The sequence below is a fragment of the Amblyomma maculatum genome, chromosome 7 (assembly GCF_055883805.1).
Source record: "Amblyomma maculatum isolate TAMU_Amacu chromosome 7, ASM5588380v1, whole genome shotgun sequence".
Lineage (NCBI taxonomy): Eukaryota > Metazoa > Arthropoda > Arachnida > Ixodida > Ixodidae > Amblyomma > Amblyomma maculatum.
In genome coordinates, this window is record NC_139350.1 from 36,523,759 (window position 1) to 36,595,357 (window position 71,599).

The following is a 71,599-nucleotide window of genomic DNA, read 5'->3' on the forward strand; positions in this document are numbered from 1 at the left end:
GAAATGACGTCTTGAATATAGGCAAGGAAGGATTTCGTGGGGGATTGGGTGCGAGCAGAAAGTTCTGTTTTTGCTGCGAGAGCCCGCCCAATTGGCTTTCCGAACAAATCCTGTAGCTATTGTTCACAGATTTCCCAGGTCACTAGCTCTTGCTCGTGATTTTGGAACCACGTCCGAGCTGTTCCCGCCAAAGAGAATATTGTGTTCGCCAGCATAATGGTCGCGTCCCAGTGGTTGTTTCTGCTGCAGCGCTCGTACTCATCTAGCCAGTCGTCAACGTCCGGCTTGTCGTCGCCATTAAAGATGGGAGGGTGGCGGATCTTCGTGAGTACTACTGGCGATGGTAGGGGCTGCCTCGGAGGTCATAGTGGTCGTTGCTGACGTCGTTTTTTGCCCAGGTACGTGGCGGCAAGTGCGCAAATCCAGCTTTTTCTGCGCTATTTTGCTCTTATATTCTGTTCTGAGCGCACGGGATCTTTCGTCACCTCCACCAAGATAATACGGGGTAAGGTAAGGCCAAGAGATTAGTCCAAGATGACACCATACACGGCACACAAAACCACAGCAGCGTCAACCGGGCACCATCGACACTGGTCCAACGTCGTCTTCACCAAAACTTACGGGATTCTTCTTCTTCCGTCCTTATGCAGATACCAGTGCATGCACCGCCTAATGTAACAATATGTTGGATCATAGTGCTGCTAGTAAGGATGTCATATAGATGCTGCATACTCTAGTTGACTTGATACGAAAGTCCTGTAAAGTAGAAGTTTAAGAGACGCTGCTTTCCAAAAGTTACGACGAATATATCCTAGTGATTCGTTGGCGTTTTTATAACATGGGTAATATGAACAGTTCAGGTAAGGTTGCTAGTAATGTGAACACCGAGGCATTTATACGAGAATACTGAATCTAGGAGCATGCCGTTAAGTTGATAGGAGGGCAAATTAGTAGTCACTCTACACACACGCATGAATTTGCACTTGTTAGCATTGATGTCCATTAGCCAAGATTTACATCAGGTTGAGATGGAATCGATTTCAATTTTAGTACGTCGCTTTCGCATTTTATTTCCCTAAATTGTACGCAGTCGTCGGCGAATAGGGGAATGTTCGATAAATTATGGGAAGGTAGATCATTAATGTAAATAAGGAAGAGAAGCGGACCGAGTAAGGAGTACGGAGAGTTTATTATTGCGTGAGCACTGTATGGCTATGTAGGCGAGCTTCGCGTGGGCGTGACCTTTTCGCAGCTGTAAAAGAGCAATCAGTCGGTATATAAAAAAACAAGAATGCTACCATCGGATAAAGTGTAAACGAAATGTTTGGTTTAGTAGAGTTGGGCGGTTTAACCAGGCCGCGGAAAGTCAGCGGCACTTCCGTCCCGTCTGCTTGCACTGGCTGTACTAGTTCTGAAAAGTGCTGCAGCGGGGCCAGGTGGTCACGTGAGCGTGCAGTGCCAGTTCCGACACTGGCGTGTGGCGGCAGCTGCCAAAACGAGTACGCAAGTGTAGGACTCTGCAACCTAGCAGACGCGTGCGCGCATCATGCATCGCGTGCTGTAACATGATCACGTCCAGTTTCGAAGCCAGCTGCCGTAGGCCTACAGCGCTCGATCGGAAAGTGACGACGACTAACAGTGACACCAATTGACCAAATACGTGCGACTGCGCACGATCGTTATATATCGGACAGTCTAGCTGCGAAGGTGCCATTCATGCGCCTGGGTACAAGAGAATTAACGTTGTAAGCAGTTGCCACGAGTACTAGTTTAAATAATTAGGACTGCCTAACAAGACGCTTGATTGGTTTCCACGAACTTACTTCCGTCCAAAAGCACCAGCTGACGCACGTATATGTTTGTACCTCATTGCGCTCTCAGACATTCTATGTGCTCCGTGGGCGACAAGTTTGATGTCGTATAGTCGCTGCGAAGCTGTCTTGTGGCACACACACTTGGCACGACAGAAACTCGATCGATCGCAACTGATTTCTGTTCGCATCTACCTGTCTTCCGAGGTCACAACTCGATTAAAAAAATACTACATAGGACAACGCGCGCGAAGGTGCCGTATCGCGGCCACGTACCACTACATATGTGGCCACAACTACATATAATACCGCTCCTCCATCAACAAAATGCCAATCACCAGCCTGCAGCCCAACTACCTTGTATACGCAACCATTTGCGGATCCGTTAGCAGCGAACCGTCCGGGTTCTGAAGGAGACGGACTTTACAAAAGCTATGCAGGACGATGCGCAGCGTCGTCTGCTCTTGGCCAAGCGGAGCGTACGCCATGCTGGACTTTTTTCTGCACCTCTTCTGGAGCGAGTGCAGAGTGAGCGAGAACTCGTGCAGAACTAGCCCTGCACCTTAACAAAACGAGGAGAGAAGTGCAGACTGCGCGCGCGGCACTGGCACAACAACTACGGCGGTGCTGCACTACATGAACTAGTGCAGCTGGTGCAGTCAAATCGAAGAGACCTTAATTCTCCCGAGCGGGGGCGAAAGGAGGAAAGAAATAGCTGGGAAGGAGGACTTCTTCCTCGCGCCTAAATTTTCCCCTCGCACTGACGGCGCCGCCGACTCCGCTGCGTGGCTTGCTTGCCCTCGCGTGAACCGCTGCAACCATTACGACTCCGCTCGTTTTGAATTAGAACCGTCGTCTGCGTCGGTCATCTGCGTCGGTCGTCTGCGTAGTCTAGCGCGGTGAATTCTCTGCGTGTTGGCTTATTGGCCAAAGTCGCGATTTTTCGTCGTGGTTCTTTTACTCTTTGCATCTCATTCCTGCTGGCTCCTCGCCCCTTCGTGAGACGAGAGACTCACGAAACTGATGGGTCCATGGAACTGCAGCGTACAGCTCCAGTTCCATGGACCCATCTTGTCTGTGATTGTGCTGGTCATTACAGTCGACGATATCCGCTGTGGTTTGTGTTGTTGAACTTGTTACCTTCATGTGCTGTGGGGAGACGTATGTGCGTTTCGAAGAAGACGGTTCTTCCAGGAAGGGTAGTGTAAAGTTTTAATCGTGCATTTTGGTTATGTATAGCACAGTGACATGTGATTACTTGCATCAAATACCAACCACTAGGTAATTACTAGAACGCAGGTATTTGCTCCATGTTTCTACATTGGTTTGATGGTATGTAATGCGTAGAATGAATATGTGCATCATTTGTTTAATTTCATATCAACTGTACACATGCTGACAGAAGCAGTGCCGGCAAACTGGGTTCTTTTGTAGTGATAAAGCAGCATGCAAGATTACAATGTTAGCGCAGAACACAGAACACCTGTAAACTGTTGGCTATGTAAAGTGTGCGTGTGTGTGTGTGTGTGAAGGATACCTCGTCGCATCTTTTCATTTTCTGTTTCACGTGCACTTAATAAAAAAAGGGAAACAATATCTGCTGTTCTCTGTGCTATTTCTTGCTGCGGTCGGGTACGCTTGCTCGCGAGCGCCTGCGCCCTCGAGAGCGCTATGCTTGTGGTCGCGCCGTGGCAGAACGATGATGCGGTAGAAAATCCACGGGCACAGCGTTCTCCTGGGCGCGTGCGCACGCGAGCGCGCGACCCGCGCTGCTTGAATCAACCTACCGACACCCCCTTCAGCACTGTTTTTTTGGACCAGTCCGCTATACTGCCTCCCCCATCAAGTCCATTTTTTACGCGCCCCCTCCCGTTATAATTCTATAATGGGGAGTTTGGCGCTAGCGTCTGTAATTCGTGGCCGCTGGGAGGTACAGGGAGTTTCACACCCTTGGCTTAATGTCCCAAAGACCCAAAGCGACTAAGGTTATGAGAGACGCCATAAAAGCAAGATGGCCTCCAGCCAACTTCCAGTTATGATTCAAAGCTTCCTGTCACGCGTCTCAGTGTATTCCACGTTTCTCAGTGCAACGCCCGTTGTCCTGAATTCGTCTAAGTTGACCGGTGTTCTATAACTGGTTTACAGGAAAGGACAGCCGCAGTATATGTCACTCGCGGAATCCCACTGCCACATTTCGCTGGCAGTACAGCAACGATTAGGCTTGTGCATTTCTCCAGCTCAGATTCTGCTGTGATATCGGAAAAATTTTCAAGATGACGCCCCGCTTCCACATTGCTTGCTTGAAGGTAGTGCAGGTAACTATCTTGTACCTCAATGATTGTCCTCTCGAAGAAAATATATCTCAACTGCGAACTGTCACAGCAAATATTCTCGCAGCGCGTACAAATATACTAGGCATTTGTTTTGAGGAACATATTTAATCTTACCATTCTCAAAATGAATATCATTGAATCAAGTCTTCTACACCAGCAGTGCATCAGATTCTGTCGCCAAGGGAATGTAGGCCCATCGTATTTCCGTTACATCGAAATAATAGACGCACATATATATGTAACAAGATAAGGAACGCCGCCTGTTTCTTTTTTTTTTCGGATGTGTGAGGGGGATGGAACGTGCGTGTGAATGAGAGGAAGATCTGCCTATGGCGCCGTAGGTCTTGGGATTCGATAGAAGTTGATCACTTGTAGGAAATGAGCCCTGCTTCCCTTTCTTAAGCGCCCATGCGTCGATTAGCCTACACGACATAATGGATAGTGCTCAGTTTAATGGTCGCCACCTTAGGTTGGCTGGGGCCTATCACCATATAAGGATGAAGCTGGAGCTGGGTCCTTGCAGTCTGTGCGCGGCAGAATTACGGTGTGCTTCCGCTGCTGCAAAGGCGTATACAGATGATTCAGATTTGGCATAGGTAGCGAGCGCGCCCCTAAAGGTTCTAGAATTCATTACACCTGCGAGTCTCAACGCACGTGTACTAGTAGAACTACACTAAACATCACAACATAGCCCTTTTATTGCTTTTTAGATTAGAGGTATGAAGTAAAATGAAAATTAACTCAATTAATTGTTCTGCTCAGACAGCGCTGTTCACGAATGTGGGCCTCTTATCTTGGACGCAATAAGAAGAAGTAAAAGACACCATACGGGGCGCGCGGCTCGAGGCGCAAGCACGGGCTCGATCAGCGCTGCCATAGCTTGGATCGAACGTTCCATTGCCCCTTTCTCGCAGGGAGCCCGCTTGCCTACGACGCCAAGGGACCCTGCCAGCCGTTACCCTTACCCGTGCAAAGACTACGCTGTGGAGAGCATTGCTGCTTTACCTTGCTCTCTGACCGTGGTGTGAGGTAAACCAGTTGGGGCACCACCTGGGTGATCATCGCCAGCCGAGCGAGGGATCTATTTAGGCCGGAGTGCGACTTTCTCAGGTGAGCAAGTTAAGTGGACCGCTATCGTGGGCATATGCAGATGCACTGTAAAAAAAAATCCGTAAAACATTCGTAGGAACGCTGGATAAAAGAGCATACAGCTGCTCTGTTCTACCTAAAAAGGACAGAACGGCAATAATAAATCCGAGAAGGTGGTTGCTATGATGTCGACAAAATTGTCTTGAGACCGAAACGCTGCAACCAAAGTGCTGGCTTATGTTGTGCTATTGTTTGCATCATAAAATATTGTAGATATGCTTTTGATAAGCCCCCAAATTCACAAATGCGATGCGTACGGGTCGTGGCGGCGCTGCCTACCTCCCTTAAGGGCTTATACGCAACCGTATCTGCGTTTATATGTCCTCCTTTTTAGGAAGTGCGCGCTCCTTCCCGTTCCGGGTTTTGAAAAATTAGGGCTATGCAGCTGTGGTCGCTGTGGTCGTGCAGTGACTGTGATGCTGATCTAATTGAACAACGCAGATTGAGAAAAAGAAGACATCGTTTTTGCCAACAGGTGAGCATGATGTCGTTCTTTGTTCATTATGGTGCTGGATGTGCGCGGTGATTCTTTCTTCCTTTGACCACAGTCATTGTTCCATTCACCCCTCAAGAGCCTCTTACCGTAAAAGGAATTTGAACCAACGCTGTCACTTAATTAATTCAATGAGATAACCTACAGCGATCTTTGCGCGGTCTCTCTTACCCGTTCATCGTTTAGTTGTCAGGGTATTCATGCTTTTCTCAAAGCCAGCATCGGTAACGAACATTTGGTTGGACTATGCGCGGGACTCGTCGCTGCTTCGCAAAAACAGTCGGTATGGGCGCCTGCTTTAAAAAGCGTAGAACAACGTCAATTGAACAGATATAAAAGAACGCATTAGCGTGATATTAAAGCTTTAGTACAGGCGGATTTAGGCCGACATTAGGCAGCTTTGCGCGATTCGAAATCCATGGCGAAAAAAAAAAGCAAACGCTGGGTCGATTGACTTCACATGACTGTCGTTTGTTCTGTTGCCGGCGAGACTGAAGTCTGAAGTCCAATGTCTGCACGTATTTTATCCCAGTGAAACCGGAACCGAAACTAAATGCATTTTGTGTTTATTTCTTCAACGTCGTTGTAAAAGCGCTGGGCCCCGTCACTTTAGTCATTGCCTCGTCTTTGTTATTGCTCGCCATGCCGGACGTCGGCGAACTTCTATGTTTGTTCGAAGCGCTGCTTCAATTGTCAACCGTCGTGAAGTGTGCTGCGTTCAGCGTACGAATACAACTGTAGTAGGGCGTTCACTCGTTTAGTGCTATCGAAATTTGATATTCCATGTGAAGGGCAATTTCGAGTCTTGCTAACATCTCAGAGAAGTGTGTGTGCTTCATTGTGCTGGGCTCTGTCTAAAAGATGGGTGCTTTGTGTCCAGTTTGAAAGGATCGGAAAGAGGAAGCCTGGACAGATCTATTCAATGTGACTACAAGTTGGACTTGCCAAATATGCAGCAGTACTTTTGCTTAACCTGGATAAAGGCGAACAGCTGTCTGCACGCCTACGCAGTTGTCTTTAGAGGTAAGCTATGTTTACAATATGAATTTAAAGTACTTGTGCACATCGCGAAGTAAGACAAGTTAGAGAGACGACGTATTGTATCGTACTGCTGCAGTATGTGTTTACAGCCTTTTAATAGTGTTGTAGGCGCTTCATTTCAGCTGCCGTAGAGGGGTCACGGCACCTGTGGGTTAACGTCCCGTTAATTTGTTGCGAGAAGGCGTGGTGCAGAAAGGCGACAGCATGATTATAGATCCGGTCGTTCTGTATTAAAAAAAAAATGCTACAGTGTGTGGAATGCTTTTTGTGACTTTAGCTTCAGTAGGAGTCAGATTGGGTCTTTTTTTGTGTGTGTGCTGATGTACTACGCCCGTGCTAGCTTAAATTTGTAGTTGGTGATAAAGATAACAGCAGTATTTTGTGGACAGGAGTACTCAGATCACTTTAAAAGCATGCACGTTTTTGGCTGTGTCTTTTGACTCTTGGATCCATCCAACCTAGGATTACAATCCGGTTGGTATTACAAACAAAGGTAAATTTCTCTGCGTCTGGATTTACGTTTTTCATCGCATCAACTTTTTTTTTTCATACTTATCTTGTGTCTGGTTGCCTAGACCGTAGGTTGTGGTGCAGAAAGGCTGTAGCATGAGTATAGACCCGGTCATTTTGTATTTTAAAAAATGCTGCCGTGTGTGTGCAGTGCTTTTTGTGACTTTAGCTTCAGTGGGAGGCAGATTTGTTTTTTTTTTTAAATTAAAATGCTTGAAGTTAAGCAGCAATTTGCCCACTTCTGTGTCTCATTCTACGCATTTCAGCTCGTGTTGTTCCCGTATTCTTGTATGTGTGTTTATGTGTGTTCATGTGCACCCGTGCTAGCTTAAATTTATAGTTGGTGATCAAGATAACAGAATTTTGTGGACACGGGTACTCAGATCACTTTAAAAGCATGCATGTTTTTCACTGTGTCTTTTTACTGCAGGATCCATCCAACCTAGGATTGCTATCCCGTTGGTATTACAAACAAAGATAAATTTCTCTGCATCTGGATTTACGTTGTTCACTGTATGAACATTTTTTTTTATGCTCATCTTGTATCTAGTTGCCTAAACTGTAGGTTCTGACATTTTGATTGTGCCAGATTTGTTATTGGCTTTGTGCTTCCTATGGTTTTGGACAAGCATTGACAGATTTTTCTCAGCACGATGGTCATGCTGCCCACCAAAGACAAGTCCCCTTGTCGAGATGTTAGCTCGACTTGCGAACTCAGGCTCCCTACAACCTTTGCTCAGTGTTCTTTCATGCCGTAGACATCTTCTTTCTCTTTCTCTACCTTTGTTTTTATTGATAACATAAAATGTTGAGTACATTTTTCTTTTTTTTTAATTATTGCTTGAAACAGATTAATACACAGCACAGTAGTAATAGGGGCAAGGAAGACTGATGCAAACAAAGTGCTAACAATGCTGTTTATAGACTTGAACCAGTTTATAGATCCACCAGTTCCAAGATAATCTAAAGAAAAGAAAGAACAAACATGTCATGTAACTGTTACATGATTACCTTGTTGCTCCATTCCTTCTCTCTATGTTTGAAAGTATGTTCATGGGCATTTAAGAACAACCATTTTCCACTCAAGTGCATGGACGGATGGTTACAAACTTGAAAAAATTTGAAACTACCTGAGCTTCTGCCTTCAGTCTTGTGTTGGTGTCATAGGATTTGTGCAGAACAGCTGTTCTTTCAAAGGCAGGTGTGCAGTTTTTGCACTTGCTGCAGTGTTTGCTTACCTCATCCGAGTTTCGATCTCTGAGTTTACTTGAGTTATATATATCCTGGGAGCCTGGGAGCTAAGGGGCAACAAGCTGGTTCTTGTGCATGCCTCGGCACATTTGAAACTAGTAAAGAGACCTAGTATGTTCTTGTTTGATGAGCGCTCTTGAAAAATTATGCATGCGCTAACAGGAAGATGCATTTCAGAGCTAACTGCACCGTTTTAAAGAAGCCAGGTATACAGCGAATCTTTTAATTGCTGTAGCAGAGAGCTCTCTGCTATTAGGAAGCAACCCAAAGCAGTCAGCTGTCAAAGGAAGGTGTTTATGATACTGTGTTTACAGACTGGGCAGAATGAGAGAAAGAAGATGGCTACACGGTTTAAAAAGCATTGAACAGGGGTTGAAGGAGAAGCCTCAGTTTGCAAGCCAAGCCAACGTTTTGACAAAGGGACTTCTCTTTTGTTGGCTCAGCTTGCGAACTGAGGCTCCCTCTCAAATCCTGTTCAGGATGCTTTCATAATGTATGTACATACTATATCACACAAACTAAAAAAAGATTGGAAAGAAAGCATAAACTGTTGTCTTCTCTGTGTCAAAGAAATTGAACCAGTGGTGCAAAAAAAGGTAATTCTGAGAGCATTGTAGAACCCGTCTGTGGGGCCAAACATTGCCCATGCCAGCTTACAAAAAACAAGTACTTCATTTCCCTGTCATGTGGAAATATCTATATCAGCCAGAGGAAGGTGTCTAAACACTAGGTTACAGGAGACTAGAAGGATCTGAAAGAGGTAGACTTGGGTATGCTCAGCCAAATTTGCAGCATGTGTAAGAACTGCACACCTGCCCTTGGAAGAACAGCTGTTCTATACAAGTGCTTTGACACCCCCACATGAGTAGTAGCAAAAGCTCAGGCCTCTTCAAATTTCTTCGATAAGTGTGTGCAGTTGAGTAGAGTTGTTTTTGAGCACCTGTGAACATGTTATGTAAGATTGGCAGGAAGGGGCTGTTGATCATCATGGGCATCAGAAGAAGGGTGCAAAAGGAGAATTTGGCCGCCACCCCGCCCGCTATAGGATGCAGTCGAGTTAGTTTTTCCTTCCTCCCTCTCTAGTTTTTCCTCCCCCCCCCCTTTAGGAAAAATTCCTGCCGACACCCATGTTATACCTCTGTCACACGGGCAATCTCAATGTCCATTGAGTGAATGGTAATTGACATTTTCGATGGTCGTCGAGATGCACCACTGCCACACGGCAAATTTCAATGGGCATTGAGTAGTGACCGTGTCATTCAACAGATCGAGCCATGGGCAACAACATCTAGTGAAAATACGAAGTGAAACAGTATAAAACGAGGCGGATATCACACTAAGGGGTTTTTGAATCAGTTTGTTCAAAGGCTATTCGAATACCTCACATCACAGGATAACCCACAGGCACTGCAGGCGAGCAACACCGGAACTACGACGAATTATTTGCATTTGCCGCATTCGTTTTGTGCCAGGATGCCGACGGAGCTCGGTGGTTGTCTTCATTGCGTTCGTAGTTGCTATCGTTAAAAGCACATATGGGGCTCTCCGTAGTCTTGGCTGTCGCAAAGCATGGTAAAAGGCAATCATGAGCAAAATGCTGTGGCATGCGGTGCTGCCATATAAGAAAATTGTCAGTTTGTTTACATCTGAACACCGCAGATTATCTAGAGTGATCATTTTGACTCCCATAAAACTGGTTGACAGACTGTTCATTGTCAACAATTTAATCCAGAAGACTTTTTGTTTTGTTTTTCTCTTGTTTTTCACCTTACGGTGAATGCAGGGCTCCTCTTAATGTTCCTTGGCATGCCAGTGGTCATACTTGAACCTTTTGAGTCAATACTGATCGCGTTCGAGCATCATTGAAAACTGCCGTGTGGAAGTAGCTGAACCCCATTGAGCTCAATCTCCATTTGCCTCGATGAGCATTGAAACTGCCCGTGTGACAGCGGTAAAACTGCCCGTGTGACAGCGGTATTAGTGAGCGCCTGTGTTTGCATCTGTCTTTCTTGTCCCTGCTACTACTGTGCTGTATTCTTCTGTATCATGAATCAACATGCTAGGCAGTACATACTATTGATTGAAGCTGTTTAAATAGCTTTATCCCTGTATATTTACGTCTATATTCAGGCCAAATGGTGGTCCGAATTTCCACATTATGTGACGATTAGAGCAGTATGTCTACTTTTCCTGACCATATAGACGTTGCATTTCCCAAATGAAGTATCAAATACATGCATGGGTGCGGGTGCATTGTGTGGTCTTGTTTCAACAAAACACGTTGAATCTATTGTACATGCGTGTCACATTGTCCCCTTAAACTGTTTAAAGCTGCGATATGGGGCCTTTCATGAGTGGACAAGTGAGATAACTGTTATGTATTGCTCCCTTTTTCAGCTAAGAAAATACTGTTTTTCTTCTCTATGCCATCGTAATACCAAATCAAACTTGCCATGATTATAGCAAAACTTAGTGGTTTCTTTTATATTCAAATTTCAGTTTAAAGTGAAAAGGCTTGTGGAATTCACAATAATTTGAAGCTATTTTTTACAGCATTTCATTAGGCTTAGTGTTGCTTTCTTTTTGAGAAAAGCATTCTTTGTTTGTTGGTTGGTTTGTGGGGTTTAACGTCCCAAAGCGACTCAGGCTATGAGAGATGCCGTAGTGGAGGACTTCGGAAATTTCGACCACCTGGTGTTCTTTAACATGCACTGACATTGCACAGCACACGGGGGCCTTGCTTTTTGTCTCCACGAAAATGTGGCCGCCAAGGCAGGGATTCGATCCTGCATCCTTGGGAACAGTAGTCGAGCACCGTAACCGTGACGCAGTGGCTGTAGAATCTGTGGGTGCCGAAAGCCTGTGATCAAAAGTTTACCAGACAAGTTGGCTTTCAATTATGCAGACCGAAAATGATCGCAGATAAAGGGAACTTTCCATTTCATTCTTTTCTGTTCTCCCACTTTTGTGTGGGAAAAGAACTAAGAATTAAGAAGGTTCCATTGTGGTTTTTCACTAGTGCAAATTGCTTCCTTGAGAAGACTTCAGCAAATGCTGTTTTAAGTGACTGCTTAAACTTCTCGTTTGATTGAAAAGCCGTCAGCGTGGCAGTAGTGGTCGGTGTAGTAGGTCATAAATAATCGGGGCTGCGTAAAAAAGCCATATGACAACTTGTAGTTCTAGTAAATTAATATTTGTTTTGTAGTTGATGACAAGTTAATCAAATCATTGTAATTGTTGAATTAAGTGAAAAAATAAGGAAAGGGGGTTCAGAGGTGTCAAAATTCAAAGAATGAAAAGCCTATGCTTGAGGTGCTAATGAATAAAATTTAGTAATTGATGAAAGAAATAATTGAAAAAAAGAAAAATGCTTTCAAAGTCATGAAACTTTATGGAATAGAAAGCAAATGTTTGGTTATGCTAAGAATTGCTGTAGAAAAGTAAAAATTATAAATTAAAAAAAAGAAAAACATATGTGTGTGCGACATGCTATCACATCACTCCCTTGAATGGCTAATTTTTAGCATGGGCATGACCACCTGTGATCAACTGTTTGTAATATCTTGTACTGAGCTCTAAGGATGAATGTGTAACTAATTGTTCAAAATGTCACTAAATACCAGCTCTTTATAAACATATTCTACTTTGAGGCAAGATATTGAAGTCGTCCTTCTTGATGCAGGGTCTGGTGTGAAGCCTTGCCAAGCTGCAGCTGCTTTGCACCATCAACCCCACCGCCACTTATCTGGATATGGCTGCTTTGCTGCTCCCAGTGGCCAAGTGGCCATCTACAAAGCATCTGAAGGTGGAGTGCATTCCCTGCATCCAGATTCACTGCTTGGAGCCTGCCCCACCCACATAATCCAGCGCGCTTCTGTGACTAATGAGGTATGCAGCTACAATGAATGTGGCCATTCAATAGACTTCTTTACCATAGGTTTGTTACCTACCCTGCTCCAGTTGTGTTCAGATTAGTAATTCAATTTGTGATTTTAATGTCTTGTTCCCTTGGCCTTTCTGGTTTCTACCACAGATTTTCATGACTGATGCATTCATTGCTTTGGTTCACATGCCATATGTCTCTTGGTTGACCTGTCATGAGCCAACCAACCGAAACTGTGAACTCTAGACACAGCTCACCTGTATCCCGTAAGTCCATCTAAAGACCTTTATTGCAGCTACGATTCATACAGAATGCCATCCTAGCTTAACTTTTCCTCGAAAATCTTACATAAATTTGAAAATATGGCTGGCTGTCAGCTAATCTATTCTTTCTAGAAGGTCGATACTGCTGCAAAGAAGACAAGGACAACTGAACAAACACATGTGGCATATGCTAAGTACAACTTTCAGTTATATTTTTTCTTAGGAAGCAGCTACATTACCTACTTAACAAATATGGCAAAGGATGAACGCCTACTTGATTCAAATTGGCAGCCTGTTGCTGGGTGCAAGAAGCCTGGATGCAATGTAATGGAGATAAGATACCCCAAATTAAGCAGCTGCAGCATCATTTAAAAATTCATGAGCTACCTAAAAAAGCAGGTGGCAGTGCCCTCAGTCACTGAACTGATAGAATGGGGAGCAACATCAGTAAGGTCAAATGTGGCTGTCTTAGGTCTTTGTTTAGAAGTAAAGCTGAAGCAGTGCTGAATTTATCACGCCATTCAGTTATATGATCACAATTTGTTCCTGTTAAAGATTTTTTTTCCATGTGCCAGAATTGCAGCCTGTGTATAGAAGGTACCATCTTTCATTGTTTCTATTCTTTCACGTTCATACAGTCGGCAGTCAAATTCACTTTCTCATTTGCCGAATGTATATGCAACCACAGGTAAGAGCAAGGTTGTACACAATATTAGTGGTGCATTCAATGTACAGTTCCTGATTTTCTTATCACATATCTCTTACTTCTTGTGTAAGAGTGTACGGATTCTAAACAGTTGATTAGAAGTGAAAAAAAAAATACCATCTGTGGCCAATGTTTATTTTGTGGGGAATGTAATAGAGATAAGGAACTATTTTCATGCAGTGTCTTACAGATGCATTGTTTGGGCCCTCTTTGTTGGTTTGTTTTACCTTGTGCTGTATACACACTGGCCTTGCAGAAGATGTATTTTCTGGAAAGACCAGGATTAACTTCCTTTCAGCAGACATTATTCTGGGTTTGAAATTGTCATTCATAAACTGTGGAAATACTTTGTTCATCATTGTGGAAAGAAAATTAGCAACTGTCATGTTTTATCAGCTTTTAATGGAAGCTGTAATACAGATGAATTTATTCAGATTCCTTGAATAACAACTTTGAAGGCCAGCTTGAACTGCTCGAGAAAGCAGGTTATGCTGAAACGTCATCTGCAGTGTTGCAGCATGTCTTCTCCAAAATGTAAAAGAACCAACCAGATCCGGGTCTTTTAGTCTGAAGACTGTGTGTGAAATAAATTCTTACTCCATAAAATTTCCCCCATAATGGAGATGCACAACAGGTATGATGTCAAGGTGGTTTCCTCAGCTACTAAACTGCTGGTAATCTGTCCCATATTGAACAAGAAACAATATATATGTGTAAAGAATAATGGTAGGTTAAAATACACCACTAAGGTTGTGCACAGTATCTTTCTGAGCTGCTCTGGTATACACATTGTACAAATGGGGAGGTGCATCAACAGCAGACTCTATGAACATGACTAGGCAATAAATAATGAGATGGCACATTCCTAAAAGAAAGCAAACCTTTGTACAAAGCCTACAATTCTTGATGATGCCAAAGCTAACCCTTGGCGACAAATGATTAAAGCTTTCGATATAATTCTGGGGATAAATGAGTTTCCTCTGAACAAAAAGTAGCCTCCTCAGATGGGCATGTGTGACTGCTGTCAAGGCTGTACTATGTGTTTTTACGGCGGCTTAGGCCTTGCTTTGTATACTGCAGAAAAGGTTGCATGCCAACTCGGGCAATGAACTCTGTCGACCTTGTTCTTGCCTGATAGCCATACTTAATCCAGATACGGTGGAATGGTAAGGCTTCAGAGGCCTCTATACAAAGCTATGCAATCTTTCCACTCCCATGCCAATGTTGGGACCACAAAATATTTTGGGAGCTGCAAGCATATTTTGTGAGAAATAACACTGACTAGCAGATTTTCCAAGTGAAACTTCTGTTGGTCTCTGTTAGCAGCAGTAGTCGTGTTAATAGTCCTTCAGGAATAAAATGCCAAATTTTAGTATATATGTGCCCCTATTATGCATTTACTGTGATGCAATAAGGCCTTGATTATCTGCCAGAAATTTGTAACAGAATAGGGCAACTTTTCCATGAAGTGAAGAACCATGCTTTTAATGACAAGGTTGTCATATGCCTAAAAAAATAAACATTTAACACTAATGCTCTGAAAGAAATTTTTTTTTATCAGGACATGCTTGCCAACATGCGACGTAACTCTCAAAATTCTTGGATCTGCTAATCTCTGGTATGCATTCGTTTGCATTTTTTTTCAATAATCATTTTAATTTCTAATTTCATCTGACCGACAAGCTCTTAAATGAATACCTAATTTTTATGTGCTCATAACTGAACTAGCTTTGCATGATTACTTACTACCTAGGACTCATTTTCTCAGATGCTAGCGATTATTACTTCTCGTGGTATCTGCAAACTCATGAACTTAATGCGAGCTCATGCATTATGGGCTGTTATTTAAACCTGAGCTACTTAAAAGGGCTAAAATATGTTAGCCAAATTTTAATTTTCAGCCAGTCTTCATTTTTTTCCCTCCGACTCCTTGAAGCTATGCAAAGTGGTGCCATTAATGCCTAGACTTGTTCAGATCTGTAATATTTTTTTTTAGCAATCATTTTACATGGACGATTTCAAGACGTAATCTACCTGCATGATTCTTCCCATCATAATTCTAACGTATTTCTTTTCTTTTTCTTTTAGCAGTTTCCATCCTGCTTGCACAAAAAATTTGAACTGAATTTACAAGTTTTTCATTGTCAGTGTCTGCTAATGGTACACTTCTGGTGTAGAGAATGCATACTCCCTTCTATAGTTATTGGTGCAATATTCATATATGCCTTCAAGCCATGTTGAATTAGAGGGCATAAAATAGTGTTACAGATGAGTGAATGATGCAGGTAGAATGAGAGGAAGATAGTTTACACTGTATGAAGGAGCACTGAGCAAAGGTAATGGGGGTACACCCCAGTTCGCAGGTCGAGCCGTTTCGACAAATGGACTTGTCTTTGTCTGGGAAAAGCGATCATCACTAGCAGGGGTTTAAATACGCTTTTGCTTCCGGAGAAGAAAATCTGGGGAGGATGAAAGTGGGTGTGAAGAAAGTAATCAAGGAGTGCGGAGGGGGAGGATGCCTGAGAAGAAAGTAGGTCATGGAGTAAAAAAAAAGTTTCTTCAGTATGCATTCTCAGCCTGGAACCAGGGATCCTGTGGCTTGCAAAAGAAATAAAAGCAGCAGTAGCAGCAAAAACTACAATGCCGGGTAGATGATTAGTCACCACTTAAACAGGTTTGTTGCAGATACACCTTACAAAGGGACAGGCTTTGCAAAGGGCCCTGATAAGGAATATATATCTAAGGGGGACAATTTTTAAAACTTTCTGCAAAAGGGGGGGGGGAGAAGGACAAAGAAACAGAATTATAACTGCACAGTGAACCACAGCTGACATGCAAAAAAAGAAAGTTTGAAGGCAAACTCAAGTAACAAGTGATAAGGAGGAAATGGGTTTGGAGAAACATCTGCTGCTTATTCTACTGCGAGAAGGAATAGAGTATACATGTGCTGTGAATAAACTGTACAAGTAACGCTATGTGGGATTGTTTTCCCGAATACTTATGATGCAGAAGGAATATACTTGAGGGATTCTAACGTTCCTTTAGAGATATTTGTTCCTGCTGGTTCCAGCATCCAAAGCAACCACATCTTTGCTCTCTTGAAAGACGAGCAGTCATATACAAAAAGACACCACGGTTAAAAGTAATGCAAGCGATTTCACTTTTCACATAAATTCAGGATTTAAGTACACCTCTTCAAACATTGTTTACCTTCTAGAATGGTCCTTCTGTCAATAAACAGCACATCGGAAAGATAGGGCTACCAATGAACATAAGGCTTAATGGCCATCAGGCAGACACAGACAAAAACCTCCCGAAAGCTGTTTCGCAGCATTTAAATCAGAAAGATCATAAGTTCGAAGAAATGAAATTATATATTCTCCAGTCAGCCTTTAAACCTGCAAGGGACAGAAAATATGGAGGTATATCTAATTCATAAATTTAGAACATTGCAACAGCAGATAAATATATCTCTAAAGGAATGTTAGAATCTTTTAAGTATATTCGCTCTGCATCGTAACTATTTTGGAAAACAATCCCACATAGCATTAATTTCAGACAACATTCTTAGCACAAAAAATACACGCACACAAGAGAAAAGGAAGGACACAGGACAGGCGCCTAGTTAAGTACAGAATTAATTGTACAGTGTATTCACAGATAGTGTACACTCTATTCCCATCTGGAATAGCATAAGCTGCAGATGTTTCTGCAAACACATTTCCTCCTTATCATTTGTTACTTGAGTTTGCCCTGGCACTTTTTACAGCATGTTGGTTGTGGTTCACTGTGTGGTTATTATTCTGTTTCTTTGTCCTTCTCACCCCCCCCCCCCCCCACACACACACAATTTTTGCAGAAAATTTTAAGAATTGCCCCCCTTAGATATATATTCCTTATCAGGGCCCTTTGCAAAGCCTGTTGCTTTGTATGTTATCTGCTTCAAACCCTCTTAGGTGGTGACTAATGATCTACCTGGCATTGTAGTATTTCCTAGTACTGCTACTTTTATTTCTTTTGCAGGCCACAGGATCCCTGGCTCCAGGCTGAGAGATACATACTGAAGAAACATTTTTTACTCCATGACCTACTTTCTTCTCATGCATCCTCCCCCTCCCCAGCTTTTCTTCTTTGGAAGCAAAAGCATATTTAAACCTCTGCCAGTGATGATCGCTTTGCCCAGAGGAAGACAAGTCCACTTGTCGAAACGTTGGCTCAACCTGCGAACTGAGGCCTACCCCCTTTACCCATGTTCAGTGCTCCTTCATACCAGATAAATGGTCATATAGTGAAAGCTCTTTATTTCTGGCTAGTGAATTATATGTGCTAGTTTTTTATTGCACTGAATATCGCTGCACTGTTTTTACAATGCATTCATGAAATGATGCAACTAACAGTTGCATTTTCTCTGCTCTTTTCTAGCCTGGCCATGTGGAAGAGTACAAGACACGACATATTAAAAATAAAGAGGTTTGTTATTTCACTATGTTATTGTCCATGCGCATGGACTTGAATATGCCATGTGACACTTATCCGATAAACATTTATTTGCAAGTTACGTGATTGCTGAATCGGGCCACGGGGCGAGGGTCTACGGAGGCGGAAATTTTCTGGGTACCAGAACACTCTGGGAATCCTGGGAACGAGACTGCTCACATGAATGCTCGAGGTTTCGTCAGCCGAGTAGGTGAGCCGGACGTTCCGGGAAGGTCCACGAGAGATGGGCTGGTATCCTTTCATGACGTTACTAATTATTTCAAACTTGAGCGGAGGATTTACCCACCCCCGGACAAGCAATTGGTGAAGGCGCAGGAATGCGTCTGGCGATGATTGCAGACTAGATGTTTCTTCAACCCATACGTGTTGAGCAAAATCTACCCGGACATTCAGCCGGAATGCAAATGGTGTCAGGAATTGGCAACCTATGACCACATATTATGGAGCTGTAGCATAGCACCGCCACCGGCAGATATTATGCGTGATCCTTCCCTCGAGCAGTGGGAGGCCGTGTTGGCAAGCTCAGACCCGGTCGTCCAGACCAGGGCCGTGGAGTGGGCCACTCAGGTCGCCGTCGGCCATGGGTTGATGGCCATCTAACACGGAATCGTCCACACATGCTCTTTGACGAAAATGAAGTTTTTCCATCCATCCTTGCAAGTTACGGTTTTAAACGGCGACCCCATCAAATGTCAAACACAACACCTACTGGGTGCCAGGACACACCGACGTAGCGGGGAACGAACGCGCCGATCAGGTAGCTCGAGGGTACACGAGCCGAGCTTCCTCCCACTTGGACGATCTACCCGAGCGAGTCGGCCCTACGTACTCAGATATTCTGAATTACTATAAGGGGGTACGGATCCGCTATACGCCGCCTCATCGGGATCTAAAACAACAAGAGGCAGTGTACTGGCGAAGACTGCAGACAGGAACAATCCCTAACCTGCATATCCTAAAAAAAGTTTACGCGTCACAATATCGGGACACCTGCCCATGGTGTGGTAGCACACCTTCGTTATACCACATCACGTGGCAATGCAGAAATAACGACAGCTTTCGTAAAGACCCGAGTGTGGAACAGTGGGAGAGCCGGCTCTCCAGCGGCGATTTGGATTGCCAACTAGGTCTAATCCAGCAAGCCCAGCGAGTAGCGAAGCTCAGCGGAGCCCTGGAATAGGGGCACCAACCCTGTGAGAAGGCGGAAGATGGAACTCTTCTGCTGCTAGCACAAGACCCTCCTAGAGAAACTAACATTTCCTATCCTATCCTATCCTTTATGATGTGTGCATGCACTCAGCAGCTTTTGTGGGGACAAGTGCTTCTGCTTAGTTACTGAAGGTTATATAATGTGTATGTGTATTGCATCTGTAATGAAGTGATTTGAGCTGGGCTGGAGACAGCCTGCACTTTAACATGTGCACTGCATCTTGGACCATTGGTGGGTCATGTCATTTATTGATGCCATGCTGCCGCAATACTGGATCATATGCTGAAGCATTGGGCAGATTGTATTGTGAGGTCTCTGTATACCTCTCGATAAAATCTCCTACATCTTAATCATAATGCCCAGTATTTGTGGCTACACAGCATGAATAAATTATGTGACTCACTGCCCTATCGAAAATCCCACCATAGATTACCATAAAACCACCATCGTTTTGTGGTGGGTTTATGGTATTTAGAGTGGAAAAACGGTGGCCATGGTGTTTTTTTCGTGTCCATGATGGGCATGCTTCATGGTGGTCAATCTCGACCACCATACAGCCCACATCATGACCACCGAAAAATAACCATGGCCACCATTTTCCACCCTAACCACCAAAAATCCGACTGAATTCGTGACGCCATGCTGGCGATGGTAGCAAAAGGTGTGCATGGTGCGTGATCTTGCTTCTGTGGTGGATACGGTGGTTATGGTTCCCTACGGTGGGGCCATCGTGGGGCAGTCTTGGTGTCAAGGTGGTCAAGGTGGGCGGTAATGAAGAATGGCGGCCAACTTGGCTGGCTCATCTCGTGCATAGCGCACCATATGGCGGTGTGGTAGAACGAAGTATATAAATATGTCCGACGTATCGAGTCGATTCTTGAGCATTAAAGTGCACGTAGTAGAATGTCCTAAAGCCACGTACATTCGACAAATATACCAGTTATGCTGCTCGCCTTATTCCCCGCAAGCGAGCGTGCAGGCTATATTCGAATGTACATCGGATGCTACATCGGAAGCCGCGATCGCGACGAGGAGCTCACTGGTTTTTCACGCCTCATCTGCCTTCCGACAAACTAAGCAGGTTGATGTCTGCATTGGCCGGTTGTGCGTGGCGGGTGTGCAGCCACGCAAACGACAGCGGCAGTGCCTACGATTCGCACATCGCCGTGTACAGCGTGCTTGTATAATCGCGCGCCGCCCGCATTCAACGACCGTTCATCCGCGAGGACTGGCCTCGGAAGACGTTTTTGTCTTCAAAGAGAACAAATAACTTCATTTATAAAAGATTATACGTCATAGCTAAGTCAACAGGTATGCCGCCGCCGCCGCGATGTCTATGCACGCTGCGAGCGAAGCTACACGGCCGTGGAAAGTCAGAAACATGAAATATCCGTTTCAGGTAAGCTTCGCTTGTAAACTGGGGAAAACATGGCGATGCCCCAGCACACAGCTTTGTTTTCTCGCAAAATCTCTTATATAGAGTTTAATACAGCTCGGGTGAAAGTAAGCCGAAGAGCCTTCGCTCACGCAGCCGTTGCCGCAGGTTTTGTGTGTACGCGTTGCACAAATTCCACGCAATTTCGCATCTCGCAAGCTACGCTGCAGCACCGCGATGTGGTGGTGCTTATGCGCATTTGGCCCAAATCAAGGGGTCTGCGCTCGATTGTGCTAGGAAATGATAGCAGCGCCGCGACGAGAAAACTGGAGCATCACGATCGAAAGAAAAATGAAAGCCCAGCTACTCAGCTTGCGCCTTGCTCATGTATACAGACATGACATTCGCTTCCAGGGAGAACAGTAGTCAGCCTCTGCTATGAAAATGAATGTAATGCAAATTTTGTCAGAGGTACCTATTACGGCTGGAAAAGCAATTTTCTAGCACATGTGCAGTAGCAGTAGTATGTAATTAGTTTATTATATATCCAAAAGGAAGGAAAAAGGTGTTTGTCAGCCCCGGTATCTGCTATCTGATATCTGAAGCACCTGAATTGGGACGGCAGAAATAAATGGGTAGTGAGGAAGCAGAAGACGAAATCAAAGAGGTGAGCGATAGGGAGAAGAGAGGAAAAATAAAGATATATACACTATGGCACAATGTGCAGAATCGTGGAGCCTTAGCAATAGCTCCAAGTGTAGAGGATCAAAGGTATGTGCTGCAGTGGCGTTTCCACATCGTGAAACAAGCTCCATATGCTTGAGCTAGCTGCATATAAGTGGAAGTGGCACATAATATGGAATTAGGGAAAACAACACTGCATGTACTGCTGTTCTTTCTCCTTGTGAATGTTATGCTGACCCTCATCAGAAGTCTCAAAAACAGTACATTCATACAGAGGCTCTCTGAGAGTGCACTTAATTTGAGCACTACATTCCAGCAAAACCCTGTAACAGTTTCTATAGGGACATTTTAAATGATGCAACAGCCACATCTTTTGCAGCCATAGGATTCATTTTGGGACTAGCTGCAACGAGATTGCTGATGCATGTGCCATATGAGCTGATAAAAGAAAAATTAAGGAAATAAGCCTGTCCCAAGAAACTTCCTAACGCCCAGTGTAATATCCCAAAGATAAATAATGGTTGGCATATGGAATATGAAAGCAAAAAAATCCACCAAGCCATATGCTGAGTATGTAAACAGTAACAGCATTGCGTTTTGCATTGCATTGCGTTGCGAAAACAAATGCGTTTTCAATCTTATACTATTCAGACTACAATAAATGCTGATGCTCATGGTGAGAAGCTTACCACAGCAATTTATCCTTGGGGCACTTATAGTTTTCGCCAGTTTATAATTATACAAGTTGTTCAATAATTTTGAAAAGTGAGAGATGCACGCATCTAATTTTGCTTTGTCTGCAATTTAACACTTGACAGATACAAAACAAATAGAAAGTACTGTTTGTGAAGCTAACTCAAAACTGTCTGATTAAGTATGACTGGTGAAAAGTGGATGCATCATGGCCACTACACTAATGAAAATCATGCCAAAGAAATTCTTGGAGGTACTGAAGAACTCATCCCATACAAAATTTTATTGCTGGAACATCTTTGCTTACCCATATATAAGTGTCCTAAGCAATGTTATCAGAACAAGTATGATAAGCGACCATGTCACAGTTTCCTGAACATCAAAAATAAACGCAGCTCTAAGGAGGAGGTGGAAAAACACAAGGAGTTGCTTCAGCCTATGAGTGGGGTCTTCATTCCAGAGCTCCACTGACATTACCTAATGAAATGATGTCAATTTAAGGAAATAGCAGAACTCATTTCTGTTCCTTCAGTGATGTTTTACGACTACTGTCAGCTCTCTGAGAGTTACTGAAAGAATAAAATGTCTACAAGAAAAAGACTAACCATGAAGGCAAAATGCAACTTGGAAAGGAGGAACCTGAAATACTTTCACACTTGTAAAGCTTTCATATACATCGATGTCATATGTGCTATGCATTATACTAACAATCAGCCAGATGTGTTCTGGCTGTTTGGATTAAAGGTTTCATCATGGCTGCAACTGAACATTAAAATATTGATTCAACAAATCTGTAATGCATTACCTAAGCCCTCTAAACTACATAGAACCCAAGTGCTTTTTGCAAAAAATGACAATTAGCACATCAACATCAGGTCAATAAATATATTAAAAAATGCGATAATTCTAAGTATAATGAAATAACTATGCACCATCATAAGAAGCAGAGATAAAAAACAGGACACAGAAAAGAACACAAAGACAAAGTGAGCACAGCCAAGCTCAAAAATTGTGCTATGGCCTGTTTTTTTTTTTTTTTTTTTGCTTCACAAGATGATGACCAACTATCGAGAAAATACCGTCTCAAGAATTCCATCAGAAATAACTAATAGTGCTTTATAACTTGTGGTGAATTACATTTCCTGCATTTCACCGTACCAAGATAAGGCACAGGACAAAAGGCAGATGCATGCGGTTGTACTCGACGTTTGTTGAAAGCATTACAGCACCCATATAGCCCTCCGCCACCGACTCGTTCTCATCTATAATCTAAACAGAATAAGAGTGAGAATGCAGCCATATGCTGAATTAAAATATGTGCCTAAAAGCTAATCAAACAATCTCGCTGGATAACTTGAATTGCAATCAATAGTGCCTCTGTCGAAAAGACAACAAACAATGCAGTCAAGTTATTTTCTGAATACAGAGAGAGCTAAGCGTAGCAAAGAGGAACTCTCATTTCTGTTTGAAACCCTGCAATTATGCCTTGTATCTGGGAATTGTACAAACTTTCACTTTATACTGCGCACATCACTGACCATAGTAATCATATAGAGCAAAGGAGGTTAAAAAACAAAGGTGAGCTTGGCAACCTGTGTTCATTATATTTTTGTTGTCCTATCCTTTACATTAAGGTTAGCATAATTGCAGCCCCACAGTTCACTTCTATGAAGTAGAATTTCTGCTCTTGCCTCGGTAGTGAGAACAGCACGACTATGCAAATAATATAGCGTCCTAATAATATAGTAATAATAATAATTATATAGTGACTGTGAAGCAAAGAAAAGGGTCAACCTACATGTGAAATGATTGAGTTTGATCAGGCCATATTTCAAGTTGGGGGCACAGATTTGTGATTTCAACACCCTAGAGGCATAGCAGAATTACGAGGTAATTTAAAAGCAGACATTAATGTGTTATTATGAAGGTCAAGCCAACCTAATGACATACTTGCAGTAACAAGATGACAATTTTTTTCTAAACTGAACTTCAAGGAATAGGAGAAACAGTGCAAGTGGGAATTGTGTAAGAAAGCATAAGATCAATGAATGAACTAATGGTACACAACAGTTTCGAAATTTCTTCTTGCATTCATAACCAAGTGCTTGCTTATTCATCCTGCATCGCAAGTTAATGGATAGCTCCACTTTTGCAAACATCGTGAAATCGGTAAGCTTGGGTAACTACAAGTGGTTAATACTATTAGCAGCTGTCAGTTGTTTGGCATAAATTAGTTTTCCAATGATACTCTCACGATGCACTGCAGGTTTTTTTTTTTTTTTTCCCCAAAGCTGCAAGCAGGCAGGTAGTGGATTGCCAGACTTGTCAAGTATGATTGCAACCATGCAAAACAGCTTTCACAATGTTTCAGATTTTAGTAAGCACTTAAGGCTCAATTTCCAACTTGGACCCACACAAGTGTGGCCTAAACGGTCAGCAGTTTTGATCTTCATTGCCCACCATGCACACTTGCTACTGTTGCCCTGGGGACAGAGTTGAATACACGAACATTACAAACCAATGAAGCTACAAAGGAATCGTTTTGATGCTGAACTTTTTTTTTTTTTTTCCGCCTTCAAGTAACCACTTCCGTGAATTCTACTTCAATAAGATATGTAGCTATAAATAATTACGTACACTACCTCCCGGCAGCGAATACAAAATTTCAAACGTACCAATGGATTTTTTTTAAATTTTTTTCTAAACAGTAGGTGCGATCTTCGCCGCTCCAAGCCCAAATTCCGAACACAGCTTCATGCACTTTCTTCCAGACGAGACAGCCACTCGAGGAAAGCTTCGAAATGGCTGTTTCCGCTTCACTGTGCCCTCCTCACATACAATTGCTGCGTGCCAATCTACAAACACAGGCGTTTTTCGCTTCGTTTTATGGATGAGTGACGCACTTGGCCCATCGTACACGACACGCACACAGGCACGTAGAAACACGGCTTATTTATTTACAAACACGGGGGTTCCTCGCATCGGCTTATTAATGAATGGCACGCTTGTGGCCGATCGTACGAAACGTGCGCTCGCGCGCTGAAACACGGATTATCTACAAACACAGATGCTTCTCGCGTGGCATGCTTGAGGCTGATCGTACACGACCATAGCCTAATTTGACACGACATGCACACGCGCACGTACACAGCTTGTCACACGCCATGAAGCTTCTTGGTGTTCCGACGGCAAGGCAGGTTGCTTCAGTTGTCACTTGCAACGTTGCACTCAGAGTATCACAAACGTTTACACATATTATACGGGTGCGATAAAAAATCAGCTGACCGGGGATTGCCAAACCCACCGTAACAAGATTATCCCTCTCAAAGCGCGCCGTCTGTAGCTTGTAGTTTAGTTCATAATTTTACCGCTGTCGGTTAGCGCTGCATACCATATACTAAAATAATGGAAACAGAGTGAGAAATAGTAATTGTTTCTAATTTTGAACCCATTAGCTTTTAAATAATGCTAAAATATTGAGTAGTGTTAAAAAGGCGTAATATTATAAATAGTAAGCCATTGGAGAAGTTAATAAATAAAAAAAGATCTTAACGGCCACTTGGCGAACCGGTCACGAAAAATGTGGTCGAAAAATGGGCTTGCGACGTAGGTGGACGCAACGGCCGCGGCAGCCGCGATACTCTCTGTGTACGCAGCTTTGCTGTTTGCTAATACACTGCTCGTAAGCTTGTATGCTTGTATGATGTACTTGTACGGTTGAATCTGAAGATGGCCACTTTTCCCGGGCGCACGTCCAGCGTCTTCGGAGCAAAGTAACGACGTAAGGACGAGCGCGGTGCTGTCATCACTAGCAAAGCCGGTGAGTATTTTGCCCGTTGGTTTGATTTTCCGCTCGCATTCCATTCTTGCTGGGCTCTAGGGTACTGGACGTAAAAATGAAAAAGCGAATCTGACACAGCGCATTGTACAAATGTGGAAATTACAGACTTTGGATCGCGCGTCGCGGAGTAAAATGCACGTGCAATTTCTCGAGCGACCGTTGTGGGCTACATTGAATGAGCAGGGATTGATTTTGACAGCGTATGAAGAATAAAAACGGAGAGGGCCACAGCTAGTTTACAGCGCGTATCTATTTATGCAGGAACATGAGTTGTTGCTTCGCGCTTCTTGAGAGACCCCCAGTGAACGATTCTGAACACCGCGTTGACGATAGCCACATATAAACCCCAAGCGCGTACAACTCGGCGGCTTGTGAGGGCTCGTACTGAGACGCAGCGTGCTAAATTCGACTCGATATAAGGTGAGGACGAAATATTTTGTCAGGACGTGAACTCATTTTCTTTATTTTGAAAGAATGGTGAGTCGGCTACCTCCGCAATGATTTTATGGAAGCAGTAGGTTTTCAATACAACTGCAGCTGGCACCAGCTGGCACTTGGTAACCGCGGTTACCAGAACTTTGTGTTTTATTTACTGCTAACATATTTCAGAATTCGTATGTTTATAATTGGAAAAATTATCCTAATAATCGTAGTAATTTCATTCATAGTATGCACCTTAGCATTGGCACGTGGCTGGGTACTATAAACTGACGGGTGCATTCTCGTGGTAATGATTTGTTGCTACACTACGTATATATTTATTTGCAAACACTGAAACATGGAATTCTGGGCTATGGGCAGGTTTACACGAGGCATTATACGTAGAAAATAACGGTAGGTGAGAAAAAGGATTATGACAAAGGCCTGAACCAAATAGCACAAAATTTAATTATGCGTTCACCTTTGGAGATTAATTTATTTTAAGACTGTGCCAAACTAACATTAGTGTAGTGTGCTGGTTCCATTTAACAAACTATTAGATTTTGCTAATCTCAAGAAAGTGGCGTTTAGAGCGTAGAAAACTACTTAAGCAACTGCGGTAAGGTCTCGACAAATGCCTGGCACATACAGGGTGGCTGCACAGTTTAAAAGATCACTGAACAGGGGTAGAAGGGGAGCCTCAGATCTTAACCCAAGCCAACGTTTCGACAAGTGGATTTGTCTTCGTCTAGCTGCCCAAATGAAGACAAGTCCTCTTTATAGAACTGTGGCTCGTCTTGCAAATTGAGGCTTCCTCTCAACCTTCGTTCGGTGCTCTGGCACATACAGGGATACAAAAGAAAAAATTCACAGTTCAGAGTTTAATGCGGGGAAACAAGTTTAAGGCCATGCGGCACATTAGTAGTACGCCACGCAGCAGCCTGAAAATGTCTTGTAATAACCTCTGTGTGAATGTGAAATTTGAATTTCCTTGTAGGGAGCCAGTACTAATGCTTTTAACTATCTTGCTTGAGGTTAATATTCTTTATCGACCCAGCACGTTGTCTCTCTGCCATACTGATATTGCTGCAGGACTAGAAAAACTTTATTGCCATATGAAATATACCTTTAGGTGCAGCTATTGCCTTGTTTAGTTTTATTTCATCTGACATAAAGGCAAAAAAATGCACCAATTTTACCATACATCTTCATGCAGGTGTTAAAACTTGGCATCTGATGGAGTCCGTCTCCCAAGCTTCATAGCTGGACCTTTGTGTAACAAAGACTGCAGGCTTGGTTCATGCTGGAAGCTGCACTTTCCAGCCATTCAAGGTCTGCACTGCATGGATGCTACTTTCATTTCTGGGCACATCGCTACTCCAGTCTGTAACATGGTACAGTGCCAGCTGACCTGACAGTGCTGTTTTGCTGGGTCATTGTTATTTGTACAGGTGTGTTATTGTGAGCCTCAATTGCATCATGTATGTTTACTGGATTAATATAGACATACTCATGTTACTTTTGTTAGGGCCATCAGCATGCTTAACCCGAATGCTCAACAGCGTGCCCTAAACTGACGCAGGCATTGCAAAGTGTTGGCCACTGGAGCTGAGACAAGGCCTCAGCATATTTGTGGTGGCTGACGACAGCTGGAGTGCAGTTTGATACAAGTTGTTTTCGACTTTCTGAGGGAGTGCACTCTTGACAAGGCTGTAACGCTGCAACTGCATTTTGCTCGTGCTCCCTTTTTTTTTCCTGCTTGAAACAAAGTTTAGGAAAGGAGGAGCGAATGTGGATTCATGATGTTTATAAAGTTGAATGACAAATACATATGCTGGCTACAGTTCAGCTTTTTGAGGCCAAACTTCTTTATTCTCAGGTTCATGACTTCATGAGCTTTGATTCTAAACCTGAAATGTGCATGAGCAGTCACACATCATGTCAAATTGCTAAGCAAACTTCTTGTTTTCTGTGTGCGCATGTAATTTTCTTAGTGTGTAATTTTCATCTGACTACTCAGTACACTATAGAATGCTTGCACGTTTGGTGTTTTTCATGTAAGTTATTTATTGAAACTGAGGGGAAATAGTCTCTTCCCGAATAGTACATATCAAAGGTGAAACTATAGCCTAACAGAAAAACACACTCACATGGAAGGCAACAAGACACAAGGTTGACCAACAACTCATCCTTATTCCAGGGCGCAGACGAATATAAACGTGAAAGGGAGAGGGAATTTGGGGCATTATTAACACAAAAAAATGACGTGCGTGAGATTAAAAGCTAAAACCAATGTGAGGAAACGCGGCTGAAACACCAGCACCGCGATAACAAAAGGGTGGGTGGAACGGTGATGGCTGGAGACACCAATGAGAGCCAACTTAGTCAAGCACTAGGGTGCTAAAAACTTGTACAACTGTCCGAGGTATTTCTTCGTTTTGACGAGTGCCACAAGACAGTGCTGATGAAGATCCCCGTAGTCATCAATTGCCACCGCTTCCAGCGCTGCCTGCATTCACTGCACATTCTTGTTGTGGGCTCCCAATGCTTGCAGTGTTGAGACAAATGCCCCCCTCCCGAGAAGCATTGTTGGAATACCTTGCGTGCTTCTTTGCTCGTTCATTATAGCACCTACCAATCTGTTTTACGTACACTTTACCACACTAGATGGGAAACCTGAAGCCAACACCACTTCACAACCACGCATATCGCACCTAGGCACCTTTTCAATATTATTAACCTTTGAGCACATTAAAACGCTTAGGGGGGCATACATCTCAGCACTGCAACCATTGCAAGCCCACAGGATCTGCCCACTGGTGCACGAGCTGACCTGCTTGGCTAGGAAGAGCACCCAGGTAACTCAAAACGTGCTGTAAGCAGTGGCAATTAATGACTATTAGCATGGCCTCTGTGGCACCTACTGAAGAAGAGCAGAAACGTCTTGGACAGTCCTACAAGTTTTTAGTGCCCTAGTGTTTGACTAAGTTGGTTTTCTTGTTTGTGCTTCTAGCCGCCCCAACCTCCCCCCCCCCCCTTTTTTTTGTTGTCGTCGCTTGTGTTTAGCCACATTTCTTCACGCATTGGTTTTAGATTTAATCTCTTCCAGGTTGGCCTTTTACAGCACCCATGTTCATACATTTTCTTCTTGATATTCTGCTCTTATCCTGCGGCATTGACTTCATTTATTTCATTGTGACAACTGAGTGCATTTTTCGTGTTAACGCCCTTCACTTCTTTACCCTCTTCCTTTTGCTTTCATATTCTTCTGCATCCTTGAACAAAGATTAGTTGTTAGTCAGCCTCATGTACTTTCGTATCCCTTGTGTCTTTTTCTGTTAGGCTATAGCCTCAACTTTGACATGAAACAACTAGCTCAGATCTAGATCATCCTGGAGTAGTAAATGTTCTGGCTAAAGATTTCATAATACTCAGATATTTCGAGCTGTTTTTAAAAGCTTAAAGATGACACCTTGAACTGAAAAGAAAAAGAACTAAATCGATAGTGAATGATTTTGTAGTGACAAGTTCTTCATGCATAATATAGAAGTACAGCTCATATTCATTTTTTTTTTTTCAGAAATTTTAAAGGTTTTTATTATTTTTTGGACACTTAACTCCCTGACAACTTTCTTGTGTTTGACAGCGAAGGCTACACAAGAAAGGGAATGAGTCCAGCCTTTGTGTCCATGCCACTGACAGTGGGTTGTTCAGGGGAGGGGTGATGAGGGGAGGTTGAAAGGATGGTGTGGGGTTTTTGCTGTCCCGACAGTATGGGGGCAAAAGCCTATTTCTTTCCCTTTCTTGTGTAGCCTTCACTGCATAGCCACTGAGTTTTTCATGAATACAGTCGTACAGTAGTCAGAAAAATTCAAAAGTCTATCACATGATAGGATCTTTAACCCCTAGATAGGGAAATGGCTTTTGACTGTAGTAAATGCTGCAAATTATAAAAAAAACATTGAGAGGATCAAGCATCCAGATGCATTCAACATGGAATGGCCATAAAGAAAGGATGTGTTATTATTGTGGTTACTGCACTGTTCTGTCAGAATAATCTCGGGTTCTTCCTCTATGCATTGTAAGTGCACATTATTAGCTATGCCTATAGATAAGCTGCTACATTATGAACCCACTGTGCATGGCATTTTCAAGCTATTAAGTTTTCTGTATCATTCTTTCAATGTGCCTGAGAGCCACCTTTATAACTGCAGGTGTGGTTATGGCTGGGCTGCTTGTGCCACTCAACACCGATTTGGTCCTGGAAATTGCTGGAACACCTTGGATGCGTGATAGAGCTGCTGTCCAAAGCCTAACTGCGGAAGCCTGTTGCTACATTGCAGACTCAACTACCATGGAGCACACCATGCCATTTTAGTCGACATATTCAAAAGTAAGTGAACTTTCCCAGTAGAAATTCTATTATACTGAATATATTTTCAGTATTTTAGGATATGTACTTAGTACTTAGATCATCTTAGCGTGAGCCACTTTGGTGCTTTAAACCCCATGAACCAAGCAAGGCTGAATTTGAGAAAGATGGCTTCAGAGTATGAAACAGCACTGAAGAAGGGTAGAGGGGAAGCCTCAATTCGCAAGCTGAGCCAGTGTTGTGACAAGGGGACTTGTCCTTGTCTGGGTAGCACCATCATAACTAGCAGGGTTTAAATGCACTTTTGCCTCAGAAGAACGAAAGCTAGGGAGGGAGAAGAAAGAAGCAGGGTAAGGAGTGAAAGAATGTTTCCTCGGGGTATGAATTTATGAGCCTGGAACCGGTGAACCCTGTGACCTGAAAACGAAAATAAAAAGTGGCAGTAGCAGAAAAAGGTATAATTCAAGGTAGATAATGACTCAACATTTAAAGCAGGTTTAAGGGGCACTCAACTTCTGACTTTTTTTTGGGGGGGGGGAGGGGAGGTTGTTTTCGTAGTCCGGTTTGAGCGAAGGACCTGCAGATGCTCCCTTCGTCTGATGCGTGCATATGAGTGCATTGAGACAATTCAGTAAATGCTTGGTAGGGTAGTAAAAGAAACAAAAAGATAGTGTGGCTAGATATTGTTAATTTTCGAAAGGAGAAAGAGAAAGTCACTGCTTGCAATGGAAGTCGGCATCGCAGTGTAGTAGCGCAGTCCAGAGTACCATCGTTCCGTGCGGTGTGCGCCACCAGCAACGACAGGCACTGGCATTGCCATTGCATGACACATCTCCAGGGTTTGTTGCCTCATGCTGTTGCGCCTGTATGCGCAAAAGCATCGCTGCCGCACTGGCATTGCCATTGCATGACACATCTCCAGGGTTTGTTGCCTCATGCTGTTGCGCCTGTATGCGCAAAAGCATCGCTGCCGCTCGGCGATGCCTCCGCTCGCCATTTCGCTGTAAGCGGGTCAAGCTCTTCGTGCACTTCGAGTAATGCGGCTTAAAATAAATGCGTTTGGGTCGGGACCGAAAGATATTTCGAATAAAATGATATCGTTATAACGAGGGATTACTGTAGTGCAAATATCCCGAAAGGAAAATTAGAATTCCTTACATACATTCCCTCTGCACTATAGCTAGTAGGGACAACACTCCCATAAAGCATTAATTGTACAGTTTATTCTCAGCATGTGTAAAATCCACTACCCCCCCCCCCCCCCCCCCCCCCCTTCTTCAGACAACAGCAAAGCTGCAAGTGTTTTTCTAAACACGTTTCCTTGTCACCACTGCTTTGGCTCCACTTGAATCCTTTTCTTCAGATAATGTCTCGCTAGGCAGGTGTAGTCTACTCTGATTTGCTTTTTTTTTTCTATTGTCCTCTTCTGGAAAGCTCAGTATTCCCCTGTGGCCATATATCTTGTTAGATCTCTTTACGATGCCTGTCTGTACCCTTTCAAGAAACAGGTGTCATAATCCAACCTGCTTCAGGTGGTTATCTTGTAGCTTATCCTGCTGCTGCCACTCTTTATTTTCATTTTAGGTCACCTTGTCACAGGTTGCAGGCTCATAGAAATTGATACCCAAGAAAATATTCTTTCACTCCTAGCCCTGCTTCAAGCTTGCATCTGTACAAGACATGGCAGAACAGAATTTGTCAAGGTACATGGGTGCCTTCAAACGTTATTAGCACTGACTTGGTCTTTCTCATCATTCAAGTGGAAAGGATCGTCGCATGGCGCGGTTGAAGAGTTTATAAATGTTCGGTTTCCGAAAGACCTTTTCCAGTTTCGTGAATTACGTCCCGGTACGAATTCACGGGGGCCATCATGCAAGATTGGATGATATGAGTTTTGGCTTGAATGAATAACGAGGTAACTGCTGCTACCTTTTGCGCAGTGAATTCGTTGGTGGTCTTCAGAAGGATGACATTCTGGTGGTACTTGATTTTCAGAGTTCTTTTTAGCCCTCCCTCTACCCTACCTGGCTTTTGTACAGAAGCAAAGGTGCATTTAAACCCTGCAGTAATGATTGAACTGCCCAGATGAGAAGTTCTCTTGTCAAAATATTGGCTCAGCTTGCAAACTCCAACTTGCCCTAGACCCTTCTTCACAGCTCTTTTATAAACCAACCGGCCTACTTACTTTAGCTTGCGCAGCCATATACTATAAAAAAAGATGTTCACTCTGTCAAGCAACAATAAATTGTGGATTGAGGTGAAGATGTTTCTGACATAGAGTGCTGCACCACTGTCAGGCTAAGTTAATGTACACCTTCTTTTGACCCTATGCAGCATTTTTGAACATCAGCTTCTGCCTAGTGCATGATATGGAATTTTGTAGGCTGTGCACCAGCCTTAACTTTGCATAATTTTGAGTGTCTGCTGCAATAGTCTAATGTGACTAGTGGTGGTGATCCACTTGGTCTGAAGCAGCCTCAGTTGTAATGCCACACCTTATTGACCAAGGGGCGGCACCTAATGTCTGCTGGCTGCCTTGCCCATGTGTGCAAACTGTTCAGCTATGGTATACAAAAGCACATAGAAAGTTCTGTTGAATTAAAACAAACATGGAATGCATGTTTGAAATGAACAATACCAAATAAAGAGGCAGAAGTGAACTGTTTTGTGACTATATTTCAGCAACCCTTTGGCCATCAGTTATGACCAATACAATAGTTAAGCAATTAAACATACTTATGCAAAAAATATGGTTCACTGCATTTTCTACCTGTTATATCACGAGATGTAAGTTTGGTTTGGCTCTTTAGGTTTAGTGTCCCAAAGTGGCTAAGGCTATGAGAGACACCATAGTGGCGGGTTCAGGAAATTTCGACCACCTGGGGCTCTTTAATGTGCACTGATATCGGACAGCACAGGGGCACCTTGCTTTTTCCATCCATCAAGAAGCGGCTGCTATGGCCCAGATATAAATATAAAGTGCTAACCGCATGAGTGACACTTCACGGCGGTGGGCTGAAGGCGCGCGTCTTTGGGGAAAGGCCGCGGCGCTGCTCTAGATCAGCCGTCGTCAAACTGTTCTCTCTCATTCCTTCCGCGCGTGGCTCGAAAAACTTCGCGCATCAAAATGCCGCGGGTGGTGCGATAGTCTTTGGGGAAGGACCAGTGAAATTGGAGTTCGATGTACGACGCAGCTTCCCTATACTTTTGCATGGAGTTTTCAAGGGGATATTCCACGAGTTTGATAGAACCATAATTCGAATTATCCTGGTTCAGCTCTAGTCATTATCTGCGAGTACTTGCCAAATCTACCCTATCCCATCATATTTTTCGTTATTTTCCTTTCGTTGTCTAGATCTGTTGTTACTGCCTGTCCTAAGTATATATATTCTTGCTACTTTTAGTACTTCGCTACCTATTGGTAAACTGCTATTCCTTCCCGAGGCTGTTAAACATTACTTCTGTCTCCTGCGTGTTGATCTTTAGACCTACCTTTCTGTTTCTCCTGCCTAGGTCATCAATAATTTTTTGCAGTGGGTTAAAATGTTAAGCATGGAGGTTGAAAGCAAAATGCAGTTTCTCAAAGCGAAATAAACTCAGGACTACAGAGATTGAGAGCTTGTTCGAGAGGTAGAAAGCGAGAGAGTGTTTACAGTTTACCAGGTTCGTTGACGCCGGCATCTTTGAAATTCGAAACTTGGGCTGCACTGCTGGCTGGGCATCTATGCAAAGCATCTACCAAGCGAGCTGCGCAGTGCTGCGAGGAGCCAAATTCTTTCAGCAGCATGCACACCGGTGCCAGCATGTTGCCTCTCCCCCATCTCCTCTGCAGGCCATGGTGTGGCTTATCAAGTGCATGCCTTTTAGAGGCTAAGTTATAGCCTTGACTCAAATTTGTGTGACCTGCTACCGAAGCGTCTCCCCCCCATCTCAAGGGGTCCAATGGCTGAAAACCACTGTTCTAACATGCACAGTGCTACAGGGATGTGTCAAAATGGAACTGCCATGTTTCATTTTGCTATTTTTGTGTACTACCACTTGCATAGCCATATGCAAGATCTATTTGTGTATGGCATGGGCTGATGAAGGAGAATTGAAAAGATACGTGTTTTCTTTTTTTCAGATTGTCTGATGCAGTACATAGCAAAACACCCGAAAACAGATGTGCCTGATGAAGTACAAATTCAGTCATGCCGCCAACATCTGCGGCGCTTCTTCATTGAGGCCAGCCGGCAAGGACATCGCAGGAAAATCTCAGTTGCCGATGATTCCAATAAAGCTGGAATCTGAGCTCGACTTTCTATATGCTGCTTATTCAGTGCGTGCTTCAGTAGGTGAGCCATTTCTGCTGCTACCTGGATGCACAGAAGCTGTAAGCTTGCATGCTCAGTATATCACTTAGCAGGTTAGCAAATACAGTATCGGCTCCTTAGCCATCAGGGAAAATAGGGGCACTACCAGCATTCTGTATTTTCTTCACCAATGAACTGTAACTATATGTGGTACAGAAGATGACACACCATTCAGTGTGCTGTACCACGGCCGGTCTCGAGGGAGAGCGCGCTTCTCTTCTCTTACGGCCTCACCTAGTGGGGTCTGTTTTGACCTCCCGCCGCACCTCGGTGGGGTCGCCACCGCCCCACTGCTGTGCCTCTGCTAAAGCCGTTCATGCGCAAAGGAAACGCACTCACTCTTTAAAACAGCATTTTAAAATAATGTTTAAATACAACACATTTCCTAATATATAAATTATAATATTAAAAACTCAACCTTAGAGTCTACTTTGACTGTTATGCTAATACTTTATATCATGCAAGCATTATGCAACTCGCATTACATTTTTATGAAATTATTTCCATCTTCGATGCTATATATGGATGGTTTTGCATCTAGCGCTGAAAGACGGTTTTGCTGTTGCAGAGGAGTTGCTGTAATGTTAGCCTTGAAGAAGCTTCAATGTGATCACTGCTGATTTTTTTTTTTTTTGCATTTTTGTGCAGGCTTGGAAAAAATTCGGATTGAAATGGGCAAAAGTAGCTAACATGCCGCAATGTATGTCATATATGCTTCCGAGCGTCCGCTGAGCGACAATGTTTTTTATATAAAGACTGTTCACGTGTATAGTACACTGACGACATGCCGCTGCAGCATCTATTTCGTGTTCTTTCATTTTGGGGCTGCACTCACCATGAAACCTGCGAGCGACAACATGAAACCAGGCAGAAGCCACCCGGCGCCGCTGAAGCAGATGCGGAGCGAACAGTGAGCAGGTCGCGTGCCTTGCAGCGGTGGAGAGCGTAACTCGAGGAAAAACGTTCCCATTGCTATCCGCGGCTATTGAGGATGCCGGAAGAAAGAGCGCACTCTCTCCCTCGAGACCGGCCGTGGCTGTACATACCTACCTTGCTATCCACCATGCACACCATAACGACCATGTACACCATAACGACCATGCGCACCATAATGACCATGCACACCATAATGACCATGCACACCATAACGACCATGCCCACCATAACAACCATGCACACCATAACAACCATGCCCACCATAACGACCATATGCCCACTACCATAATCCACCATGATCATGGTTCCATCATAACCACCATGAGAAAAATTTCCGACAGGGTGGTGACCAACTAGGTAGTGAACATGTTAATATTCAGGTCATTTCTGCTTCAGCTCAAATGACTGTTACGGAGGTAATACACTTGTGCATTGTGTAATCGTCAGCAACAAGAAAACCGAAGCCTTTCAGTACCAAGCATACAGAAATCGTCATATGAGGTCAACGTAGCTTTCCAGAAACAAAACTGGAGCATCTGTCTTCGGAGAAACAATTTCATTCCGCGAACACTTATACGAAACCTCCAATTACCAAGCACACAGAAATTGTCGTATGTCGTGCACGTATGGCCGTAATTAGCATACGGAAACCTCTTCGGCAACGCATTACCAACGGGTTTTTACGTAAAGTAGAGCTTTTTTTTACAGTGTGTCTGTGCCTTTCACAGGCGGATTAGTGAGCAGCTGATTGCTAGAAACATAAAATTCTGAATTCAAGGCACATTTCGTAAATCAGGAGAGTCAATTATGCAGATAAACTGCCTACTGATGTCACTAGTCATACCCTTGTAGCCATGACATTTATGTCAGGTCGCTTAACTGCCCCAGAAAGCAGCTATGGTATTTCAGTGTGAGTAAAGCTGTCCTTTCTGCGCATATGAAAGCTATGAGGTATTTCGCAGCATTTTACGCGATATATAAAGCCCGTTCGACCAAAACTCTGACTCTGTTCCCTGGATTTGAGAAAAACGTGTCTGAAAAAAGTGCACACGTTAATTCGTATCACAGCTTTGATGCTGCACTTTTTTAAGCAGTCATCAGTGCGATGTCATACCATTTCACTTGCCACTTAGCATTCGTGTACTGTTCAAATTGGAAGCTTGATAGCAAAGACGATTCGAACCTAAAAAATATTTACTATCGTGGGAAAAGTGGTGAGATCACGGCTGCGGGGCCGCACCGCGCCGCTGCGATCTCGCGTGCGCGTTCGCTGCGAGACGATACCCGGCAAGACGCACAACTATTCCCTTGCTCTCGGGCTAGTACTCTAGATGTTCAGGAATGGCGCTGTCCAGTATTAATGAAAGAAGCGGATGGTAGCGCTCCGTCCACTCATTGCAGTCCACAGTGGCTAAATGCGTTTTAATTTTAGTAGCACTGACGCTTAGTACTTTTTTCACCACTGAAGGATAAGTGGTCGTCTTAAAGCGATAGCATTATAAACACCAGAAAGGAAAAATGTCCGTCAGCGTTAGAGGCATTGCCTTTTGAATACTCGAAGCCTTGAAAAACTGAGCAACCCAGACATCTTCCCTCCTCTTCATTTCGAACCATGGCAGCCTCGTATAATCCGGAGCATGCCTCTAGGATAGGACATGAAAGTCTGCTATTCTCTTAAAACACTACTATTATTCCTTTTCTTTGTTATCACTAGGCTGTAATCATTTTTTCATTGACTGTGTTTTTTGGCGCCAGTGCATTTTTGCGGGCTAGGGGCTCCTCAAGCCATCGTAAAACAGCTTTTTTTTTCCTTGGCTTCCTGTACACACTGGTGTATGAATAACAGTGTCAATGAATGAATGAATCCCATTGAGTTCGAAGTCTTCAACTGAAAGGTACACCAACGGTGAGAGGATATTGTCACGTGGTGGTGACCAGGGTCGTTGGCACAAATGAAGAGTCGGTGATTGCACTGAAGAAAACTCTTCATTGGGCTGACTTGCGCCTGCAAAAGAACTAAGCAACTCGGCGGCGGCGATAGCAACAAACGTGCTACATAGAGAAAGAGATTGGTAAAGCGCGGACACTGGGCAAAAACTAGCCCCAGGAAATTACACGCGACACAATGCAACATCCAGCTTTCTGGAGCTGGTTCATCGATTGCAAAGGCGTTTCATCTGGGGAGTTCAGCGTTATCGACAGGCACAAACACCTTGCTAACAGGAATTTGAAATATCTGTGCCCGTGGTCCATATAGAAAAGAAAATATTGTTTTATAAATGAGCCAAATCCAAACACCGAAGTTAGGTAAAGCTTTTTGTGCACAGATCCTCTATAGGTCTTACTGTAGCAAAAGGTCCCAGAATAAAAGGCGTGAAAAGACATTTTGCACACAAATGCTGTGAAGTTCGAAAATGAGCCACACCTTTCTGATGTACCCATCGAGATGACCCAAAAAAGCTCTTCTCAGACTTTTTTCACGGCTGCAGCCAGTAAGCACTGATGAATCACTGAAAAAAAGATCGTTAGAGCGTTAGTTTCGTTGGGTAAGTTCTCAGTTTGTTGCTGAATTTAAAATGTTAGAGGAAAGTATCAGGCAGGTAAAAAACGATACTAGTGGTCATTCCTGTTGTTGCACCATTTATGAATCTACCATTTCGCTTCGCCTCGTGAATTTACAATGGTTCAGCGAATTTATAATTCTATTCTATACACTAGTTTACATTCCAGTAACCGAAGTGAGAATAGAAGACTTTAAAATTAGCCTTAAACAAGAACATTACAATTTTTTACACTTGGTCGCATTAAAGCACAGTAGTGTCTTCATTTATCACGAATTATATTCGAAATATCTGATATTCATAATATTACTATTTTAGACATGATGTTTAAAATTAGGCCTTCAAGACAACTCTAAGTTTTTGTCCATAAAGGTAGAGTCAAATTTAGATTTTCAAATCAAGGACAGATTACAAGGGTTCAAAGCTGCTGAACCGAATATGGAGCGAAATCATTAGCTGCGGGTGACCGAGCGTTCTTCTCTTTTTCTTTTTCCTCAGCCCGCATATAAAGCCCCGCTTTAACCACCCCATATGAACATGCCTTAGTGGCCTATAGGGGTAACGTGAATGCCAGGGTCCTAGCAGGCTGATTTTGACATAACCGTCCCATATGAAACAAGAGACCCAAGTTGGCATCTCCTGCCAGCTTGGGGTTGTCTACGGGGGTCGTCTAAAGGTCAAATGTCAAACGTGGTTAGCACCAAGGCTTGAAAGTGCGAGTAGTATATTGCTTTCGCAATTAAAGGCAAATTCAATATTTCATTGCCGATACTGCGAAATGTATTCCATTTGCATACCGTTTTCTCAAAGTTTGTCACTGAGTATCTTCAAGCATTTTTCAAGCATATCAAATATTAGCTCTGGTATCTCTACCGCTTGCGTTTTTGAAAATCTTTTGCTTATTTATCTGTTTGCTTTGTGTTGGGAGTAACTCGATTATATCTAAAAGCTAATTTCATTTATAGCTCCTAAACCTGCCTCAGATCATTGTGGCCTGTGCGTTAATCATTTCAGAAGTTGAGTTGTACTTAGCATAAAGCACTATGGCGTAGGCAGAGCAACAGCGTGAAATATTTAGGTGAAAGGATTTCTTAGTTGACTGATGGGTTTTACAAAGCCAGAAACAATGCCCTTAAATTGGGTGGAAAAGAAAGCAACGTAGGGCTGTATATGTGTAGGAGCGTCTATCGTTGGCTTCGAGCCGACACACGACACATCAGTAGGCTAGGCCAGTAAAAAACCCCACGCCCGTTTAATGCACTGCACTTGATAGCTGGGGCTCCAGCAACAGAGTAGTAAAACGGGCGTTGGCGAGTTATCGGGCCGCTTGTATGATAACTACACCTCATGCCTTTTTTCCTCTCCGAAGAAATCAGATTTGATGATGCGCTAAGAAACGTGGCGACAATTGGCATCACATGTCATCCGTTTAGGCTCTGTGTGTATTGGGTTGATCTGCCTCATACAAAAAGTTCTTATGGTCTGGTCTATAGCTTTTGGTACATACAATATTCTATAGCCTGCTAAAACAGGTTATATGGCTTGCAGTCTGTAGCTTTAAATTTATTGACATTTCTATAGACGGCTAAAGATAACGGTATGACTACTAGTCTATAGCTTTGGGAGCATAAACTTTTCTATAGCCAGCCAAAGCAACTTATATCGCTTTCTCCATACAAAAATTGTGTATGTCCTTCAATGGAAAAGTTTATGGTCGTCTATGTCTACCTATGGACAGCTATAAAGTGCCAAAGGAATATCTATAGACAGCTATAAAATTTCTATACCACTTTGTTAACGAAGTGGCGTCCGTGTGCTGTGCGATGTCAGCGCACGTTAAAGATCCCCAGGTGGTCGAAATTACTCCGTAGCCCTCCACTACGGCCCCCCTTTCTCTCTATCCACTTTCACTCCCACCTTCATCCCTTCCCTTACGGCGCGGTTCAGGTGTCCACAGAGCAAGTGTGACAGATACTGCGCCTTTCCCTTCCTATAAACCAACCAACCAACCACTTTGTTTATAGCTTCTGAACGATACAAAATCTATTTAGCTAACTATAGAAACCCATATGTCCGCGAAGCTATAGATTATTTGTTATACAGATATCTTTAACTGTTTATTGAAATTTGAATGCCTCTAAAGCTGGAGACTGCAAGCCATAGAATCAGTTCTAGCAAGCTATAGGAAAGTTTATGCTCCTAAAGCTATAGAATATTAGTAATACAATTATCTTTAGCTCTGTCTAGAAATTTGAATGCCTCTAAAGTAACAGACTACAAGCCATAGAATCAGTTTTAGCAAGCTATAGAAAAATTTATACTCCGGATGCTATAGAATATAAGCAATACAGTTATCTTTAGCTGTCTATAGAAATGTGAACGCCTCTAAAGCTACAGACTGCAAGTCATATGAGCTGTTTTTGCTGGCTATAGAATCTTTTATGCTCCTGAAGCTATAGATTACTAGTCATGCAGTTGCCTTTAGCTGTCTATAGAAATGTGAATGCCTCTAAAGCTGCAGACTGCAAGTCATATAAGCTGCTTAGCTGGCTATAGAACAGTGTATGCTCCTCAAGCTATAGACTAGTAGTCATGCAGTTTTATTTAGAAATGTGAATGCCGAATGCTACAGGCTGACCCACGTATAAAGCCCCGCATTAACCAAGCCGTATGAACATGCCAGCTCTGACACTAGTGTCACGTGGGGTGTGACATTATAGCTTCACGTGGGTGCGGCCGCGCTACACCGATCGCTTAAGTTGGTAGCCCAGCTCATCCTAGTGTCACGTGGGTGCGGCCGCGCCACTTTGAAGGCTCAAAACCTTGAGTAGTATTGCTTTCCCAATTAAAAATAAACTGCGGAGACTAGTTATACTTCTGAATGAGTCTTATCCTATCGAGCGTCTCCATTAGAGAATGGCCAATCACTAGGAGAATCGTTGCAACGTCACCGGCTGCGCACCACTTTACCTCAATGCAGAAAACAGAGAATCCCGTAGTGAAGCTGCGCAAGACATCCAAGGGCAAGCCAATGCTTCCACAGCAGCAAGGAGACAAGGTACGAGTTCGAAACGACCGGCAGTGATCGCGTAAAGCGTTTGTTCTCCTGAAGGTGGCTCCTCGATAGCTCATCCTAACAGACAATGACCGCCTTCTAAGGCGTAATCGACAACATATGCTGTGAACACAAAAACTGCCACATAGTCGACGACAGCGACGACGACGAAGTGGACATCTACCCCTAGGACATCCTCAAGTCCTATAATCGCAGGCGGTCACGATAAGCCATGTGATGGACATGTTACAAAAACTTAGGTCACAGCATCAGGTGCGGCTGCTGAAACAAACACTGAAACCTTTCCATACTGCAGGAGCTGCCAACTTGGGTCTCTCGTTTCACATGGGACGGTTATGACAGAATCAGCCTGCTGGAACCCTTGCATTCACGTTACCCTTATAGGCCATTAAGGCACGTTCATACCGTTTGGTTACAGCGGGGCTTTATATTTGGGCTGAGGAAGAAAAAAAAGAGAAGAACGCTTGGTCACCCGCAACTAATGCTTTCGCTCAATATTTGGTTCAGCAGCATTGAACAATAGTAATTTTGTTTTTCAAAATGCGCTTCACTATTTGTACTCATTTGTACTTAGTATTTCAGAATACTAAGATTCTAGGCAGAAGCGCCAATGTAAAATCTCGGCTTGTGCTAGAGGCCTTCCATCTCAAAATATCTGATCGCTGTGCGAGTGACGCGTCTTTGCAGATATATGACGCTGAATGTGCTTTTCTTGATTCTGCGTGCTCTAATCAATTTGCATTTGCTTGGAATGTGAACCTGTATCATCAGTGCATGCTCCTATTTTACTTTATATTCCTCGTGTACGCACCCTAATAAACAGTTGGTAGTAGATCTTGTCAATCGTCGTGTGTGTTTTTTTTTCTTTTGTCCCATCCAAGTATTTGCGCTAATTTCTTTTTAAAGTTGTATTCATTTTACGGCCACACTTTTCGACCTTGGAAATTCAGGGCTTCACGTAATCAGGATGACGTCACTTCGGCGTGCAATATCCGCGAAATCTTGGGAAGCGAATTGAGGCCCATTGTCAGTACATAGTTGGGCAGGATTTCTCCACAGTGCTAACATAACAGAGACCTTTCGTAATTACTTCACGCGCATTGCTAACAGCAAGCTTCACGTTTGGAAAGCTAGAAGGCGCTTCAAACCCCACTACGTATATATCACCAGTAAAGTAAAAGTAAGTTAGGTCAACAGTATCTCTTGCTGGGCTAGTTGGTGGGACATTGTTTAACCAAAGGAACTACCGTTTTAAGTTTTTGACGAAGCACACAGAAAGACGAACGGGACAGCGCCTGTCCCGTTCGTCTTTCCGTGTGTTTGGTCAAACCTTTAGCGCTGTATTTTCTTTGGTTAAAGTGAGAGAAATCGATTTCTACCTAGTATCACGGCTCCCCAAGTGTCGGCCACAAAATAAAAGGCTCGAAAGGTTGCTTGTACGCATACTTGTGGCATGCGCTGTATTTGCGAATAAGCGTCCAAATAGCACTGCCAATGCTCGACCAGAAACTCAGACCATGAGCTCTGGCCTTACTCGTTTTCAGTCCAAGATGTCCTGCATGCAACTTTTGCAGCATTTTTGCTCCCATTATTTTTGTACGAGGACCTTACATTCTTGCAGCAGTATTCCATCACTACCGATTGTTCTGCTACAAAGGGTTTAACGCTCCTTCAATCTTAGCTCCTTGAGCCATCTGCTGCAAATCATTGCTCAAGTATCTTTGCCCACTCTCAGGTTATGACTAGCAGCTTACCGGTATCGCTCAAGAGGAAAGTATACAACAGTTGCATCTTACCTGTAGTCACCTATGGGGCTGAAACGTGGAGGCTAACCAAGAGAGTTTTACTTAAGTTGAGGACAACCCAGAGGGCTATGGAACGAAAAATGGTAGGGGTAACATTAAGAGATAGGAAGCGTGCAGAGTGGGTCAGAGAAATAACTCAAGTTACCGACATTCTAGTGGAAATTAAGAAGAAATGGGCATGGGCATGACATGTGTGAAGAGAGGATAACCGATGGTCGCTTAGGGTAACAAACTGGATTCCAAGAGAAGGAAAAGCATAGCAGAGGGCGGCAGAAAGTTAGGTGGGCGGATGAGGTTAAGAAGTTCGCAGGGGTCAAGTGGATGCAGCTAGCAAAGAACCGGGTTAAGGGGAGCAATATGGGAGAGGCCTTCTCCCTGCAGTGGGTGTAGTCAGGCTGATGATGATGATGGGTCCGCTAGTACCTCACTTAGGAGGTGTCGCTTTCTTGTGTCCTTACTATGCTGGAGTAGAATTGCACAGCATGAACTCGGACGTCTTCAAATTGATTAGAGGCCTGCAGGAAGGGCAGGGGCACGGAAGAGCATGTAGCCAAAAGCTGGTCTTTGCAAGGGAAAGCTGCACATCATAATGCTATCAGAGAAAATAGACAAAGGATCGCTGTAATCTTGGCAGCATATGTTGTAGTGGTTACTTTATTAAATATACAAAAGTAAGAGAAAGTTGCTTGGCAGCATACATGCAAAATTACTTTTAAAAATAAATAACTTACATTACTAATATTTTGCTGAAAACTGCAGAAAACTAACATACAGTACTGATTACTGTTCTCAAAAGTAATGAAAATATATTACAAGTACTTATATTGAGTACGTGAATTACTTTTAAGTTACTTTCTAGCTTTTATTTATGCAAAACTAAGTAAAGCTCTAAACAAAACAGCTTGTCCTCCAGACGCGAAGCACACACATTTTTTCGTCTTCCCGCCAAATTCCATCCCAGAGAGGTATTCCTTCGCTTTTTCCTACAGCACTTGCTTTACAAAACAAAACGGCTAAAAACAACAAAAGCGAAAGCATGGTCGAACGATCGTAAAATGAACGGCGAACCCAGTGTCTTGCTGGCCCGGAATTGTCTCCGCGATTTGAAGGGCCCGTAGAAGCAAGGTTATTTATTGCTTCCGTGGTCCAAAGAATCGACGTCACTGCTCAATAAGGCTCACTGCTCAATAATGTTTAAGACATATTGGCTCACACCATGGACCCTTCCGCCTATCTCTACCAACACCAATCCTCCCTCGCCCCTGTGGTGACGAGTGTAACCGGGCACCAGTGTGCCTAAGCCGACGAAACAGGGAGGGCCATTGCACCGCGCTCACATTTAGTTTTACACCAGCCTTCTTGCACCGCCTCTCTCTTCGGCATTTCCTTGACGCCCTGTATCCTGCCAATCGGAGAATGCTTGCAATGGCATAGCCACACTATGGGACCCTACTGCACACGAGGTCTCAGACGCACTATTCTGCTCAATTCTGTCTCCTTTTGCCGCTCCGTTACGCTGGCTTCGGCTTTCCGTACGCCTTCCTGCTTTCACAGTACTCTACATTATTGTCTACTGCAGAAGTAGTGGCGAAATTTAATAAAAGTTGGTTGGTTGGTTTGTTGGTTTGTGGGGTTTAACGTCCCAAAGTAACTCAGGCTATCAGAGACGCCGTAGTGGAGGACTCCGGAAATTTCGACCACCTGGGGTTCTTTAACGTGCACTGACATCGCACAGCACACGGGCGCCTTGCTTCTCGCCTCCATCGAAAAGCGGCCGCCGAGGCCGTGGATTCGATCCCGCGTCCTTGGGAACAGTAGTCGAGCGCCGTAACCACTGCGCCACCCCGGCGGGGTAATTTCGAAAGGAAATAATTACTTTTGCTGGAAAGAACAACCGAAAAAGTAATTCATTGCATTACTAAATTACCATACCTAAGAAATAATTCATTACATTGCAAATTATTGCAAAAAGTAATTAAGAAACAGTAATTTCATTCATTACTGTAATTAAATTACTGCCATGTCCATTTGCCAGCACCGGTATCTGCTATCAGATATCTGAAGCTATCTGCTATCTGTTAGCTCCAAGTACAGAGGCACAAAGGTTCAAGCACAGAGGTATACAATCCGTGCCCGTGCTGCATCAATGTCACTGTTTACGACGCACGTACGCGGCACACTTAACAAAACCTTGATGGCCAACGTGAGGCGATCGGCCGTTATTGTTCGTAGTGGCATATCGCCGTTATTCTTTTTTGTGATGGCCTACAGAGGCCTGTGATCCGTTTCAATGGCAATCCTTCGGCCATAGACCAGCTGGTGAAACTTTTCGCATGGAAAACCAATTTCGAGGGTTTCTTTATCGATTTGAGAGTACCGCGTTTCGCTATTGGTTAGCGCTTGCAAAGCGTACATGACTGGGCGTCAATCACTCTCATGCTTTAGCAAAAATACCTAGTCTATCGCTAGCCCTGATGGGTCAGCCGAAATTTTTGTTTCCTTCTCTGCGTCGAAGAAGGGGAATGAAGGAGCTTTTTCATTCTTTCCAATCACGCTGATAAACTGGAGCCCAGTCGAAAACAACGGTTGCTTTTACCAACCTGCGCGGCAGGAAAGTTTTATCGCTCAGTCGAGGCAGATACTTCGGAAGTAGCTAACGACCCCTAGCATTCCGCGTACTGCATTTTTGTTTTGCAAGTATGGTGTACCTCGAACGGTTCAAAGTAGATCAGCGCTGGGCAGAATTTCATGTTCGCTGGTGACGTCACCAAGAAACTATTTCTTTCACACCCAGGACGCACTTTTCACGCTTGAACTTGACTCCAGCGTCTTCTACCCTTCCTATTGCGGCACGCTGGCGCTCATCAAATTGATTGCTGTTACCTTAGATTAAGACATATTCGAAATTGACATGCCCCCTGGTAAAACTTCAAAAAATCTCTTTTAACATCTTCTGCAACACCTGACTGGCGGAAGATATCGCGAAAGCGAGAAGAAAATCAGTAGCGGCCGAACGGAGTTACAAATGTGCATACCCATGACGTGGCTTCATCGACTGGAATTTTACAGAAGTCAGAGTTCGCGGCGAGGCAGCAAACTAATTGTGCCCCAGAAAGTTCGCACTCAGTATCTACACGTCCAGTAATCAAGCAATTTTCGCGCATGATGTCTTTACTTCTCGTTGATACACGCACACCCAGAGCCTTCCTTTCTTCCATTCTTTTTGCGTTGTATGACATATGGACCTACCCACTCAGTGGGTAAATCTACTTATTTTTATAACAGGCGCCTTCTCCACGCGGCTGGGCCCTTCATGTAGTGTCTCTCTTAAAGAGAAGGGTACCTTCTTGGCCGGTTGTACCACTGGAACCGAACCAGGTAATAACGCCATCGTGTACTGTCGTTTCAAGCAGCCAATTTCACGGAAAAGGTGCAGGGTAGTTTGCTCTGCGAGGCACGAATCACCGCGCCCATCGTGATTTACGGCGGCGACAGCTGTTGGAATGAAGCCAAATTGCAGGCACGTTTTAAAGCCAAGGATTGCTTCTCAGCAGTTTTTCACAATAAAAAGAGTTTGTCTCGTGCTTAGCTCATTAACTTATTTTCTTGAACGCCAACAGTGCATTTCTCACGAATAAATGTGAGACCGGCCTGCTCAGCTGCTTGCAGAGCCGACCGAAGGCGTACATCGTGCTCCTGCCGGGAAGTGCCCCAGACTAGTATGTCCTCGACGTGCACTCTCACGCCAGGAAGATATTCAAAAATTTCATTTAGTGTTTTTCGAAACACTTCAGATGCCGACGAAATACCGAAAGGCATCCGCAAAAAACGATATCGACCGAACGGTGTTGCAAAAGTACAAATCCTGGAGGTTTCTTCGTGCAATGGGGTTTGAATGAACTTCGAGTTTGCTTCAAGTCAAGCGACCATTAATGGCCAGGGATGCTGTGACGATGCCGCCGTGTTTGAGTACAATGCCGTATAGTAGGCAGTCACGACCCTATGCTCTTGCGCAGAAACGTTCCTCTGCGGACGAGTTGAAAAGTTCTGAGGGGAACAAGTTTGCCTGGCAGCCCGAATCAACTTTGAAATGGACTTGTATCCGGAATTCTGGCCTTGCGTCATCAAATCTAGCACTGCTTGCCTATTGACACCACATATCCTGACGTCCAAAACTTCGCCTTCCATCGTCATCGCCTTCCAGTTCTTCCTGTATTTGATTGACTTGGCGATTTCTGCAGCATACCGAGAAGTGGTTCATTCTGTTGCGGGAGTAGCAGCGCTTCCCTTAAGCTGGGCATTACCCTGGCGCGTATCCGGCTGCATTGCTTACAACAAACCTGCATTCTTTTACCTGGCTCGTTTCTTGCGGTGTAGTCTACTTGCAGACTTCTTTTGCGCTATAAAGCATTCTGCTGTGCGGCATCCTGCGCGGCTTTGCACATTTATTCTGATCTGTGCAACATGAGACTCTTATGCCGGAGCATCTTCTCCCTGAGCATCGTACTATTCTGGAAAACGGCCTGGCCACTTACCATGGATTATTCGAGACCACTGAAGTTACACAGCTTAGCTTGATACCCGGGTCTCATGCAAAAGGCTCAAATGGTTCGGCCTTGCCTTGCACACAGTTACAAAACTCGTGTCTTTCGTAGATTTCGTTTTCATTTTCATAAAATTAAGGGTATATTTTTAACAGCGTATCCTCATCATCTTTGCGCTCACCTTCCGCGAAGCTGAAATTGTTCAGACTTCTAATGTTTCGTGGCCGGCAGCGCTACAATGGATCGCCGCTTTGACCGCCGCTGTCGTTGGGCTGTCGGTGGATATCGCTGTCAAGAACAGTACCAGTTTCCGCTTGAATACAAGCTAGAATCTTCAGGCATTTATTGTCAGCTGAAGTGGTTCCGACGGTTTGACGATGTCCATTCCTTTGGCCATGGGAACAGTCCTGTTCGGCAGATGAGGCCACTTCTGACACCATGTATCGTTGGACTCAATCAGACACTCGACAGATCAATAGGTTAGGTCACAAACCAGCCGTTTACTCCACTGCGTTTTATAGCTGGGGCTGCAGCGACAAAAAGGGAAAAGGGGCGTTGGCTCGGGTCGGGCCGCTTGTATGAGAACCACACTTGATACAGTTATCAATGCAGAGTAGTTAATTTTAGCCTGAAGATGAGCTTCTGCCATAAAGGCAAAAACATTATCTTACACTTCACTGCTTCTCCCCAACATGCAGCGCCCCCAACAAGCCCAATCCAAGGGAGGCCATGCTAGAGGGAAGACAGCCATCGAGTCCTTCGGTGGCACCCCGCCCTTCTAGGTGTGGCATCTTTGAGAAGGCCCAGAACGGTAAGCATGTGCGGAAACGAATGTCTTGTGGAGTCTATCCGCGTGATCGGTAATGACGCGACAGAAGGCGCATTTTCAGTGGTTACCTGGGAGGGATAAATGCATAGGTATTAAAAGGCCAGGTGGAGCCTTACCAGAGATCTATTAACTGCGTTGGAGGGCCTCGAAAATGTAGTGTACGTCAGAAGGGGTTCGCTGAGTTTTGGTGTTAGACATCGAGCTCGGTAAAGGGTTTAGAAAAAGCGTTACGATATATAAATTGAAGACCACGCAGAAATTATAGAGCGAAAAATGGTAGGTGGAATGTTGTGAAAAAGGAACCGTGCACGATGCGTCAAAGAAATAGTTCGAGTCAATGGCAGCCTATTCCAAATCAAGTTGAAGAAGTGGGCATGGGCAGGACATGAGTGCCAAGAGAAAATACCCGGCTGACCATAAGGATGATTTGAAATGTAAGGGAAAACAAGCAAATGGGAGCGACTAAATTCAGGTTGGTGGATGAGATGAAGTGTTCGGGGATCACATGGATGCAGCTAGAACAGACAGTGGAGTTATATGACTATTGCTTTCAAGTGCGTGTATTCAGACTGATGATGATGGTTATGATGAACCAACTAGCTCACGCGACAACGAAGACAGTGCTTCTAATTAACGCATTCTCTCTTTTAGGGTCTGTTCATTACATAAATGAGCACCAGGCTTCAATGTGCATTTCACTTATAGAGTAGCCAAATGCAGTGGCAAGATCTGCTCCGACTTAATCACCATGTATGTTATGTGCGTAGTTTTCTTTTAATTCCATTGCCTCGCACTACCTCTACACTGAGGGAATTTGCGGGACCATTCTTTGCGCAGAGCCAGATAACCTGCAACCAGAGGACATGGAAGTCCTAGTACAAAGTATCCTACAAGCGTCAACGGATGAGGCTGGCAAAGCGGAGACGGGAGCACACTTCTGTGCTTCCATCATCAAGGTAAGATTCATGAGTGACAGCAATACTGACTTCAAAACGTTTTCGTGTACATTCAGCGATTATCAGAGAGGCTATTGATGTAGCTGCAACGAGGAATTATGAGAACGCTGCCTTTTTGACATGGAATGCAAAAGCAGGTTTTAAACACAGCTTTGGAAGTTCCGCTTTGCGTTCGAACCAATTTTCAGCGCTTTTGGAATTGTAGTATTACTGCTCCAGGCACAAATTCGGGGGCCGTCGGTTCCATTCCGCTGACCTTGAAGTTGAGTCAAGGTTGAATTGGGACTTAGTCTCTTTCACGACAAGGCTTGCCCTGTGTTGTTTAGTAAGTTAAACTGGTAGATGACCCAGGAATCTCCGCTTGACCATCAGTAACGACCTCGACCTGGAAAAGTGACACTCTAAGATGAGCGATCACATGATATGCGAGATAGTGTCAGTTGAACAGGTGCATTAGTGAAACCGATTCAATGGGAGCCATCTCTCGCCAGGCTTGCTTTTACCACAAGTACTTTCTACCCGATACATGTTCTTTTGGAGCAAAGTTGGATTTATTAGCTCTAAGATTAACAAGTTATATTGCAGTAGCTGAGCAGCGCTCTACTCAGGGCAAATTATACAGGAGCGCCAGCTATAACACTCCGACGTGCATTTGACAGGCACTGCTATAGTTAGACATCGTCTGGAGTGTTTTGAATAGTTGAGGCGCTTTATACTCAAAATATGCACCAATTTACTGCACTTTATATAAATGCTAACAGAAAGGGTTCTACTGAAGATGTAAACAACGTAGAGTGCTATGAAACAAACAAATGGATGTAACGTTAAGAGAAACGAAGCGTGCAGAGTGGGTCAAAATAGCTCGTAACTCGTGTTCATTTATTCAAGCGTAATTCAGGAATAAATGGGCGTAAAACAACGTGACTATGCCGCCCTAACAACGTGACCATGCCGCCGTAGACGGAACCACCCAAGCAGGCACAGCCTCTTGTCATCATCCAGACCCGTGACTCCCCTCAGCCTACAAGGACGGCCAGATGAAGACTCGGAAGACTGGATTGACGTTATCGAGCGAGTGACATCATTCAACGCTTGGGATGACACAGACAAGTTGGGGCAAGTGCATTTATCACTTCACGAATCTGCGCGAGTGTGAGTGAAAATCCTGGAGCTTCTTCGCATAATTGAGACATGTTTAAGACGCGGATTTTGAAGGCGTTTTAAAGTGTTATATAAAAAGAAGGAGCGCTGTATCTCCTTCAATCCAGGATTAAACTCCCAAGTGAGTCTATCCTTGCTTACGTTTAAGAGATGAAGCATCTCTTCCGCCGGACCGATTTTAACATGATCAAGGAGAGTAACTTCCTGATGCGCGGTGTAAAAGGCCAACGTTTTGCCTTTCCTGTACACCAGTCGCCAAAGACTATGACGGCATTCTGTCAGAAAGGAGATGATATAAATACGACCTTCAAAACAAAGGACGCACGACTACAACTGGTCAATCCAAGTATTCTCTACAGGGCACTGTGACGCCTTACTACATGCGGAGATAGCTATGGGGAAGTTATCCGCGATTTCGTCCTCTAAGAATTGCGACGACTTCTCCCATCGTCCCAACTGATCCCAATAGCGACTCTTACGAACGTCGTGCTTGAATAAGTCCAGCTGGCACTGGACGTTCCCCAAGCCACGGCTGCAACTGCTTCGATGGAAGAACCCACTGCTGTGAATAAAGCTGCTGTGTTATGCAGTCCTGCGTTCCAGCTAGACCTTCTATGACCCCCACAACGTACTGAACGACATTCCTTAGCCCCTGGTCACCAAGCCAGCGAACGATCCTCAAGCCCCAGGAAGTGCGACGCCTGGAAGGACTGCGAACCACCGCTCGCTATGCTTCCACTGCCGTGTGGCAGGCCACCTTCTACGCACTGCCCGTAGAGACGCGCCGGCCGGCGCCGTTCCACATCGACACCCCAAGACCCCGTCCTGGCGAACGACCAGAAGAAATCGAGAACTTTTTGCTCAGGGCAGAGTGACGAAACCGTTGGTATCCCACCCAGTCGCCATACAGAGGCAGGTTTGTCACCGTGTCGCCGTTACGTCCAAAGAAGCTGAGGCGAGGTTCTTATATGGCGAACTAAAGAAGATCCTCCGTCACTGACGACGCTGCAAGATTTACATCGCCGCTGCTCACGACGAAAGCATCCACGACGACACGACCTGACTCCATGGTGACGCCCCGCGAAGTAACAACGCTGCGCCCCGGCCGCTACCTTAGTACCTGAAGAGATCAGATCTGACACCAAGGCCCACGCGCAACGCAAGGACGCGAACAAGTGACCTTGAAGTGTATATCGACGGCCGCAAGGTTACTGCCTTAGTGGGCTGACTATTTCAGAACAGAGCTGCCTATTCTTTCATCAATGGACTGTTCGCCACCCAGGTCAAGAAAGTGACATCCACTTAGGCTGGCCCGCTAATCCGCATCGCTGATGGGAACCTTATTACGCCATCGGGACGACACGAGGCAAAGGTTACAGCAAATTGATCCCTACAAGCTTCGTCGTCCTACAGCAATGCTCGCGTGGCATCATTTTTAAGTCCAAAGCCTTCAAGGCCTCCTACAAATGAATAAGGCGTACTGTTTCTAAGCCCTGCGTGCACCTCCATCAGGTTAAAGCAGCGCTTTATAAATATGCATGCCGGCTTATATTTGACGTAACTGGGCAGCTTACGAGCGTATGCTAACACATCCATAATAAAATATGAGCACAATAAAGAATTTCAGATTAAAAAATTATCGAACTAGTTGTGCAGCAACAATGATCAGCAAGAACAGTCGTAGACGGGAGGCATTACAATATCGCGCCATGCCTTTTAAGGTGGAGGTGAAGTGTCGGGCGAGTTGTTAGGGTTGTTACCGTCAAGGTATGGCGGCGTGTAAACATGAAGGTCACAGGCCATCATCAGGCGGCGACTACCAGCTGCTCAAGACGAACAAAACCATGAAGGCCAATAGACTGCGTGCAGATCAAACGTTCTGCGCTGCTTCCTCTTCCTTCGCCATGATGCAACATATTACTAGTGCTTACATTCTGTTCGTGATCTATGTATGTTTTTACATTCCGTCTTCCCTTGAAATGTGCAAGGAAATTCAAAACATCGTATAGATGTAAATTGGTAAAAACGAAACACAAACTGGAGTTCAACTTATTTGTGATCGCGTTCATGTTCGTGCTATCTGTTATCCGCGTATGTTGGATATTAATATTACATGTTGACGCTTACTGTGGCCTTATGTGAGAACAGCGCGCGAGGTGCATTTTTTACCTACAAAGTGGATGAGAGATAGCCTACAGTGTAGTAGAACATCCGCTGAGGCACCTAATTTCGGATAATTGGTCTTAAAGCGCCAAAAAGCAGGACAGTGGGGTGTCATCTGACGTTATTAAAAGTAAGTAGCTAAACTTGGCCATGCAGTGTTCAATTATTTTTTTAAGTGACATCGATAATGCCTCGTTCTACAAAGCATAGCGCTGTTAGCGTTGTAAGCAAAAAATGACCATTCCGCTTGCAGGTGCCAGTTGACCGGTGATAATGATTGGACACTAATTGGGCACTTGTTACGCGACGCCACGTGGTCACCCGACTGTCAACGCGGGTAGATACTTTGAGGTATGGAGGTGAGACGGGAATCTAACCTGGAACCATTGAAACGTCTAACTGATTTTGTTTAGTTTCGTCGTTGACTAGACGAACAGGCGGGACAAGAATTCATAGCCAATGAAGGGTATATGTGGCCATCAAATGGCCTTCTGCATTAAAAGACTGGCTTTTCGTACACCAGACAAACCACCAGAGAAGAACTATGAATTCGCTAGTGAAACTTTCCATGTGATCCGACGCATAATTTTGTTTTGAATACGGAACATATCGACAGCATATGCAGCATGTAGAGGGAATATGGACTATATGAGCTATGGATATTGAAGTATGCCAATTCCGTATGGCCATATATGTGTTATATGAAAACTGTGTGAAAACGATATAGAAGTCATTTAAAGGGGAGCATATTCCCACAGTTATAAAACTTTTCAACATGCTTCTATGCTCTGTGCATTGATGCAGAAGGTGAAAAGCGACGCTTTCGAGGAATGCCTCCTGGTAACGTGCCGAGAATGGTTCGACAGGCGGGAGGTCTTGATGCCTAGGCATGCAGGGACACAGGATTGTCGAACCACGAAGGCTAGCTACCAGTGGACTTCGTATGTCCGCTTCGTGGCTGAAATCGTGGCGACCTCAACCGGGAGGAGGGATGGCTGCATGAAGCACCCGGGCAGGGCTTTCTGCATGGCGGCGCTGCTTTGCAACAGCTGCCAGGTCATGTTAGAATCTCCTGGCCAGGACGAAGCCGGAGAGGTCTGTATCCGCACGTCTTTCTTAAAGAACTGGAGGTAGCTTTCACGCCATTGCCGAAGTCTGGCGCAGGCTTTAAATCCTTCGCGCCAGCGTTTCGAAGTACGACCACAAACGCACAGTGCAACCTCCAAGTTTTTGGGCACCTCCTGACTGTGTGCCATCTATGGGGTATCGTAAAATACTGTCGAGCACATCTTGACGGTTAGAGTTCGAGCCTGGGTTCAAGAGCTAACATCCCTCTAAGTTCAAAGCTGAAACCTTTAGTTGTAGTAGGGCGATATTTATTATGAGAGCATTGCTTAACTTCCGCGCTCTTTCTCGTCTCTTCTCCCCTAGAATAGGCTGAGCTTTGTTTTGACATTCTGTTTAGCTCCGCAGCCTAAGGCTGCAATGGAATAAAAGAGCATGACGAACGGTGAACTCAAACGCACACCGTAGGTGGTAGCGGCCAGGATATAATTATTTTGATACAAACATGGCAACTAAGGAAATGGGAAGCCTTATCAGTACATGTTTTTCAAAAAAGGACATCAATGTTTTTCAATATTTCTTTTTTTGTGGCGAGGGCTATACTGCGTCAGCCACTTCGCCTCTTCGCCGTGATCGCACTTTCTTCGTGGTCGCACCTTGGCCGTTGTCGCACTGACATTGATCCGTTGCCTAGCAACTGCTAGAAGAAGAGGTCGTGGGAGGCGGTAGCTGGCAGTTGACATGGCCGAGCACTAACCGGACGTAGGGCTTTCTGACAACCCCTATGGCAGGAACTACTAACTCGGGCCTCTCCTTTCATATGAGATGGTGATATCACAATCAGCCTGGCAAACCCTTTACATTCACGTTATCCCTAGCTCGTTCATACATCTCAGTTAAAGCGGGGTCTTATATGCTGGCTAGTAGCTAATTTAGTTTATTTTAATGGTCAAAACTTGAGTGCTCAAAATGCCCCCTAAGGATAAATAAAACTGAAACCATAGAGTAAACTGCAATGTGCAAAAGCCATGTATTTATTTTCAAGCCGAACCTTAGCGTAGCCATGCCGATGTTTTTCGTGTAATTTTAACCATCAGCTAAACCACAGGTAATTTTTCTTCTTGTTAGAAATCTTTTGCCCACCGTCCGCTTTTATTCAGTATTAAGGAGATTGCCTCACTTACAAATTCAGCACGTTCGAAGCATCCCTTGCATCGCGTCCTTCCTTGGAGGATCTGCACTCGTTGCTTGAGCGTAGACCATTTCCGTTTTCTATAAAATGGCAAAACACAGATTTCGTTACATTGTTTTAATATTACTGATATCTTCAAAAGCCCACCGTTGAGTGTGAAAGCAAATAGACGCTATCAGTGTTTATCTGCTCCTGGCTTCGTCAATGCCGCCCATTATTCACCGTTCATAGGATACATCGCATAGTCTTCGGGGCAGGTTGGCGGAGCTTACGATTCTACAATCTGCCAAAGCCTCGCAATTGTCATTCTGTTCTTCACTTAAGGCATGCATTCCTTGTTCGCAAATTCATTTTTGTGTTTTAAATCGTTTGAGGTCATTGTTATGTAAGCACTCGATATTTGCGTCGATTACCAAGTCATGCAAACTGCAGTGCAAATCTAGCATACAACAGTGTTCTAGCTTTTTGCAGTACAGGCAGTGTCCCTCAGTAGTGTTAAAAACATTTGTTTCGATGAAAAACATTTAGGGAATATGGGGCGGAGGCGTGTTATGGTTGGCTTCCTGGTCCAGTTGGACTTCAACGCCAGGCGCTCTGGCCCGGGTCATTAACCTGAGCTGGGCGTTCAGGCCGGAGTCGAATCAGGACTTTCTACTTCTGCTCTAGACTAAGGCAATGAATATTTAATAAGCTCATTTCGCCCTTTATTACCAAACAACGTTGTATTTTGTGACGTAGGCCCTATTCTTCACGCACTATTTCGTGTATCTCCCTAGTCGGTCACATTTTATTACATCACTTTGCTTGAATATGTTTCTGTTTATATCCGCTGAAGGCTGAGGCGCACTTTCTGTGTGTCTGTCCGCCGAGCCGCCTACTTCTCAAGCTCTCTTTAAAACACATTCATTGTCTCCCTGTAGGATTTTATTGCCTCCCTGTAGGATTCCATCTTGATAATGGGTAGTCATTTTCTCATTGTAGGCCCGCTGATAATTTGTATTTGCTGTGTGGACAACAGCTTGGCATAGCTAAATGTAGCGCCGCATGTGACAATGCATTGAGGTGTTAGATTAGCTTTATAACAGTCCCTGCCTTCATAGAGAGTGAAACGTACCCTCTTTGCCAAAAGTAACCAGGCTGCTCCGAAGGCTGGCGGAGCAGGCACGCGGCCATGTGGCGGCGTTGCGCTCGCTGTGGCTTATCGGTGCTCGTCAGCTCCGAGGGCACAACAGCTGACGTAACTTCGCACCCTGACTCTCGCCCCTTGAATGATAAAATCTAGGCGCGTATGATGTGCGGGTTGCGGTTTCACGCGTGCGAAGCCTGGTTGTGCCCAGCGAGGGCGCTCAGTATAGCGATGGGCTATTCGCTCTTTTCGGCAACTGTGGAAAACAGAAAAGCAGGTGATAGACAGGGTGAGCTCTTGTTCGTTTCTATGACGAATATGTGCTACGTTTACCAGACAGTGTCGCCCTGAAATAAGTGTTCCGGGAACGAGAAAGGAATCATGCATATAATATGGCTAAGCGCGAGGAAGGTTTCATTTTAGTTCCTTACTTAAACCAAAACTTACCTACAAGCAAATGCAAAAATTTGTTAGAATCAATCATTGCACTTATTTTTGAACAGCCTCCTCAAGGGGCTAATACAATTTTGAACGCTTAAAAGAGAGATAAGGTGGCTTGAAAGGGTTCACAACCTTTCCCATATCTTTGTACCGGAGTTACGACCGGTAATGTGGCACTACGCAAGGCACCTTGGAGAAAGCATATTTAAATTTCGACGTGCGTTATAATTCTTTAATGAACAGGCGCATCACACACGCAGGAAAGCGCAATACTGGTGGTGCGTTTCAGCAGCGGATCACAGAACACAAGCACATATAATTATTTAGCGAGAAACGCAATATATCTGCTTCAGGGAAGTTGCCGAGAAGAGCGAATAGCCCCGTCGCCATACTGAGTGCCCTCGCTGGGCACAACCAAGCTTCGCACACATCAAACCGCAGCCGGCACATCATACGCATCTAGCTTTTATTTTCCAACGGGCGAGAGTGAGGGTGTGAAGTTACGTCAGCTATTGTAACCTCGGAGCTGACGAGCACCGATAAGCCACAGCGAGCGCCGCCACACGGCCGCCCGCTTGCCTTCGGAGCAGCCTGGTTACTTTCGGCAAAGTGAGATGGGCTGCCTGAAGCATTTAGGCGCAGGCTCGAAAGAGTGTCGCTTGTCTTTTCACATGAAACTCTCTTCTACCCGCAGATGGATTGTCTCGAGCGCGTGCTAAAAGCAGCGGGGCGGATCGCTGACCGAGTCGCCCCTCGATGCATGGGTGCTCTAATGGAATGCTTACGGGTTGCCTTCCTCGACCGGCGGTCCCCACGGAACGTGCGGCTCATGCTGTTGGAACTTCTGGAGCTTCGTGCTTCGGCTTGGAAGTTTAACTCATCTCAGAAGCAGTACTACGCGGTGCGACGCAGCGAGTCGCCAATGTGACTGTTTTTTGTTATTTGCATGTTTGTTTCTTTATGTGTTGGTTATTTTGTTTGCTCGCCCATTTTTTTTTTCTTTTTCTTTCTTAGTTGCTCATTTCCGTGAATTCCCATGCCTGAGCATTGAGCCCCGCCAACAACACCAAGCAACATGGAGACTGTGGGCTGCCAGGTTCCTGTTATTCTTTCCATGCAGCAGATGTTTAGTGCTCGTTGTTTGTCACCGGTCAGTAAATTATCAAAAATGTCTTGTGTTCCTATTTCGCTCAACGCCCTCTGTGGAGAACAGCCGTAACAGTAAATTCGTAGGTTCTACAGTTTCAAAGAACTGTTCAGACTCCTTCAACGTAGTTATTCTACGAATGATCCGCACTGCAATACTACGAGGAGTGCATTTGCAAATATGCGCAACTATAAAAGTTGTGATTTTCAGGAGTGTTGATACGGCGATGGACTACATTACCTTAACTTAAAATCAACTTTATTTTAATGAAAACTTGTGCAGTACTTTACACATTATTAAGTTTGGTCTTTTTACAGTGGAACTAAGCGCCTAAGCCAAAAGACCTCCACTTTCAGCTACCTTGTAGGCCTTCTGGTACGCTTATAAAAGTATCCCAAACCAAGAATTGGGACGCATATTTTCAAACACCCGCTGTAGACTTCATATCGGTCGCCGAAGAGTGGGACGTGTTCCCATCGGCTTCGTCATCTGCACTTGATTCCGCAGCGATTTCTGTCGAATTATACCGAACTTCTTACACCAGCAGTTTATTACCGGTGGGCTCAACTGAAACCTGTGCGATCTCAGTGCACATTAAAGATCCCTAGGAGTTCGAAATTACTCCGAAGACCTCCACTATGGCACACCTTTCTTTCTGTCTCTGCTTTAACTCCCAGCCTCCTCCCTTCCCTTACGGCGCGGGTAAAGTGTCCACAGAACAAGGGTTCGAACCCGACCTCGGTGGCTGCGTTTCGATGGAGGAGAAACGAAGAGGCGTCCGTGTGCTTTGCGATGTCAGCGCACGTGGTCGAAATTACTGCGTAGCCCTCCACTACGGCTCCTCTTTCACTCTTTCCACTTTCACTCCCACCTTCCTCCCTTCCCTTACGGCGCGGTTGCGGTGTCCACAGAAAATAAGTGAGACAGTTACCACGCCTTTCCCTTCATATAAATAAATAAATCAGTCCACATAACAACTGTCACAGATACTGCACCTTTCCTTTCCTGTAAACAAATTTTTATTAATATTATTAGGACATTATTAAAATTGAGGTCTTTTTAAAACAACAAGAATTATAAGGGTTTTAGCATGGCTTGAGCCTAGTGATCAACTGAAAACTGCAGCGATAGCATTCTGCACCCGCTTTTCAATCCCCGGTTTTTGCATTATTTTTACTAAAATTAGGTTTTGAGGAAAGAAGGGTGTCTAGTACATTTGTGTGGGCTCAACGAACTTACGGACGCCTACACCTAACCGGATCAAGATAATATTAACAACGATAATAATTGGTTCGCAGGAAAGAAAAGGCGCAGTATCTGTTACACATTTCAGTTGATATCTGTACAGCGCAGTAAGGAAAGGAAAGTGGCAGAGAAAGCAGATAGGGGTTCAGTATTGGAGGGCACCGGAGTAATTTCGACTGCCTGGGGATCTTCAACGTGCACTGATATAGCACAGCACACGGACGTAACGCAGCCGCCTGTGGTCGGGATCGAACCCGCGTACTCCGGCAGAGTAGTCAGCCGTCTCACAACTAAACCACATGGGCGGAACGCCGCTGAAGACCATGTTTAGAAAAATAAAAAAAATTAGCTGGGGTTTAGATTTGGTTAAGCCTGGTAGGTTGCAAAAGAAATGCGGCGACCTGGAGCAATCATTCTTTCTCCTTGCCTATAACGTCTGTCTAACGAGGTTGTTGTTGCTGTAGGAAGAAAGAAAGGAAAAAAATTTGGAGGACGCTTAAGCTTCGCCTTCAAGAGTGGAACGCGATAGCATTATTGCACCTCGTTCGCACCGCCCAGCGCTACCGGCACTGGTAGACGGCGCCGCTTCCATCACACCCGTCTCAAGATCGAGCGCGCAAGGCCCTGCAATACAACACCCGTCGACCTGCCAAGGAGTGTAAGACAATGCGCTACGGCGCAGCAATCACCGATGAGGCGCCCCGCGTCGGAATTTGCACTCACGAATTACGCGGTGAGCGCCGAGCAACGCAGCGTTCAGCGCGGCAACGAAACGTGCGCCTGAGCAAGCGGAACGAACCAAAGAACTTGGTGTCTCGGAGGGAGAAAGCCGGGCAGCGACGCGCCATGAAGGCGGACGCGATCATGGGGCTTACGCCTTGATGGGATCGTCCTCTATCTTGCTTGGGAGCACCACGCAGAAGCATGATTCCTCGGAAGCAGCTCGGCACACATCGCAGGGGAATCTTTCCCAGCAGAAGCCTACGGCGCAGCGATCACCTCAGAGGCGTCCGGTATCAGACGCTGCACCTAGCAATCGCGCTGTGAGCGGAAAGAGGAGCCGCGTGGACTGAACCCCACTGTTCGAGTGACGCACGCTGGATGTTGGAAGGGGAGAGAGCGAGAAAACTTATTAAACGCAAGGGTATTGGGCATCCTCGCACCGGTAACCGCGCGGCCCGAAAGGGAGAAGCGGGTGAGCGAAGATAGTGATCTAATGAAAGGAAAGACGCTTGATTCTACAACCCGTGAGGGTGCACGGCGAAACGTCAGGGCGAGTGGCGCGCCACGTGTCGGGGCAGCGCCGCACATAGCGAGGAGGGGTTCTTCTGTGTTTGCCGCAAGGTGGCTCTGCAAGTGCGCAGACCGCAGAAGAAATGTAGCGGAAACGTACTTCGCTACTCGTGTAACTGCGACTTCTGTAAGTAACATGCTGATAATTACCGATATACACCGCAGTATAACGTTCTACGGCAAGTTTCTAAGGCAACACCGCATTCACTAGAAGCGCTTTTGTACCGCTTTCAAGCATGGAACTCGTGGCTGAGTGGTAGCGTCTCCGTCTCACACTCCGGAGAGCCGGGTTCGATTCCCACCCAGGCCATCTTGGTAGTTGCTTTTTATTTATGAAGTGCATGCCGGGATTTATCGCTCACGGCCAACGCCGCCGACGCCGACGACACCGGCTTTTCTGCGACACGAGCTCCTTAACGCTGTCGCGTTAATACACGGGCCTGCTACTGGCTGTGTAGGTGAGCCGCCTCCGCTCTGATTGATTTATAGGAAGGGAAAGGCGCGGAAACTGTCTCACTTGTTTTCTGTGGGCACCTCAACCGCGCCGTAAGGGAAGGGAGGAAGGTGGGAGTGAAAAAGGAAAGAGAAAGAGGAGTCGTAGTGGAGGACTGCGGAGTAATTTAGACCACATGGGGATCTTTAAACGTGCGCTAACATTGCACAGCACACGGCCGCCTCAGCCACCTCCGCTGATTGTTTGATTGTTAATTGGGAAGGGAAAGGCGCGGTAACTGTCTCCTCGTGCGGACAGAAGTAGAGAAAATACAAAAGAAAAAGGAGATTGGTTGGTTGTTCAACTGGAGTCGTGCGCCCGCGGATTAGAGGCTGGCAGGAAGCCCTTGGCTTGTTGCGGTCTCTTCCGCCAGATGGACGGTGCGGTGCTGGATCGCAGGGTCCGCACCTCGCAGCAGGGTATCCCAGGCTTCTCTACTTGCAAGATTTTGCCCTATCCCTGGAGATTGTGGGCACTCCCAAATTATGTGGTCGAGGGTCCCTCTCGTCCCACAGTTTCACGCTCTAATATCTGGTAGCGCGTGCAACGCCCAGACCGGGTTCATGAATGTATTAGTTTGTAGCCGCCTCCACGCGACAGCGTCTGTATTATTTAGTCTAACATCTTGGGGGGTACCAGTCTACGTCCCAATTTATAATGGTCGATGATTTCCCCGTAATCTTACAGACGCTCGTCGAATGCCCAGTGTTCGGGGGGCTCGACGGCTACCCGGAAGTAGAGAGCTCGGGCTAGCTCGTGAGCCGCCTCGTTACCAGGGACGGCAGCGTGAGGGGGTGCCCAAATTAACTGAATTTTCCAATTTATCGTTCTTTGGGTCAGGATTTTGGCCGCCTCCGGCGATATCCTCCCCTTCCTAAAATTCTGAATGGCAGTTTTGCTGTCGGTAATTATGAACTTGGCTTCTGTTCCTACGCAAGATAGCGCTATCGCAACTTCCTCCGCAGTCTCTATGTTGCGGCCTCTGATGGCTGCCGCGGATACCGGTGCCCCTCGGCCATCGACTACCGAAGCTACCGCCGCACCTGTTCTGCCACTTGCCGCGTCAACATAGACTACTTCCTTTGCTCCCATGTTCTTGAACCATCGCTCTAGAGCTTCGGCTGTTTGGCCCTTCTTTCGACATTAAATTCTGGATGCATATTCCAAGGAAAGGGGGGAATACAAAGGCATTCCGGATTTCACTATTAATTGTGACTTTTTTTGAACTCCTCTAGCTGGGCTGAGGCCTACATTTGCAAGGATTACCCTACCCGTCTCGGTCGTGCTTAGTCTCTTATTTGGAAGACTCGCACTGTCTCCGCCAATTCTGCCCACTGTTATTCACCCCGAGTTCGAGCAGTCGTTCGCTCGAGGTACCTATGGGCAGTCCTAGCGCCTTCTTTAACGCATCCTCGAATCAGGGGGAGAGAAAGACGCGTGCCGCAACAGATGTCGTCCAACACCTAGGCGGTGGCGGGTGCGATGACGGCCTACAACAGATAAAAATTCAGTGACTGGCTAGCCCCACCCGCAAGCTGCGTTGACCTACAGTTGCGGCCCCGTATGGCTAGGAAAGCCACCCTTCACTACCTCCGCTGTTGTGGTTGTGGCTGTAGGAAGGTTCGGTTTCGTTTGTGGGGTTTAACGTCCCAAGGTGACTCAAGCTACGAGAGACGCCATAGTGGAGGCATTTCGATGGAGGCAAAAGGCCAGGCGCCCGCGTGCTGTGCGGTGTCAATGCACATTCAAGAACTCCATGGGGCCGAATTTCCAGAGCCCTCCACTACGGCATCTCTCAGAGCCTGGATCAATTTGGAATGTCAAACCCCGTAAACCACCCCAAATCAGAATAAGCTGGAGAGGGGTATTAAAGCACTCCGGAGCTTTCGCAATGGGCAACACATATAAAGGCAACTTTTAAACATGCACGGAATGCCTGTGTATGCGTTTTTCTAAAGCTTGTTGTTGTTGTGGCTGTAGGAAGAAACAAAAGAAAATGCACGGGCCTGCTACTTGCTCTGTAGCTGAGCCAGCTCCGCTGCCTCGTGCGGACAGAAGAGAAAAATAGACAAGAAAAAAGAAGAAGCAGAGAAAGGCGCGCGCCGCAACAACAGCCGTCGTCCAGGGTGCAATGACGGCCTACAACAGATAAAAATCAGTGGCTGGCTAGCCACCGCCGCAAGCGGCTCTGACATGACGTTCCAGCCCCGTAGGTCCAGGAACTGCCACCCTTCACCACCTCCTTTCTAAAGCATACCTGTTGCAAAGATAACACACGGAGAAGTAAACCATGGCACCTGTTCAAGCCCCGCATCGTCTATACGTATGTTTAGCCGGTCATAATTGTATCCTTCTCGATGGGAATAAAATAAGGTATACTTCTTTTAGTATTTCGAATGAAGTTCCTCAGTGTGAACTATGTAGGTGTGCTTCCCCTCCTTTGTTCTTAGCTGCAGTTCAATATTATGTCAACGATAATGATTAGCGCAGTATTACGCACTTACATGAGTGGTTTGGAAAGAGTTGCTGTGACCCACACTTGTGTCACAGCAACGAATCCCTTTCTAGAAGGAAATAAATGCTCTGTAATTACAACGCTTCAACAGCCTACGGAGGCGTCTATAATAATGTTTACTCTCTGTCGAGGTATAGGCCCTTTATACACTGACATATATCCCCGCCAGGATGGCACTGGCAATCAGGCGGAGTCGGCGCTGCTTCGGGCGTCATCGAGAAGTATAGCTCTGCGAGTCCTTTCCAAGCACATATGATGCATAAATATGACAGCGGGACACACCGCTGCATTCCAGGGTGCACAAATACACGAATTAACCTGAAGCAAAATTTCACTGCTTCCCAGCACGGCATTAGGAAAAGCAGCGGTGGCTTCATTGAATTCTATTTGTTCGACGTGAAAAGCAAGTTCGAGCTCCTAATTTTTATTCCTATATTTTTCTATAGAAGTACACGCTTACTGCAGTTCTTAAATACGTAAAAAGTAAGTTTCTTGCCATCTTTTTTGTGAACTTTATTGAACGTGTTAGACAGAGGTTCCGTACCCTCGTTACCTTAAAGCGCACAAGGCAGCCTGTTTTTTTTTTTGTTAACTGTGTTGCGAATAGGGCCCGGATTGGTTCCCTTCGGCGAAATTCAAAATATATCGAAACCATTTCGTGAGAACTGTCAAATAGAATAAAGAAGAGCAGCAAGCATGTGGCCAAAGTAGTTTTCCTTCAGCCTTCAAAAGAGAGAGCGTATGCGCTTGTTCTGGAAGCTGCGACACGCATGCTTATATTTGTACTAGATTTGGATTAATTGCTCTCCGTTAGCGGTTTTGGTTTCGGTGTAAGATATTAGTAACGAAAACGCGCAATTGTTCTCAGAAGTTCCATTGAGCGCATGAATCCAAGTGCATTCTATACAGCTCACCTGCGGTGATGGCGCCAGGATTTCGAACATCGTTCTTCTCTCACTAGACGTCGCTTACACCATTTTAAACGTACTAGACTGTCTTATTTGCTCCCGTTTCAGAGCGTCGCTTCTCGACGTATTTTCAGTTTCCTTGGTCAAGAGCTTAATTAGTCCAATGTCCTTTATTTCTTTTATTTTGAAGTCAGTTGTAATTCTCGATATTTATGCAGGATGAATTATTTAATCGCGGAGATCTGCAGGGATGACCAGAAGACAGGCTCGGTCACTGTTGCCGGCGCTTTTCTTGTCCAGTATTCCGTCGCGCGTACAGAAGGATGACAAGTTCTTAGCAAACAGTCGAGATACTATAGCATCAAAACCCTTCAGATGATTGATCACAGTTTCGAGGTCTGGATGAGCCCGTTGCCGCGCCTTTAAATCAGAGGAACTGATAATGACAAGAAAATGAGCGCCTTCGTCCGTACTGTCATGGGCCAACTCCATGGGTGATCGAGACAGTGTGTCAGCATCTTCATGTTTACGTCCAGATTTATAAACGATAGAGTAATCAAATTCCTGCATACGAAGACTCCACCGTGCAAGGCGTCCTGATCGGTCTCGGAGACTAGCCAGCCAACACAAATCACGATGGTCTGTCACAACTTTAAATTTACGACCGTAGCGGTAAGGTCGAAATTTTATTGTGACCCAACCGACGGCGGGACACTCTTTTTCAGAAGTTGAATAGTTTAATTCTGGCCGAGAAAGGGTACGGCTGGCATAAGTGATCACTTTTTCCTCGCCTTGCTGTTGGTGGACCAGAACAGCACCCTGACCGGCGTTGCTGGCGTCCGTGTGAATTCCGGTGGCGGCGTTCTCATCGAAGTGTGCAAGAACGGGAGGGTTGTGCAGCCGTTGCCGCAGCTCGGTGAATGTCTCCTGCTGCTCGGTAGACCAGACATAGGGGACGTGATCACGTGTCAGGGGCGTAAAGGGTTCTGCAATCTTGGCAAAATCAGCATTGAAACGGTGAAAGTACGCGTACAGGCCCAAGAAACGTCGGAGTGCTTTCTTCGTGGTAGGAATGGGGAAGTTGGCTACAGCGGCTGTATTGTCCGGATCAGGCCGGACACCGTCAGCGCTAACCGCATGACCAATAAATTTCAGCTGCTGATATTCAAAGTGACATTTTTCCGGTTTGAGTGTCAAATCGGCCGAGCGAAGATAGTCCAATACCGTTCGCAGCCGTTTAAGATGTTGGTCAAACGTTTCTGAAAACACGATGACGTCATCCAAATAAACCAAACACGTTTGTAATTTAAGACCAGCACGTATGGTGTCCATTATTCTCTGGAACGTCGCTGGCGCTGAACACAGACCGAAAGACAATACTTTAAATTCATATAAGCCATCGGGTCAAAGGCAGTCTTATCCAGATCGCGCTCATCAACCTCTATCTGGCAGTAAAAATTTTTAAATCGATGGAGGAAAAGAACTTAGCGTTGCGAAGTCGGCCTAGCGAATCACCGATTCGGGGCTATGGATATACATCTTTTTTTTTTTTGTCATTCAGTTTCAAATACTGAACGCAAAAACGCAGCGTCCCATTCTTTTTCTTACCAAACATGACTGGCGACGACAGATTTTTTAAGCATTTCCTGGACTTCTGTCCGAATTGTTTCACGTTCTTTGGCTGAAATACAGTACGGCTGCTGTCGAATAGGTCGGGCATCGTCAGACGTTAAGATGCGATGCTTGGGGATGGAAGTTTGCCGGACTTTTGATGATGAGGCAAAGCACGGGGCGTACTCCAGCAGCAAGGCACGCAGGTCGCGTTGACAGGCAGAAAGGTCAATACTAACATTGATGTGGTCTAGAACACCAGGAGTATCAATACTGTCAGACGCAAAGCATTTAGAAACTTCGTTTAACAGTTCGGCGAAAGCGGTGGCAGTAGAGTGATAGGGGTGGCGAGATTATTTCGTGAAGTTCGTGACGAGAAGCTCAGAGTGACCATTGCTGAGAATAATTAAGCTTCGAGCTGCACAGATGCCATGTGAATATAAAAGCGAAAGGTTGCCTTCAGCAATTACCGGCCCGTCACGTAGCCCGTCGCACACAACACTCACAACCACGCAGGAGCGGGAGGCACTGAAATGCACTGGGCTGAAGCTCGTAGGGCGCACGTACGTTGGCCGTCGTTGAGGCTGGCAGCCGCTTTCTCCGTTGAGAACGAGACCGTTCGTTGTCGGAGACCGATGATGGCGCCATATTCCACAGGAAATTCACACCGAGAATCAAATCACGAGAACATTCCCGGAGAAAGACGCAGCTGACAACAAACGTTGACGTACGAATCTGAATTCTATCCGTGCACTGTGCAATACGAGTAATTACATGCCCCCCAGCCGTGCGTATCTGGATGCTACACCATGATGTCATAACCTTCCTAAGGTGCGCTGCCAGTTTCCCACTTAGAATCGAAACGTCTGCTCCGGAATCCACTAAAGCGCTGAGGTAATGGTCATCGATGCGCACGGGGATGTCCAGCGATAGCCGGTCTCGTGAACCAAATGCTGTCGTTTCTGCTCCAAAATCTATATCTGTTCTCATCGGGGACAATTCTTTGTGCTGACATTTAGCGGCGCCGCCCCCCCCCCCCCCCCCCGGAGGTCGTTCTACTCAGTTTTCCCGGCGGGGCTTGGCGAGCGACCAGGCGGTCCTCGCGGGAAGTCACCTGTTGTTGAAGGGGATGGCCGACGTGGGGCTGGATTGTCGGCGTGCCATCCGGAGGCTCTCTTGTGCGAGGTTGTCACCAATGTCACGAGATCGTTGACCGAACATGCGTCTAGGTGCGCTGGCGTAGAAACCCTCCGGTCCGAGTCCCCTATTAGGTCACCACCGGAAATTGTGACCAGCTTCCCCACAGTGATAGCAAAGGTGGCGGCTCTCAGGAACCCGCCAGACGTCCGTTCGTCGTATGTGCGACCGCGGTGGCCGCAAGTACCGTGTTGGTTGATGTACAGGAATGTATTGCGTTGGCTGCTGGACGGGCATGCACTGGATGGGTGGTAATGTAGACAATGGAGCTTGGACTGGAACTGGGCGTCGGAAAATGTCAGAGTAAGTCGGACGACGATAATCAAGAACAGGGGTACTTTGAGCTGAATCAACATGCAGAGATGGCTGCGTTACTTGCTGTATCTCTTCGCGGGTTATATGTGCGAGAATCACCCCTGGATTAGAACGTGCCACAAACCTTCTGCAGTTCCTCGCGTACAATTGCACGAATAAGATCTCGGAGGTGATCACTATTGCTTACAGCAGAGCTGTAAGAGGCTCGGTAGTAGTCATGGCGAGGATTGGGCTATCGTAGACAGGCGAGCGCTTGTGTAGCATCTTTTCTATTGTGACCGCTTCTGTTAAAAATGTAACTGTAGTTCGTGCGCTACGCACAAGACGAGCAAAAAGCTATTCTTTAACCCCACGCATCAGGTGGTTCAGCTTTCTCTCTTCAGACGTGTTAGGATACGCTCGTTGAAATAGTTTCGTCATGTCCTCAACATACATCATGACGGACTCATTTGGCATTTGTATCCGAAATTGTAGAGCACGTTCTGCTCGTTCGCGCCTATCCATGGCTGACATACGCCTCTATGATAAGACGGTGGAACAGCGGCCGCGATGTTAATGTGCCATGTCGGTTCTCATACCATGTCAAAGCATGGTCTTCCAGGCAGAAAATGGCATTCCGTAGCTTTAAGTTGTCGTCCCACTGATTAAAGGATGCGACTCGTTGGAACTAAGTTATCCAGACCTCAACGTCTTGACGCGCAGTGCCATGGAACGATTTCGGTACTCGGGGGTTTTGAAGGTAAACAGGAGTACCTTGCATGACCGACGTAGTGCTTTGCGTGGCTGGCCGGAGCCTCGTTGTTGAAGTGGACTCCCAGGGCCCGTGTTCGGAAGGAAGGCCCACGTTCCTCCGGCTGACGCGAAGAACTGGCGTATCCACAGGCAAATGCTCGGTGTCGTTGGTTCGCGGAAGGGTGTGCGACATTGAGATGTCAATTGCACAGCCGGCTCCACCAAAACTGTCACGAAGACAGGGATTTATGGGAAACGGTAACAGCACAGAGACACAACGTCAAGACAGGGGTTCACGGGAAAAGGTAACAGAGACACAGACTCAAGAGTCCACAGTCCTAGCTAGCCGAAGCACGAGAGTTTACAACTTCTTCAGCGCTACCTCAAACTGCCCAGTTGCAATATAGACTATAATAAAGGGCGAGCAGATAAAACAGCAACCATTCTTGAAAGGTTACCGAAAATAGGAACAAAACAGCAGCATTTCGGATGGGGTCTCTACTAGTCAAAATGCTGATGCTGTTCCTCTGCGGAATGCAGCTGGCTGCTAATTACAACTAGTCTTACTGTACTCTTACTAAATGTTTCGTTCCTTCGCTGACGTCTGCTCGAGAAAGATTTCAGCAACCAAGTTAGTAGTTCCTATTTTCACCTCCATAATAAACGGCACGCCGCTAGCAGGCGCAACGGGAAATTTGCCGCTCGGGGTGCTCAACTAAGGATTGACTGCAGTGCCCTAATTTTTAAAGCTAGAACTCGGTGACTTAGAACACGAACTAGAAAAGATCATTTAACCAAGAAGATGGCATATGTCCAATGTGCGGTAGAACCGTAGAAACAAATAGACATTTTGTACTCGAATATGACGGTATCCACTCGGGCGTCAATGCTGGCGCGGTCACTCTTTCTGAGACCCTGGGACTACAGGAGTCAGGTTAATGATTCCGCGGAGCACGTTATCAAAAAGCTTTTTCAAGATTGTCGACTAAAATGTAGTAATATTATATAAGGTAAGAATGTTGATAATAATGTTGGTAGCTGAGTGTTTGAAATACTTTACGATTTTTAATAAAAATATGAGGGAACAAAGAGAATCATAGTAGAAACCGCCACTACCCCGTTTCAAAGGGGACGCTCTTAAATTCTATCCATCCATCCACAGTGGCTGTACCTGACGGATGCAAGGCGCCTATACGATAAATGCCTATAAATGTCGTCTCTTCACCGCTGGAGTGGTACCGCCACCTTAAGGTGGCGGTACCACTCCAGCGGTGAAGAGACGACATTTTTGGCGATATTCATACGCCTACTGCGCCTCACTAGTTTAGTTTATAAATATGACTTTAATAAAGTTGTAAAGTTTATTATATAGTTGTAAAGTTTAGGAAGAAAAGTACAGACACAATCTGAAATGAAATGCCATCTTATGTGTTATTCAGTTTCCCCATTGGAGCAGTATAAGGGTAGAAGGATGGAAGTTTTCTGCACATTGTTCAGGACAGTCCTCACGATATTCTCATTAAAAAAAACCTCGCACTGTGAGTTATAATAATAAAGAGTAAGAGTACCTGCAAGCAAGATCTCAGTAGAAAACCAACTGCACAAAAGTGTATAGGGCTCCATGGATTCAGCTTTATCATGCGGCTCACAGATCATAGTGCGAACCTTGGGGTGCAAATACACGGCACAAGACAAATTTTTACATCTAGCATGCCTTAAGCTGCATGCACTAACACTTCATGAGAGTGATGAATGCTGGTACTCTCAAGTATGAGTCAAGGAGCAAGATTTTAGGAATATTCATAGCAGAAATTTATGAGTAGAAGGTATGTAATACCTCTCTCACACGAACACTTTCGATCCTCATTGAACTCGATCTGCATTCAACTCGTGCAATCGTGCCCGAGCCTGCTTGGATGGAAGCTGTTTCTGAGTGCTCTTGAGTTTTGAAGCACACCCGAGAGCGGGCGTTGCCACCCTCGATGTCACCTAACGCACACGAAGGAAGCTTCTCAGTGGTCATTCAAAACGGTCGTGTAGCACCGGATGCTTCAATGCTTCCTGAAAACCTCAATGAGGATCAAAAGTGTTCACATCGCAGAGGTATAAGAAGGAGCAGGTAATTTCAGACTGAGTTTCCTAAGAAATGGGCTGCAACCACAGTTCTTTCAAGTGTATTACAAAGAAAAACAAAAGGTATATGCAGAAAATAGCATCTCATAAGCTTTTGTACCCTAAAGACAGGCAGTTTGCGTACGTAAGCACTTCAGACGTCACGTGAAATCCTGTGAACAGCTGACCAGCAGCATTGTTTTGCAATATACATTTCCCTCATTGTCTTATGAACAGCCAAAAAAACAAAAACAAAATGCTTTTCATAATGGCAATAACATGCACCTATTATTTACTGCAGATTTCCTGCTCTCATTGATTCATTTTTTTGAATTTTCACTTCCTAATTTTGTGGTTGAATTTGCGTACAAGTATTTGATTCATTTGAAAAGCTCACTACACATATCTTGCATTCTGAATGCTGAAATAAAGTTTAATCTGTGCAGGTAGTCGCGTTTGTTCTTCCCCCTGTAGTGACCACGCATGCACGGCTTTTTTCCTGCAACGTGTCCATCATAAATATTGATTGTGGCTTGTGTGTACTGTGCCTGAAAACAGCCTTGGGTGCGATGTGACCTTTCTGGAAACTATTTTGTATTAATGAAATGATCTCCACTGTCTGCTTTCTGATGTGACTACAGAAGCATCGGCACCACTCAGTGGCTTGATTTTTCATGAAGTATAATTCTTGCAATTATAGCTAGCAAGCCTGTCTTGTCTGTGCCATGTCTTGTTCTGATTAATCGTTATGTTGTGGGTGCTGAGCCAAAAACAAGAGACGAGGTTCATGTCCCGATAGAGCACATGCCGTGTAATCATCTTCTGTCGTTCTATCCTTGGCCCAACAGAGCAAGATGCCACAAAATGAATGGCTAAGAAAGATGCTAAGGCCCATTGTAAGACTGAAATGAATTGGGCAATATTATGGTGCAGAATGAAAAAAAATGTACAATCTGAAAGGAATTTTCAACCTGGCTAAACATTCTTCCAGTTGCAATGATACAACTATATACAGGTACTTGCACACTTTTATCATGGAAGGGCCCTTGATCACAATGAGGGGAAGACAATTTCAAATGAGTTGCAACTGAGCAAGATGAATTTTCAAACAAGTTTCCTTGAGACTAAACCGTGAAAGTTCGATAGTTTCAACCCTCTACAGCATGATAATTCGGGTAAAATCCCGTCGCACAACCACATTACCTTGCATTGCCTTGAGCCGCATAAACAGATGCTTCTTGAAAATGTTAAATGCTGCTGCTTAGTGTAGCAAAAAAATGGAAATTACTTGG

General features: G+C 45.0%; 2 protein-coding genes and 2 long non-coding RNA genes across 6 annotated transcripts; all 4 read left to right on the top strand.

Annotated features, from left to right (window-relative positions):
• The first annotated feature begins 5,637 nt into the window (after positions 1-5,637).
• Positions 5,638-18,011, top strand: LOC146182991 (uncharacterized). 3 transcript variants are annotated; one of them, XR_014708452.1, is made up of 6 exons: positions 5,638-5,768; positions 6,667-6,809; positions 12,271-12,476; positions 12,622-12,737; positions 15,002-15,058; positions 17,863-17,925. XR_014708452.1 is itself a non-coding variant. In XM_084608684.1 (5 exons), the coding sequence occupies exons 2-4, from the start codon at positions 6,737-6,739 to the stop codon at positions 12,715-12,717; spliced, it is 375 nt and encodes a 124-aa protein (XP_084464810.1). In that variant the 5' UTR covers positions 5,638-5,768; positions 6,667-6,736; the 3' UTR covers positions 12,718-12,737; positions 17,863-18,011. The 3 variants fall into 3 exon arrangements, 2 of the variants coding, with proteins under 2 accessions (XP_084464810.1, XP_084464809.1); XM_084608684.1 differs by lacking the exon at positions 15,002-15,058 and having other exon boundaries at positions 17,863-18,011; XM_084608683.1 differs by lacking the exons at positions 12,622-12,737; positions 15,002-15,058 and having other exon boundaries at positions 17,863-18,011.
• Positions 18,012-25,445: 7,434 nt separating this feature from the next.
• On the top strand, positions 25,446-30,462 carry LOC146182992 (uncharacterized). The gene is made up of 3 exons (XR_014708702.1): positions 25,446-25,719; positions 27,377-27,611; positions 30,375-30,462. It is a non-coding gene; the product is annotated as an uncharacterized LOC146182992 (long non-coding RNA).
• Positions 30,463-30,504: 42 nt separating this feature from the next.
• On the top strand, positions 30,505-34,828 carry LOC146182993 (uncharacterized). Its single transcript, XR_014708703.1, has 2 exons — positions 30,505-30,553; positions 34,656-34,828. It is a non-coding gene; the product is annotated as an uncharacterized LOC146182993 (long non-coding RNA).
• An 892-nt stretch (positions 34,829-35,720) lies between these two features.
• Positions 35,721-58,225, top strand: LOC146182994 (polyadenylate-binding protein-interacting protein 1-like). Its single transcript, XM_084608317.1, has 5 exons — positions 35,721-35,794; positions 48,505-48,617; positions 49,473-49,591; positions 53,720-54,010; positions 57,434-58,225. The coding sequence occupies exons 1-5, from the start codon at positions 35,721-35,723 to the stop codon at positions 57,665-57,667; spliced, it is 831 nt and encodes a 276-aa protein (XP_084464443.1). The 3' UTR covers positions 57,668-58,225.
• The last annotated feature ends 13,374 nt before the right edge of the window (positions 58,226-71,599 follow it).

Bases quoted from the DNA above. Each gene is read 5' to 3' on its own strand.
- LOC146182991 (XM_084608683.1), top strand. From the start codon at position 6,737: ATGCAGCAGTACTTTTGCTTAACCTGGATAAAGGCGAACAGCTGTCTG. The intron at 6,810-12,270 runs GTAAGCTATGTT...TTCTTGATGCAG, and splicing joins CTACGCAGTTGTCTTTAGAG to GGTCTGGTGTGAAGCCTTGC. The intron at 12,477-17,862 runs GTATGCAGCTAC...GCTCTTTTCTAG, and splicing joins GCGCTTCTGTGACTAATGAG to CCTGGCCATGTGGAAGAGTA.
- LOC146182994 (XM_084608317.1), top strand. From the start codon at position 35,721: ATGAAACCTGCGAGCGACAACATGAAACCAGGCAGAAGCCACCCGGCG. The intron at 35,795-48,504 runs GTGAGCAGGTCG...CCCAACATGCAG, and splicing joins AAGCAGATGCGGAGCGAACA to CGCCCCCAACAAGCCCAATC. The intron at 49,592-53,719 runs GTAAGATTCATG...GCATTGATGCAG, and splicing joins TCTGTGCTTCCATCATCAAG to AAGGTGAAAAGCGACGCTTT.